General features: G+C 35.0%; 3 protein-coding genes and 1 long non-coding RNA gene across 5 annotated transcripts; 2 read left to right on the top strand and 2 right to left on the bottom strand.

The window, feature by feature from the left end:
* Positions 1-43,213: 43,213 nt before the first annotated feature.
* On the top strand, positions 43,214-49,295 carry LOC112286221 (tRNA wybutosine-synthesizing protein 2/3/4). 2 transcript variants are annotated; one of them, XM_024527907.3, is made up of 12 exons: positions 43,214-43,623; positions 43,926-44,079; positions 44,410-44,600; positions 44,821-45,295; positions 45,514-45,913; positions 46,026-47,108; positions 47,341-47,470; positions 47,724-47,959; positions 48,242-48,377; positions 48,523-48,599; positions 48,885-49,003; positions 49,151-49,295. In XM_024527907.3, the coding sequence occupies exons 1-12, from the start codon at positions 43,330-43,332 to the stop codon at positions 49,249-49,251; spliced, it is 3,396 nt and encodes a 1,131-aa protein (XP_024383675.1). In that variant the 5' UTR covers positions 43,214-43,329; the 3' UTR covers positions 49,252-49,295. The 2 variants fall into 2 exon arrangements, with proteins under 2 accessions (XP_024383675.1, XP_024383676.1); XM_024527908.3 differs by having other exon boundaries at positions 43,215-43,623; positions 48,897-49,003.
* Positions 49,296-52,425: 3,130 nt separating this feature from the next.
* Positions 52,426-56,232, bottom strand: LOC112286231 (putative clathrin assembly protein At4g32285). The gene is made up of 6 exons (XM_090253334.1): positions 56,204-56,232; positions 55,786-55,872; positions 55,137-55,260; positions 54,304-55,031; positions 53,513-54,135; positions 52,426-53,386 (listed from the first exon to the last, which is right to left on the bottom strand). The coding sequence occupies exons 1-6, from the start codon at positions 56,230-56,232 to the stop codon at positions 52,710-52,712; spliced, it is 2,268 nt and encodes a 755-aa protein (XP_090109460.1). The 3' UTR covers positions 52,426-52,709.
* A 2,799-nt stretch (positions 56,233-59,031) lies between these two features.
* Positions 59,032-59,864, top strand: LOC149988368 (uncharacterized). The gene is made up of 3 exons (XR_016504750.1): positions 59,032-59,166; positions 59,508-59,579; positions 59,784-59,864. It is a non-coding gene; the product is annotated as an uncharacterized LOC149988368 (long non-coding RNA).
* A 1,565-nt stretch (positions 59,865-61,429) lies between these two features.
* On the bottom strand, positions 61,430-66,551 carry LOC112286516 (putative starch synthase 4, chloroplastic/amyloplastic). Its single transcript, XM_024528458.3, has 14 exons — positions 65,862-66,551; positions 65,468-65,541; positions 65,100-65,266; positions 64,789-64,840; positions 64,488-64,610; positions 64,076-64,336; positions 63,758-63,949; positions 63,569-63,640; positions 63,224-63,439; positions 62,905-63,030; positions 62,601-62,750; positions 62,306-62,367; positions 62,079-62,154; positions 61,430-61,940 (listed from the first exon to the last, which is right to left on the bottom strand). Exons 1-14 carry the CDS (start codon positions 65,914-65,916, stop codon positions 61,758-61,760), a joined length of 1,809 nt encoding a protein of 602 aa, XP_024384226.1. The 5' UTR covers positions 65,917-66,551; the 3' UTR covers positions 61,430-61,757.
* Positions 66,552-72,089: the final 5,538 nt, after the last annotated feature.

Raw genomic sequence — 72,089 nt, 5'->3', positions numbered from 1 at the left:
GTCACACCTTCATTGTTGTATATAACTGAAATAAATGATTTATCAAATCTTTTGCCACAAGATTATAAACTTTTGATAAGTCAAAAGCATCAAGTTGTGGATGATAATCATAATTAGCAAAGAAAGTTGTATGTTGCATAAAAAAATGTATTGTGCTATTATAAATAAACTTTTCCAATAGCAAAAGAATTATCCAATCATCTTGTTGGTAGTTGATGGTATATCTCAAATATTACTCCAAAATTTGATTTATATACTCTATTTTTCCATCAATTTAAAGAGAAAAAGCTGAAGATAGTTTTATGTTTACTTTTAAAAACTGAAAAAGTATTTTTTCAAAATATTGATATAAATTGAGTTTTCTTATCTAATATAATATGCTTAGGCAATCCATCATAGCAATAGATATTGTCAAGAAAAAGCTTGGCTATTTTTTCAGCTGTGATAGTTTTTATAGATGGTACAAAATGTACCATCTTAGTGAAACAATCTACCATCATAAATATAGAGTCATAAGAATATGAAACTGAAAGATGTATGATAAAATCCATAGAAACAAAATACTATGATTATTTTGAAATAAGTGATGGTTGTAGAAGTCTATAGGATCAATGACGAGGAATTTTTCATCCTGAATAAATGTTACATAACTAGACAAAGTCTTTTACTACCTTTTATATTTGAAGCCACCAAAAATGTCTAGATATAAATTCTAAAGTCCTGTTGTATCCAAAATATCCAACTACTAGAAAATCATAACATACTTGAAGAACATATAAACATGCTTCTTCTTTTAGAATGTATAAGTGTTCTTCAAAAAATAATAAGTTATTTTTGAATTCAAACTTGGAAGTATCATGAGACTTAAAAGGAAGATTCTTAAAATTATGAATAAAAAGATCAGAGGACATAGTTGATTGAATTTGTTTGACAAGAGTTGAATCAACAATCAATGTTGATTTTATTGTTTAAAGATGAAAATGTTCCACATTTGAGAGAATTTTTCTTTATTAATAAAAAAATATGTTTCTATTTTTTGATATAAGATAAGAATGTCTAAAAAAAGAATTTGATAAATCTTATTGTTTTTTGGATCAAAAAATGATCGTCTAAATAATGGCACCATTCTTTAAACAAATCCACAATTATCAGAAGTTCTTTATCATGAATCTCATAGTTGCTCTCAGCTATTGAAAATTTTCTTGAATGAAAAGCTATTAGATGAAGTTTATCATCTATTTCTATTTATAATAATATGTCACTCAAGCAAAATTTGATATATCTTTTTTCATAAAAAATAGCTTAAAAAAGTAGATGCAATACAAGATTAATACAGAAATAAACGTTGTCTTAAAAGCTTCAAATATTGCTTGTGCTTCTTGATTCCATTGAAGTTTGTCTTTATAAGTCAAACGTATACGTAGGGCAGTAATTTGAAAGAAATTCTTGATGAAGATCTAGTAGTAGTTGAAAAATTCCAAAAAATATTAGACATCTCTTACTATTTTTGAGATCTTTCAATCCATAATAGTTTGAAATTTCTTAAGATCTATCATAAGTCCATCATTTGAAATGATATATCCTAAGAAATCAACCTGAGTAGTGTGGAATACATATATTTTTTTTTTTTTTATGTTGACATAGAGTTCTACATCTTTTACTTTTTGTAATACATGACAAATATGAAGTTCATGTTCTTCTATGTTTTTAGAATAAATTAAGATGATGTCTATATAATAGACAATAAAGTCATCTAAAAATTTTCAAAAAATATCATTCATTAAATGTTGAAAAGATATTAGTGCATTTATAAGTCTAAAAGACATGACATTATATTCAAAATATCCATACTTTGTTCAAAACACAATCTTCCATTCATCTCTTTCTTTAATGCATATGAGATTATATGTTCCTTATAGATTTATTTTTGTATAGATCTTAGCTTGATTCAATTGATCAAGAAGTTTAAATATGAAAGGTAGTAGGAATCTATTCTTGATGGCAATTTTATTGAGTCCTTAATAATTGATATATATATATATATATATATATATATATATATATATATATGATCTATCATTTTTCTTCACAAATAAATTTGAAATTTGTGTTAGAGATTTGGAATAGCATATGAAATTCTTAGCTAGATTTTCTTCAATATATTCTTTGAATTGAGCCAATTTATTTTATAATAATGTGTAAATTGGTCCAAATGGTAGTTAAGCTACTTCTTGAAGGTCAATTGAGTAATCATAGAGACAATGTTCTAATAAAGTATCCATATTCTTCTTCTCAAATATATCTTGAAAATTTTAATATTGGCTTGGAATGCCACTTAAAATCTTTCTACTATTAGAAACAGGTGCAGCATAAATGACTCAAGATAATCCTTCTTTTACAGCATGCAAAAAAGCTCTTACATTTATAAATACAAGTTTAATTGTACTGGACTTATAACTTTCTACTTGATCAATTATATTCTTAATTAGACTTTCAAAAAACTCAATATTATAAGAAATTTAATCTATTTTTGAATTATATTTTTTTATCCATGATAAACCTAAAATAATTAGATTAGAGATGAATCTAATAGTATTAAATATAACAAAGCTACTATGAATATTAGTTGTTATTTCTATAAGAAGGATTTTATGAGTAATATTTCTTGAAGCCAATGGATGACCATCTATGACTTTTATATGAACAAGTTTAAATTTCTTCAATAAAAATATGTTATATCTTTTAGAAAATTCATTATTTAAAAAATACACTAAGGCTATTGAATCTAACAAGGTAGAGGCTTTATGATGTTTAGGTCCTAAATTAATATTTATTGTAAAACAAGGAGAGGGTTCTGAAGAGGAATAAAATCTTTTGTGGGTGTAAATTTCACTCCTCAACTCCAATTACAAGATGGCCTCAATTAAGAGTTACTTGTAATTGGTGGTGTAAAGTGAAGTAAGCAATTGGTAAAAGACTAAGGAGGAAAAACCACAATGTAAGTAAAAGAGATGAAATCAAGTAATCACAACATCCAAAACGAAGTCACAGTCTGTTCACTGGATTTTTATCCAATAAAAAGTAAAAGTAAAAAGTAAAAAGTATATTTTTAGATAGATAATTTTTTATCTCTCCAATGACCTAAAAATCATGTAATTCCAAGTTATTATGAGTAAGTTATGATAGATTAAAAATATAATATAAATAATAAAAAAATTAAGTGAATAATTTTTACCTCAAGGGTACCTTGCTTAAGAAATCAAGAGTTCGAGCCTCACCAAGGCTCACAAGTAGTGTATATTCCCTTCTCAAGAGGCCTTGAGGCCTTAGTCTTATCTTCCTACCTATATCGAAGGTGCTACAACCTATATGGGAATTGTGCACCTCTCTTCCTACAAGGACTATACTAGCTACAGGCCCTATTTTCTACTAGTAAAACTACTTTTTTTGCATTTTTGACTTCACCATGGTATTCAAAACACCCAATTAGCCTAGAAACCTTGCATAGTCTTCAAATCTTGCTTCATTTCTTCATAATGGCTCTCAAGGTGATAAAACTCAATTTTACCAAAGTCTTGAAATTTTCTCTAAAAATTCTAAATAAATTCTAAAAAATCCTATAATATTTCTATAATACTAATATCCATATGAGATTGTATTTTCCTATCTTGGTGATTTTTTATAGTAATAAAATTAATTTAAATCCACTAAAAATTCTATTTTTTATATAATTAATTAAAAAGTCATGAAGCTCTTTTTCATGTTTCTTCTAACTACTAACTAATCATTGATAGGATTTTATAAGTAATAAATATAGATAGGATCTAATGAAGATATTGATTTCAATAACTAACTCTTAATACTTAACAATAAAAAAAAATACTAAACTAATTAAGATAATTGCCTCCAAGACTTATTAAGACTCTATTTTTATAACTTTTCTTCTAATAACACTTTTGTAACTTATAAATACTTCTAAATTATAATAAATATTCGAATAGTCAAAAGAAAAAAAAAAAAAAAAAAAAAAAAAAACTCACTACTCTTAATATTTGTATAATTGAATGATTTAAAACTATGTTTTTAACTAATCCACTAATTAAGATCAATTTTTTGGACTCACATATGGCGACCATTTGGGACTATTTGCAAGAATAGACAGAATCCAATTCTTGTGTTTGACACGGTTTATAAAAAATAAAATAACTAAGATAAAATAAAATATAAAAATTTATCAAAAAAGACATAGTTATCTATTAGAAGAAGTGGAATATAAGTAGAACTACTAAAACATTGACCAAGAAACAAATAAAAAAAAAGACAGTTGTTTGGTTTAGACTCAATATGTCTCGACATATAGCAAATTCTAGCTCAATCACTAGTTCAAGTTTTGATAGTACTATATTTTTAGATTTGAACTAAGACTACATCATTATAATTCATAACGATAAAATTGAGTTCTATAGACTACATTGAAGACGTCCATGACTCAAGAAAAAATACTTAACCATACTCGTCACCTGTACCTTGAGCCTAGCATTAAAGTATATTAAAGAGATAATAACTTATAGATTTGACTTAAAACTACTATAAAAGAAAAATGACAATGTATATTGGTATTAGAGTCAATGTTTACATTCTATATTCCTTACAATAACTTCTATTAGTTTATGTAGGAAAATCTTTTCCATCTAATATTTTAAGTTGAATTTTATTATTATCAAAGACTTCTTTGATAATATAAGGCATGGTTCAAAGTACATCAAATTTAGCTGGAAATTCTAGTTTCCTAGCATCTTGAACCATCACCCACATTCTTGGAGTAAGAAGACGTGTTTTATTTTTTTATCAAAGATTTCTTTCCTTCTCCTCTAAGTTGTTTCTATGTATTGAGCTGTAAACCTTTGAATCTCATTAAGTCTTTTTAGATGCTATAATTATTCTTTCAAAGATTGAGAAATATCCAATCTTTCATCAACGACAATGCGTAAGGATGGAACTTCAAATTCTATTGACAAAATGGCTTCTATTCCATATACCAAAAAAAAAAGTATAACTCTTGTAGAAACCTTATAAGTAGTTCGGTAAGCCCAAAGTGCTGAAGTAAGTTTAAGATCCCAATCATGCTTAGAAGCCATTATAATTTTTTTCAATATCCGAATTAATGTTTAGTTAATCCTTTCTGTAAGACCATTTGTTTGAAGATGATAGGAAGTAGTCTTATTATGATTGATGGTATACAATGTGGTCATTTCTTTAATAGCTTCATTTAAAAAATGAGTACCATTGTCACTCACAAGGATTTTTAGACAACCAAAATGAGCTTTGATATTTTAATATAGGAATATGGCAATTTGTTTAGCATCCGCTTTCTTCATAGCTTTTACTTATGCCCATTTGATCAAATATTCTGTAGCTATAATGATATATTGCATTTGATGTGAAGATGTAGGATAAACTGGTCCAATATAATCTATGTTCCATTTTTCAAATGAAACAAATAGAAGTAAAGGATTTAAAGGCATTACAAGATTTAAATCATTGCATGCATATCTTTGGCAAGCATCACAAGATCTTGCATAAGAGTTTGAATCGATAAATATTATAGGCCAAAAATAGCCCTCTCTAAGGATTTTTTGAGGATTTAATCAACTAGAGAAGTGTCGACCACAAGCACTTGCATGACAAGCTTCTATTACGAGTTGTACTTCTTCATAAGTAAGACAACATCTTAAAATTCCATCAATTCCTTGACGATATAATTTCTTGGCTATAAGAACAAAATAGGTACTATTTACTCTAATCTTTTGTCGTTCATTTTTGGATAGAATATTGGATAATTGTTGAGTACTCAAAAATTCAGCAAAATGTTCATACCATGTAGGAGCCACCATAACATAGAACAAATGAGCATCAGGAAGTTCATCATCTATATCTTGGATACCAATGATTGTAGATAATCGTGAAAGGTGATTGGCTTGTTTGTATTATTTTCTCAATTTGTATTACATAATATAATCAAATTCTACTAGAAGTAATACCCACCTTGCTAATCTGCCACTTAAATCTAATTTGTTCACAATATATCTAAAGGCCACGTGATCTACAAAGAAAATAACCTTGTTCATCAAAAGATAATGGCAGAATTTTTTGATACTAAAGACCATAGCCAAACATTCCCGTTCCATGGTTGTATAATTACGTTCAGTATTTATCAATTGTTTACTAGCAAAAGCAATAGGATGAATCACACCCTTATCATCTGGTTGGCATAAGGTACTACCTACTGCCAATTCAGAGGCATCACAATAGACATAGAAAGGTTGATCCCAATTTGGAGGTAGTAGACAAGGATATAAAAGCAATTTGACTTTAATTGCATCAAAACCGGTTTCGCATTCAGAAGTCCATTCAAATTTGGCGGTCTTCTTCAACAAATTAGTCAATAGAAAGACATGAGTAGAATATGATTCAATCAAATTACAATACCAACTCATATGTCCTAAAATCTTTTGAATGTCTTTTACTCCATTTGGAGGTAATAGGTTTTCAATAACTTCTACTTTTTCAGGATCACATTCTTTTTTCTTCTTAGAAATGACATAACCTAGTAAAACTCTTATTTTAATTGCTAAATAAATCTTGTCTGGATTGACAAAAATTCCTACTCTTTTATTATATTGAAAACATAATTGAAGGCTTACAATGTGATCATTTTCTAAAGATTGACAACTAAAGTCGTCAATAAAAATCAACATAGTTTTTTGAAGAAAGTCTGAGAATGCATAGGACATGACTCTTTAAAAAGCCAAAGGAGCATTGCATAAGCCAAAAGGTATTACTACATATACAAAGGTTCCCTAAGGTGATGTAAATGCACTCTTGTGCCAATCCTTAGGAGCTATTGATACTTGATTGTAACCAGAGTAGCCATCTATAAAACTATAGATGTCATAATCCCCTACATCATCTATTATAAAAGTCATAAAAGGTAATGGAAAATGGTCTTTTTGAGTGTACTTATTTAGATCTCGATAATCCACACACACCCTAAGTTTATTTCCTCCCTTTTTCTTCACCAAAATGATATGAGATAACCAATCTATAATTTCTATAGGCTTTATAAATCCCACTTGAAGTAGCCTTTCTAATTTTGTCTTCACAATGAGTTGCATCCTAGGATTGAGTCTTCTATATTTTTGTCTAAGAGGTGTTGTATTTGGAAGAAGTAGAATAATATGTTGACAAATGCTAGGAAAAATACCTTTTAAATCTTTATAAGACCATGCAAATATATCTCGATATTCCATTACTAAGGATTTATATTTCTCAAGTTCTCCTTCACCTAATTGGAATCCAAACTTGACATATTTGGATTCTTCTTCATCATGATTTACTAGAATTTTGATCCAATCTTGTTCTACTACATGTATGAAGTGAGTGGATCCATGGTACCAATCTTTAGGTCCTGGTGGATAAGTTGGTATATTATATCTAACTTCAATGTCTTGTAAAGTACGTTTGAATTGTAATAGAAAAGGCATAATGGTTCCTTCCTTCATAATAGTATTCAAATCATCTACTTGAGTTCTATCGATTTCCAAACTAAAAGCTTCATTTATACAAATATCATCAACTAAGGTTGTAAGATTTGAACAATCATCTTCAAGTTCTAACCAATTAATTACTTCTATAAATCGAATGTGGATGTCTTCTTCTTCCTACAGATTTTCTTCTAACCATTTAGTAAAATCACCTTCATCTTCACATTCATACAATCCAAGACCAATATATTTTATTGGTGCAATTGTTGAAATTGAATTCGATTGGATAAAACTACTTTATTTGGTATCTATAGATGTTGGTGTTTTTTCTAATGGAGCCAAAGTTTGGAGTCTAAAGTGACTAGATACTATAATTTTTGTGTGATTGTCTAATGGTTTAAAAGTAAAATAAGGCTTAAAAGCCCCCTAATTTGTTACTCCTTTAGATTGCCTCAACCATCTTCTTTTTAATAATAGAAGATAGCTATCTACTTCTTCACATAGGCGTATGACATAAAATGATATCATATAATCTACACCTCTTGCTTATATACAAAGGTCTTGAATTTGACCTAAAGATTGAGAAGGTCTTTGATCAACTAGTCTTATCTTCATAACTGCCTTATGAGAGATTTTTAATCCTAATTTGATCATGGTGGATTTGGGCATAATATTGATGCTACTTCCATCATCTACTATGACCTTAGGAATTACTTTATCTACTATTTCTACATCTATCTCAATAGGTCCATACTTTCTATTATCTTTTTTTTCTTTTGAGGTAATATCTCTTTCTAAATCTTCAACTTCAACTGTAGCTATTCCTTTTGTATTTTTGATTTGTCTTTGTATAATTAAGTAGGTTTTTTTATGGTTGGTGCTACTTGAACCAATTGACCAAAAGAAATGTTGGCTCTAGTCCTACAAAGGTCTTGCTATAAATCATATGGTTCTGCAGGATTGAAAGCTCTAATAATTGTTGGATATTTTAACAAGATATTAGAAGTCCAAGGCCCTTCTTTGTCCACAAATTGATATTCTTCCTCATTAGGTTCAATCAAAGAAGATGATTGGTTGTGTTTTAATTGTTTAGCTATCTCTTCAGTAGTTTTTGTCAATTCTACAAACTTAGGCAATTCTTTTGAAGTATCGAAAGATATTTCATCATCTTCAAGAGGTACTAAATCTATTGGTTTTTTAGCACTCATACTTCTATTTACAACTAGAGAAGGTAAATATACATTGTTCTTGAAGATCTCCTTATTGTCTAGTTGAATCAAGTTGGATCAAGGAGATGATAAGATTGATGTAGTAAGTACATTAAGTTGAGCCACTGTATATCTAACAACTTGAGAAGAATGTGGTTTTTGGTTTTGGTTTTGATTTTGGATATAGGCTACAGATCCTTGTAATTTTCCATGATTGATTTTAATTATTATTGGAAGATGTTAATTTTGACCATTGCTCAAAGGATCATAATACATGTTTGATGGATTTTTTATAACAATAGGATTTACAAACATAATTCCTTGTATAATTCCTCCGATTTGGTTATTATAATCCCTTGAAGAAGAAGTTGAAGAATTAACTTGGTTGAATCTTTTACAATGATCCGTAGGATGAGAACTTCCATAATTTGAGCATATAATTCCATTCTCAATCCAACATTGACTTACTTGATGTGGTTTTCCACAAGTAGGATAAGGTGCAATATTATTCCTTTAGTTGGAAAGAAGACTAGGACCTTCTTGTCTTGAATGGTGAGAAAATCTATAAGGTTGGAGTTGATTCTTTTTTATAAATGGTTGTTGTAAAAATCGTGGACAAAATTGAACAGTGTGATTTACTTGTCTACAGTTCGTACATTACAATCCAAAATTATGAATTCCCGATTTGTGGTATCTAGGCTCTATAGTTGGAATTTGATTTTTAATGAGGCAAGACATTTATTCACTAATAGCTTTCATAGTGTTCATCATCTCATTTTTGAACACCTCATTGGTTTGCCTTACTTCATTTTTAAATTCTTCCAATCTAGTATCATAAAAGGTCTTAGTTTGAACTTCATCATGTGGAAGTTGTATAGCTAAAGGTATTGGATTGCTAATTGGCAAAGAAAAAGTAAAAGATTGTGAGTAGCTTAAAGCTAGAGGATGATGGAATTTTGTAGGTCCATATTGCAAGGACATAAAAGAGGATATTGGTTCTTGTGCCCTTCAAAGCATATGATCATTTTCCTTATCAATAACCTCCACTTCCAAAGCAACTTGAATGGCTCCTTTTAAGTCTTTAGGACTCTTGTTTAAGATATTCTGAATTGTAGAAGACATGGAAAAACCTTGAATAAAGTAGTACCTTATGATATCCTCATTTAAAAGGTTATTAACATATCGAGTACATACTACTCGAAATTGCCTCACATAAGAAATAATATCTTCTAAAGGACCTTGTCTAATGGTTGTCAAGGTTGAAAGAGCTTATTGTTGACTAATTACGAGCCTATATTGATGGAGAAATGCTGCTAGAAGTTGTTTCCATTTAGTGAATGCCCCCTCTACATGGAATCTATATCAGCATACGCAGAATGTGTCAAGGTTGTTAGAAACCATATTAAGTAGTAGCCATGATTGGTTACTAAACTAGTGATAAGCACTTCTACAAACCTTTCTATGTGGGATGTCAGGTCTTCATTGATAGATCCACTAAATTTTAGGAGGTTAGGTAGAATCGATGCTCTTTGTAATCCTAAAGGTATTAAAATTGGTAATCCCCTAAGTAACATCATTGAATCAATTTGGGTATTGTCTTAGAAGTTGTAGTTATCTTCATTGGCTACATTAGCCTTTTGAATTGGAAATGATAAAGGCTCTACTTGAGGCTCTGAAGGATGTCCTCTACCATATTCCTGTCAAGGACAAGAACTCGATGAAAAAGCAGTTCAGACAAGTAAGCCTTCACTCAAAGAAAAGTAACAAAATATAAATAATAAGTATGTATATTGAAAGAGAAACTAGAATGGCTATTGCCAAAAGATAAGAAAACTAGAGACCCTTGAAACTAGACTAGAAGCAAGAAAGGAGTTGACAAGAGTGAAGAAGCCTTCACTCTTGTCTCTATATATATTATCTAACTAGGGGCTACGTGGCGACGTTCTATAGGACCTCCAATATGTGTTGACTTTGTAGGACACATGCCTTGACTTACAAGGCAAGTTTTTCTACGTGTGGGCCACATAGTTAGCTTGATCTTCAAGCTAACAACATGTGTGGCACATGGCCAACTTGTTAACCACGTTTCTAATCCAAAAAGTCAATTAAAGACACCTATGAAGTCAAAGCAGCGTCTAAGAAGTTTCTAGGAAGCTTCTATATTAAATATTATAGAATTAACTTACTTTTATCTACTTTTACTTACTTCTACCTATTTCTATATGTAATTATTAGCTTACATGATTATGGCCGTGACATTACTCCCCTTTCTAAAGACGAGTTCCACGAGGAGCGGTCATCATATGTTGAGGAAATCTATGATGCGACGAATTATATTTGCCACATACTCTAATCTCTGTTCTCTTCGAAGATGATTGATAGGGCCTCTCAACCATCGATAATGTCCCATACCAAGGCGGGAAGACCACCCAGTTATTTGATCATTGTTGAGGCCTTCGTAACTTCCTTCGAATAAAATATTTGGAACACCATCAGGAGTTGTTCCTACCTCTAGCAAAATCACCAAACATCGGGAGTCCCTTCCCAAATCGTGATACCAAACGCGTTGTATCTCACCATCTATTCGAGGAAGAACATGTCATTCTTGAAGATCTTCATCTCGATTGCGTCGTCTTGAAGGTTGTGACAATCATAATGTCTCGTCCGACAGGTCAGCAAACGAAGGTTCTTGAGTTGAATCCGCTAGTTGTTGGCTCTCCATCTAATTAGCGTCACAAATGCAAAGAAGTTACAAACAAGAATAGGAAATTGAATGTTATCTTGCCTCAATCTTCTCTCTTTTATAAGAGAGATTTTTATCTTAGTTTTGATAGATGTCGTTGATGAAAAACTTTGACTTTAGCTGATGAATTTGCTAGATTCCTGGATGGCTCCCATGTGCGTTCACTAATATCATATCCGCGCCAATGAACAAGATATTCCAGCTTATTTCGGCGCCGCCTTGAGTCTAATATCTCTTCCACCTCAAATTCTTCATTATTATCTACTTCTATAGGAGGCGGTGGCATTTGTCTTCTTCCTTGTATATCCACTGTCTTATATGGTTCAAGAAGAGACACGTGGAATACAGGATGGATCTTCATTGACTCCGGTAGATGTAACCGATATGCAACTAGGTTGATCTGTTCAGAAACAGAAAAGGGGCCAAGCCTACAATAGTCCAACTTGTCACAAGGTCGAGTAGTCTTGATATTGCGACGAAGTAGCCATACCTTATCACCCACGTTGAGTTGTGGTTGCTCCTTACGATATAGATCTGCGTTTATCTTTTGTCGTTCTTGAGCTTCCTTCAATTGCGTCTTCATTATTGCATGTAACTCTGACAACCGATTTGCCATACCTTCTGCTGCAGGATTATCAACTTTTGAAAAATCAAAAGTATCAAGTCGTGGATGATAGCCATAATTGGTAAAGAAAGGTATTTGTTGCGTGGAAGAATGTACCGTATTATTATAAGCAAACTCTGCCAATGGTAGTAGGGTTGTCCAATCATCTTGTTGGTAGTTGATAGTACACCTTAAATATTGCTCCAAGACTTGGTTTATGTGCTCTGTTTGTCCATCAGTTTGAGGATGGAAAGCCGAAGATAGCTTTATGTCCACTTTTAAAAACTTGAAAAGGGTCCTCCAAAATCTTGACACAAATTGAGTTCCCCTATCCGATATGATATCTTCAGGTAATCCATGATAGCGATAGATATTATCAATGAAAAGCTTAGCTGTTCTTCACCTGTGATAGATTTTGTACATGGCACAAAATGTGCCATCTTGGTGAAACGATCTACTATCACAAATATAGAATCATAAGATCTTAAGCTTAGAAGATCTGTGATGAAATCCATAGAAACAGAAGACCATGGTTGTTCTAGTATAGATAATGGCTGAAGAAGTCCGTAAGGTCGATGACGAGAAATTTTTGATCTTGAACAAATATCACATGATTGTACAAAGTCTTTGACTGACTTCCACATTTGTGGCTACCAAAAATCTCTTGATATGAGTTCCAAAGTCTTATTATATCCAAAGTGCCCTGCTGCTGGAAAGTCATGACGTGCTTGAAGAGCACATAAACGTGCTTCTCTTTCTGGAACATATAGGCGTCCTTCAAAATATAATAGATTATTCTTAAACTCGAACTTAGAAGGATCATGAGACTTGAAAGAATTATTCTCAATATCATGAACAAGAGGGTCTGAGGACATACTGGACTGGATTTGCTTGAGAAAAGTTGAATCAACAGTCAATGTTGATTTCATTGCTCGGAGATGAAATTGCTCCGGTTTCAAGAGGACCATTCTTTGTTCCTCAAAAGTTGCATCTCCTTCTTTTGATGCAAAATAAGAATGTCTAGATAGGGCATCGGACAAACCTTCTTATTTTCCTGTTCGATAAGTGATAATGAACTCGAATCTTGACAAAGACATACTCCAACGAGCTTGACGACGATTCAATATGCGTGCTGACATGAAATACTCGAGGTTCTTGTGATCTATATACATAGTGATTGGACTAGAAGCGCCTTCTAGATAATGACGCCATTCTTGAAAGGAATCCACGATCGCAAGAAGTTCTTTATCGTCGATCTCATAATTGATCTTGGCTGCTGAGAATTTTCTTGAATGAAAAGCTATTGGATGAAGTTTGTCATCTGATCCCATTTGTGATAAAACTCCACCCAAGGCAAAATCTGATGCATCTGTTTCCATAAAAAATGCCTTGGAAAAGTCAACACAATATAAGACTGGTGCAGAGACAAACGATGTCTTTAAGGCTTCAAATGCTGCTTCCGCTTCTTGATTCCATTGGAATTTATCTTTACTAGTCAAGCGTGTAAGTGGAGCTGCAACTTGTGAAAAATCTTTGATGAAGATCCGATAGTAATTGGCAAATCCCAAGAAACATTGGACATCTCTTACTGTCCTTGGAATCTTCCAATCCATGATTGTTTGGACTTTCTTAGAATCCATCATGAGACCATCATTTGAAATGATGTATCCTAAAAAGTCAACTTGAGTAGTGTGAAATACACACTTTTCCATCTTGGCGTACAATCCTACATCTCTAAGTTTTTGTAATACTTGACAAACATGTATTTCATATTCTTCGACGTTCTTGGAATAGATCAGGATATCGTCTAGATAGCAGATGATAAAATTGTCTAAGAATTCACGAAATACATCATTCATGAGATGTTGAAAAGCAGCTGGTGCATTCGTGAGTCCAAAGGGCATGACATTATATTCGAAATGTCCATACCTGGTTCGAAACGCGGTCTTCCATTCATCTCCTTCTTTGATCCGTACTAGATTATATGCTCCTCTTAGATCTATTTTTGTATAGATCTTAGCTTGATTCAACTGGTTAAGGAGTCCTGATATCAAAGGTTATGGATACCTGTTCTTGATTGTGATCTTGTTGAGTCCTCGATAATCAACACACATTCGTAAAGATCCATCTTTTTTCTTTACGAATAGAATTGGAGCTCCTGCTGGAGATTTTGAATGGCGTATGAAATTCTTTGCTAAATTCTCGTCAATATATGTCTTGATTTCAGCCAACTCATCTTGCGATAAACTGTAAATTGGTCCAAATGGTGGCTGAGTTCCTTCCTTGAGGTCGATTGAACAATCATATGGGCGATGCTCAGGAAGAATATCTGCATTCTTTTTCTCAAAAACGTCTTAATACTCCTGATATTGACTTGGAATGCCACTTGAAGTCTTTACGTTTTCAGAAATAGGTGCAGCATAAATAGCAAAAGTTGATCCTGCTTTTGCTGAGTGTATAAATGCTTTTGCACCTATCAGTACGGGTTTTACTATACTAGACTTATAATTTTTTACTTGGTTGGTAGAACTATTAATAACGCTCTGGGAAAAGTCAAGTTTACACGAATTCCAATCTATTCGAGGGTTATATTTTTCTAGCCAGGATAAACCTAAAATAATTGGATTGGACGGGGATTTAATTATGTTAAAAGTTATGTAGCTATCATGACCGTCTATTGTTACTTTTATAGGATGAGTTTCATGAGTAACATCTCAAGAAGACAAGGGACGACCATCTATGACTTCTACATGTACTGGTTTAGGTTTTTGTACAAAAGGTATTTTACGACTTTTAACAAATTGTTCATCTAAAAAACATGTTGAGGCTCCCGAATCTAATAAAGCAGAGGCTTTGTAATTCTTAGGTCCTAAATATAAGTCTATTATAAAACAAGGAGAGGGTTCTGAGGAGAGGATAGGACCTTCATTAGGAATTGTACAAGGTTCCAGTTGCATGGTCCCTATTATAGCTGAACGAATCCGTTTTTCGACATGTTGTCTTCTTTGGCCGTCATACCCCTCATTTTATAGTTGCTTCGTTTCTTTGGATAATGTTGAGCAGTGTGCTTAGGTTCTCCGCAATATAAACATAATCCTTCTTGACGACGATGAATCTTTTCTTGCTCAGTTAGGAGTTTAAAACGTACCGCGTCAATTTGCATGTCTTCTACTTCCGAATGTACGTTTGGCAAAGATGTTGATGTTGCCATTGAGTAATAACGTTGAGGTTCCCGTAAATGATTCTCGGATCAAAATTCGAAAAGTCGATTATCACATTTTACCGCAAAATCGATTGCTTGACTCAAAGTTTGAGGATCAGGTAAGTTGAGCATCAATTTCTTTACTTCGTATTGCAATCCATAAAGAAATTGACTGATGAGTGCAGCATCATCCCACTTGATGTCAATTGCAAGTTGTCAAAATTGTGAAGCATACACTATTACTGAGCGATTTCCTTGTCGCAGAATTCGGATCTTATTTGTTGCAACACGAGTTGCATCGTGTTCACTATACATAGATCGAAACTCTGCCAAAAAAGCTTCCAAATTGTCCAATATTGGATTTCGTTATTCAAGAAAAGATGAAAACCACGATAATGCAGAACCAGAAAGTAGAGTGCCAATAAACTTGACTTGTGATCCTGGAGTTGGATAGCTTTGCGGTTGAAGTTCAATTACCAATTGTACTTGATTGATGAACCCTCGAAACTTTGATCTGGTACCATCAAATTTCTCGGGTAAGGAAATTCTTGGTTCTCTAGTGCTTACAGGGTGTTATACAATTGGAGAAGGAACGTGATTTGTTGTAGATGTTGAAGCAGCTCCGATCATCTCTATATCCCCACTTTCTGCTATTCTTGTTCTTTCCTTTGTTGGTGAATTGAGTTGATGCATCGCAAGCATTAACTCCCTCATTTGCTCTTGCATTTGTACCATTGCACTCTTCATTTCAACAAGCTCTGTCATAATGACACTGAGAAGAAAAATTTGTTTGATACTGCTCAAGACAAAAGAAAAGAAAGACTTGATAACAAAGAAGATACTAAGAACAATATCAGTTTCGAAGTGGGTAATCCGCAAACTTCTAATACGCTTATGTCTTGTCAAGAAAAAGGGGTAATCCACTCTCACTCAAGAAAAACAAAGCTCTGATATTGTAAGTGTACTCTTGTCAATTTGTCAAGGACAAGAACTCTGTGAAAAAGCAGTTCAAACAAGTAAGCCTTCGCTCAAAGAAAAGTAACAAAATATAAATAATAAGTATGTATATTGAAAGAGAAACTAGAATGGCTATTGCCAAAAGACAAGAAAACTAGAGACCCTTGAAACTAGACTAGAAGCAAGAAAGGAGTTGACAAGAGTGAAGAAGCCTTCACTCTTGTCTCTATATATATTATCTAACTAGGGGCTACGTGGCGACGTTCTATAGGACCTTCAATATGTGTTGACTTTGTAGGACACATGCCTTGACTTACAAGACAAGTTTTTCTACGTGTGGGCCACATAGTTAGCTTGATCTTCAAGCTAACAACATGTGTGGCACATGGCCAACTTGTTGACCACGTTTCTAATCCAAAAAGTCAATTAAAGACACCTATGAAGTCAAAGCAGCGTCTAGGAAGTTTCTAGGAAGCTTTTATATTAAATATTATAGAATTAACTTACTTTTATCTACTTTTACTTACTTCTACCTATTTCTATATGTAATTATTAGCTTACATGATTATGGCCGTGACAATTCCATCTCGATAGAAGCTTGTGACATCTTGTCACAAGGTTCTTTTAATACATGGGTTTCTAAAACTATAGGTTCAATATATGATCTAGATTGTTAAACGCATGCAAATCGCAAAACAAGGCGAGTAGGGGGAAGATAAACTATCTTGGATTAAATTCTACATAGCATACAACTAAGTATATGGCTCTTTAATGACTCTCTTAAGATAAAAGACCTAATAGGTGATTAAAAATAAAATAAGTAGATTTTAAATTATTTTTATTTTATTTTGTGAAATAACATAAAATCCTTTCTGTTCTTACTTATTTGTAAGGCACGTGGTTTAATTATATACTAAGATGAAATCTTGTGCCGATCTCAAATTAGTTATTTCACCTAATAATTAAACCTTTCTTATGAGTGACACATGAGGTCCAACTAAATACCAAGTTAAGATCTCGTACCAATCTTAATATAATGGAGTCACCCGTTAATTGGATTTGATTCATAATTTAGAGATTGAAAAATGAGGCCAAGGAAAGTACAAGTAATTTAAAATTTTTATCACATGGATACCACAAAAATCAACTAGATAGGGAAAAAGGCAACTTGTAGGACAACTTGTTGCTTTCAACTTTGTTTCATGGGGATCATCACGTCCCACAAGTACAAGCTCAACAACAAAAGAAAGTCATACTGTCCATTAATTCGACTTCACTTTCTACAAAACAACTACAAATTGAAATAGCACTTATCAACAACACACTAGATTTCCTTCAGGTTAAGAGGTGGAGTGGAGAAATTCCTGGGTCGTGTAATGGATTTTGTCTACTTATAGTATAAGAGGATAGAAGGGATTTAGAAAATACTTGGGGACAACAAGTCTCGCCAAGCTCCTTCCTAAGTGTACTTAAACTTGAAATAAAAATTAAGAGTTAGGTTTGAAACCCACCTAATTTTGCCAAGCCGTGCTCCTTCTTAGCATGTCTAAAATTTTAAATAAAATTAAAGAGCTCAAGTTTAAAATCCACCTAATTTTGCCAAGTTGTGCTCCTTTTTCTCAGCCCACAATCTGTGTTGGTAAAATAAATTTGAAACTAAATGATTTTTGTTAAAAATATACTCACCTTGGATTATAATTTGAACTTGTTGGTCTTCTCTTTTCTTCTTTTTTTCTTTTTTCTTACTTGTTCTAAATTTCTTCTATCTAATTCTTCTACTTATTTCTTCTTCTTGAAACTCTTTTTTTTTTGTTGATGAAGAATTTCCTTGAATTCTTCTTAAGCTCCTTCTATATTACTCCTATGAATAGAAGGGATATGAGGGGTGGAGGGAGTGATTAAATCTCCCTACCACTAGAGAAAGGCCTTCCACTGGAAATTTACAAGGATGCAAAGAGATGGTACCAGGGGTGGAGGGAGTGATTAAATCTCCCTACTAGAAAATTTACAAGGAGAAGGAGTGATGAAACCTTGAAGACGACTAGAGAAAGGCCCTCAATTAGAAAATTTACAAGGAGAGGGAGTGATGAAACCTTGAAGACGAGCTCCATCCTTGATGCTTAATTGTATTCGCTCAAGGCAGCAACCTCTCTTCACTCCAAAAGTCACCACAAATTCAATTTTGATTCAAAAGCATTGAAATTTTCACCACTACAACCTCAACTTTGAAGTTCTTGTACCCAAAAAATTTCACTATGAAATAATTACCCGGCACTAAGAAAATCCTTGTCAAAGACAATGTATACAAAACTACCAAGGCAATAAACCCTCTTGTGTTTGAAAATTCACCACAAATTCGTTATAGCTCCAAATTGAGCATATAATATCTTTTTAAAAAGCTAACAGCAAGATACATGGACTGCCAAAGTTTCAACTTCAACTATCAAACTATAAAAAACTGATTGACAAAAATCCGAGAAAAAATCAACATTCTACTAAACAACAAAACTTTTGACTATCTTTTGATTTTTAAAAATTTGAAGGCCTTGTTTACACTAATAAGGAGAGAGGTAGAAACTTACAAATAATGAAGACTAATTTTCAATGCTCACACAACAAGTCCAAGCAAGATCATTCACAAAATGCTCACTTCACATTCTCACATACCATTAGAAGCACCATCTCCCAGCAAACGCAACATTCATATGAGTGTAAATTTCACTCCTCAGCCCCAATTACAAGATGGCCTCAATTAAGAGTTGCTTGTAATTGGTGGTGTAAAGTGAAGTAAGAAATTGGCAAAAGACCAAGGAGGAACAACCACAATACAAGTAAAAGAAATGAAATCAAGTAATCACAACATCCAAAACGAAGTCACAGTCCGTTCACTGGATTTTTATCTAATAAAAAGTAAAAGTAAAAAGTAAAAAGTATATTTTTAGATAGATAATTTTTTATCTCTCCAATGACCTAAAAATCATGTAATTCCAAGTTATTATGAGTAAGTTATGATAGATTAAAAATATAATATAAATAATAAAAAAATTAAGTGAATAATTTTTACCTCAAGGGTACCTTGCTTAAGAAATCAAGAGTTCGAGCCTCACCAAGGCTCACAAGTAGTGTATATTCCCTTCTCAAGAGGCCTTGAGGCCTTAGTCTTATCTTCCTACCTATACCGAAGGTGCTACAACCCATATGGGAATTGTGCACCTCTCTTCCTACAAGGACTATACTAGCTACAGGCCCTATTTTCTACTAGTAAAACTACTTTTTTTGCATTTTTGACTTCACCATGGTATTTAAAAACACCCAATTAGCCTAGAAACCTTGCATAGTCTTCAAATCTTGCTTCATTTCTTCATAATGGCTCTCAAGGTGATAAAACTCAATTTTACCAAAGTCTTGAAATTTTCTCTAAAAATTCTAAATAAATTCTAAAAAAATCCTATAATATTTCTATAATACTAATATCCATATGAGGTTGTATTTTCCTATCTTGGTGATTTTTTATAGTAATAAAATCAATTTAAATCCACTAAAAATTCTATTTTTTATATAATTAATTAAAAAGACATGAAGCTCTTTTTCATGTTTCTTCTAACTACTAACTAATCATTGATAGGATTTTATAAGTAATAAATGTAGATAGGATCTAATGAAGATATTGATTTCAATAACTAACTCTTAATACTTAACAATAAAAAAAAATACTAAACTAATTAAGATAATTGCCTCCAAGACTTATTAAGACTCTATTTTTATAACTTTTCTTCTAATAATACTTTTGCAACTTATAAATACTTCTAAATTATAATAAATACTCGAATAGTCAAAATAAATAAATAAATAAATAAATATATAAACTCACTACTCTTAATATTTGTATAATTGAATGACTTAAAACTATGTTTTTAACTAATCCACTAATTAAGATCAATTTTTTAGACTCACACCTTTATTAGGTGTTGTATAAGGTTTCAATTGCACAATCCCTATTGTAGTTGGACAAAATTATTTTTTGACATATTATCTTCTTTGACAACCATATTCTTTATTTTGTGGATATGTTGCTTCTTATAAAAATATTGAACGATCTGCTTAAATTCTCTATAATACAAGTACAATCTTTTTTAACAATGATGAGTCTTTTCTTGCTTAATAGGAAATTTGAAACATATCACATATCACATATCACATCAATTTGCATACCTTCTACTTTCGAATGTATGTATTGAAAAGACATTGATATTATCATTGAATTATAATAATATTAATGTACACATATGGAATTCTTAAATCAAAATTCAAAAAATCTATTATCATATGTCACAACAAAGTTAATTGCTTGATTCAATGTTTGAAAATTAAATAAATTGAGCATCAAATTTTTACTTCATATTGTAATCCCTAGAAAAATTAGCTAACAAGTGTAGCATCATCTCACTTAATATCAATTGTAAGTTATCAAAATTATAAAGTATATAATATTATTGATCAATTTTCTTATTGAAAAATATGGATCTTATTGGTTGCCACACAAATTGAATAATGTTTTCTATATATGGATTAAAACTCTACCTAAATGGCCTCTAGATTATTCAATATTAAATCTCGTCATTCAAGAAAAGATGACAACCATAATAATATTGAATTCAAAATAAATATACCAATGAATCTAACTTATGATTCTAAAGTTGGATAGCTTTCGAGGTTGAAGTTTAATCACAAATTATACTTGATTGATAAATCCTCAAAACTTAGAACTTAAGCCATCAAACTTCTAAGACACTACAATCTTTGGTTTTTCAATATTAGAAGGATGTTCTACTATAGGAGAAGAGATATGATTTGGTGCAGATGTTGAAGCAACTCCAATCATCTCTATATTTTTACTCTCTACCATTTTTATTGTTCCTTGTGGCAATAAATTGAGTTGATGCATTATAAGCATTAACTTCTTCAATTCCTTTTACATTTGTGCTATTGCAGTCTTCAATTTAAAAAGCTCTACTATGATAACACTTAAAGAAGAGAAGATGTCTAATATCACTTAAGACAAATAGAAGAAAAGACTTAAAAATAAAGAAAAAATATTAAGCATAATATCAATTTAAAAGAGGATCATCTGCAACTCTTAATATACTTAAGTCTTATCAAAAGAAAGGGATAATCTACTCTTAATAAAAAAAAGATAAAGTCTTAATATTATAAGTGCACTCTTGTTAATTTATTAATGACAAGAACTCAATGACAATAAATAAACAAATAAAATTCTTTCAAAGAAATATAATAAAATAGAAATAACAAAATATGTATATTAAAAAGAAAAGTAAAATGACTATTGCCAAAAGACAAGGAAATTAGAGACTCTTGAAACTAGATTAGAAGCAAGAAAGAAGTTGACAAGACTGAAGATTGCTTCATTTTTGTCTCTATTTATATTATCTACCTAGGATCTATATAGCAATATTTTATAGGACCTCCAAAAACGTATTGACTTTAGATGATAGTTATCTTAAGTTATAAGGCAAATATTCTATATGGATACTACATAATTAGCTTATTCTATAAGCTATCAATACATGAAGCACATGGTTAGCTTATTGATGAAGTTTCTAACCTATCAATCAACTATAAACACATGTAAAGTCAAAATAATATCTAGAAAGTTTCTAGAAAGCTTTTTTAGATGATATAATGAAATTAATCAATTTTTATCTACTTATTCATATTATCTAGGTAAAAATTATAATTATAATATATATATATATATATATATTTGTGATACATTAGTAGTGGATACACCAAATTTGACTAACAATGAGCACATATAAGATATCACCTGTTAAATCTATATTATGTAAGGTTAAGAAGTATATAGCATTCACCTTGAGGCTGAGAGGGACCTTAATAATAAACACTTTTTATAACACAAAGTTGAGTACTCTAATGCCAATTATATCAAGGTAACTCTATTTCAAAGGTTGCTTCTATATTCTAAAAAGTGAAGCATAATTACATATTCTTTAAGCTTACTACTACTTCTTGGCATCCAAATATTTTATATACAATAAAATTTTAGAACTAATATCGAGAAATTTTTAGTGGCATTAAGTATAGAAGGCAATCAAAGATTTAGTGTAATCATGTGATATTTGTTCAAGATTAAAAATTCTACGTCATTGATTTTATAGACTTTATATACTTCTTTAGCCATTACTTATTTTAAAATAACCATGGTCTTCTATTTCTATGGACTTTATCATGGATCTTTTAGTCTCAAGTTTTCATGACTTTATATTTGTAATGGTAGACTATGTCACCAAGATGGCTTATTTTGTATCTTGTAAAAAATCTATCACAAATAAATAGATAACTCAACTTCTTCTTGACAATATTTATTGCTATCATAAATTGTTAAGGGATATTATATCAAATAAGAAAATTCTATTTATATTAAGATTTTTTAAAAATCTTTTTAAAATTCTAAAAATAAATATAAAATTATCTTTATCTTTCTATCATAGACAAACAAAACAAATGAATCAAGTTTTGAAGTAATATTTGAAATATACCATCAATTAAAAACAAGATGATTGGATTATTTTTTTTTACTGTTGGTAGAATTTTCTTATAATAACATGATATATTTATCTATTCAATAAATATATTTTTTTTAAATTATAGTTATTATATATAATTTGATATTTTTGACTTTTTAAAAATTGATAATTATATTGCAAAAGATTTGGTAAATTGATTACTAGAACTATATGTAATAATAAAGGCACAATCAAAAGAAATTTAAGAATAACAAAAAATATAGATGATTAATACAAAAAACAACTTCAATTCTATATTTATAATAAAATTTAAGTAGCTTTATACTTAAGGCTTTCTAAAGTATCTAAAAATGCCATAATATCCTTTGCTATATTAAATCATAATTAATTATTTACCAATATGTTTGATTTTTCATAAGCTCAAAGAAAATCCATACTCCTCTTATAAATATCCATCTTTGAATCATAATTTTGTCATAGCTATATATCTCCATTTTTAATATATAGAAATTCTTGGCTCTTTAAAATCCCTTTAATTTGCATAAAATATCCAAATTATAACAAAACCCTTTTAAAATATTTTTTTCATGTTTAGAATTTTTTTCTTTCTATACCTTATAATTCATATCTCTTAATTCAATTGTTCAGTTTTTTTTTAAAAAATTTCTAGATATTATAGAATTTATCTTTAAGCTTTACTACAAAAAAATTGAACTATAAATCTACTACAAATTTTTTAGCATCTTAGAAACCCAACAAGTGTTGAAAACTCTAATTTACAAGTACGTTGTCATGTTGTAATATGACTATATAGTGAAAGATAATAATATGGATCTTATTATAGAAAAGTCAAATTAAAAGATAAAATAGAACAATATGGATAAAAGATAGGAAGGTAATAAAACTTTTAGTAGTAATGCTATCTTTTTAGAAAAGTAACTTCTACTTATTTTGTAGGGCCATAAATAAGGAAAAATAAGATAAATTAGCATAAAAAGGAAGGAGTTAGGAGTTGATTTTAGCAAAATTTACTTCAAAAAGAACAAACATTGACACTCGAAGAGTGCTAGCTATGAACATGGCTTGAAATCAAATCCCAAGGTGCAAAATCAAGCCTTGATGATAAATCAAAGGTTCTTTTGTTGATTGAAGAGTAAGGTTGGATAGAAGACTTGATAGGATTTCTATAGGCATTGATTTTGGGAGATTTGAGTACGTAATGACTTTGTAAGAGCTTTGCAAAGTCAATGTTGTTTTTGGTGACTTTGGTTTTTGGAAAATAAAATAGGATTGATGTTTTGGACAATTTGAAGAGTTTGATAACTGATCTACAGGTCAAATTTTTTGGATTTGTGGGTGTAGTTGTATGAAATGTGTGCTATGAATTTGAGTTTGATCGAACGGTTAGATTGAAAAGCATGAGGGTTTTTATAGATTATAGTCTTAAAATTCAAGGTTTTGAGGACTATTGAGGTTTTCTTAGATATCTATTAATTTACTAGTTAGATTGAAGCAAAAAAATTCATAGAAGTAGTCAACCTAATTTCTAACAAGTATGTAAAATTTGAAAGAAAAATAATAGTTCAATTAGGAGTAATTGGCTCTGGGAGATTGGCATCAAGATCAAAGAAGGAGACCAGCAAATATCCAAGCACTTTTTTGAGATTATCATCTATTTAGTGATTTCGATCTTTTTTAATTTTTTTGTACTTATTTTTAACTTAATTAGTAAAAAATATGTAAAATTTGAGTTGAAATCAATGATTCAAATATTAATTATTGAATTTCAAAATCTATTATAAGGTAGTTAGAATTTTATTTGAGATTTAAAATTTGATTAAGATTTGATTAGGATTTGGTTTAGAATTAGGATTTGATTATGAATATATTTTGGTTAGGGTTAGAATTTGGTTAGGATTTAGGATTTGGTCTAGGATTTGATTAAGGTTCTTGAATTTTTATTTTTAATATTTAAAGATATCTTTGCTATATTTTTAGAATTACTTTTTTATATATGTATTTTTTTAAGATTAATTTATAATTTCTTCATATTTTCTTTTCAATTTTTTTAAAATTTCTTTTGGATATGATTAAAGCTTAATTAATATTGTTAAGATTTAATTAAAGTTTGTTTAAAATTCTATTAGAATTGTTAGGAACTTATTTTTATAATTTTTTTTTTTTACCTTTCACGACCATGTGCCCAATTCATTCAGTTTATTAACATAATAATACACATTTTTAGAAATTTTTGGCCAAAATCTTACCAAATTCCTCAAGATATAGATCAAAACACAACTACTAGTAAATCAGATCACTTAACACCTTTAAATTACAAGCATTGACTTCAACTTCCTATAACTCTTTTATTTTAGCTTAAAATTCATCAAGCAATGTGTAAAAAGTATAGCCAAAAATGTGATCTCTCTAATCCTAGTTGCTTATCCTTCATTACATTCTATATGTGTGCATTATGTCCAAAAGAGTAACAATAGATATAAAACCCAAACCTTAACTTTGAACACCTATATCTTTCTCATAAAAACTTCAAATCATCCGAAATTTACACCAAAACCATAGCCAAAAATCCAAAGTTTTTAATATTTGATTCTTAAGTTCAAATTGCCTCCAAAGAATAATCTTTATTTCTATTAAGGCCTCAAGTAGCCTCCTTGAAGCCCATTAGACATGCCTTTTGGCCAATAGCAATGGAGATTTTCATCATCCACATGGATGTCCTAATTACTTTTTTTGCTACCAAAATCTCTCTCTAATATTTTTTTTCTTTCAAGATTTGCATAATATATGTCCTAAATACCAAATAAAAGAAATAAAATAAGATTTGAAGAATTGTCAATGTCTGATTTAGATGGCTCTAATTATATAAAAACTATTATCAATATAAAATAAACTTTAATAATAGTCTTTTTAAACAACCACTTCAAAATAGTAATCTAATTATATTTTGTGACTAACTAAAATCTAATAATGTACCTTTTATCACATTATGTAGTAAATTATATATATATATATATATATATATATATATATATATATATACATCATTTTTATATAATAGCCAAACTAAATATACAATAACAAAGTCTATATAGAATTATTCTATATTCCATGTATTTTTTTTTAAATCATACAAGACAATAATAAAGAGTTTAACTTCAAAAAAATCTTAGATTCATTGTGGTACCAAAATAAGTTGAAATATCTATTTTTTGGCTTGAATATGATATTAATGAATCTACATGAAAGTCAATTAAGAATCTTGTAAATGAAACAAAGAAGATTGATGCTTTTCATTGATAACATCCATCAAAACCAAGATAAAGAATAACAAATCTTTACTATAAAAGAAAGAAGATCAAGGGAAGATTGCATCCTCATGGAAGAATAGAAATAGATGATGAAAATTTCCATTCCTATTAGCCAAAAATCATGCCCAATGGATTTTAAGGAAACTACCTGAGGCCGTATTAGGAATTAAGATTACTTTTTTGATGCTATTTGAGCTTTGAAGGCTAAAATGAGCAAGTGTAGGTTTTTAGCTATGGTTTTGGTAAAAATTTTATGTAGTTTGGAATTTATATGAAAGAGATATGAGCGCTCACAATTAAAGTATTGATTTTGTATCTAATATCTTTCTTTTGGATATAATGCGTGCATACAAAAAGCAATAAAGGATCAGTAACTAATGTGAAGAGAATACTTTTTTGCCTACACTTTTGGCATATTTTTTGATAAATTTTAAGTTGAGATAAAAGAGATATTGGAGTTTGAAATCAATATTTGCAAATCAAAGGATAGTAAGTGACCTGATTCACTAGTGGTTGTGTTTTGAGCTATATCTTGAGTAATTTGATAAGATTTTGACTCAAATTTTTTTAAAATATGTATATTCATATTAATAAATTTAATAAAAAAAATTTGTGGTATTTGAGTTTTGGATTTTTAAGATGTGAAGAAAATAGCCCTTGGATGCTTATAAGTTAGGATTTAGAATACTTCATAGGATTTCTAAGATGCCAAAAGATCAGTAGTGATTTTGTAGTTAAATTTTTCTTATAATAAAGCTAAAGAATAACATCTACATTATATAAAAATTTGAGAGAAATTGAATAGTTGAATCAAAAGATATGAATTTCTAAAATTTGAGAAGAAAAAATTCTTTGCAAGAAAAATATGTTTTTAGCAATTTTGCTACATTTTGGACATTTTATATAAAGTGAAGAGGTTTTGAGAGCCAAGACTTTGTATATAAGTTAAAAGTGGAATAAATCTTTTATTGGAGCTTAGTCAATAAGTTAAAACTAAACTCTCTACAACTAAATACTCTACAACTAAACTCTCTACAACTAAATATTTTTTGATTGCAAACCATGCCACATGACAATGTACTAGATGAGACATTATAATTACCACATCATTCAAGACGACTTGATAGAAATAAAAATATTCAAGAATAATATGTTTTTTGTGAAAAGATAGCAAAATACAATGCATTTGATATCACAGTCTTAGTAGAAACTTCCAATGTTTGGTGATTTAATTGAAGGTAGGATTAACTCTTGATGGTGTTACAAATACATTATTTGAAATAATTTATGAAGGCCTTAATAATGATAAAAAAAAATTAAGGTGGTTTTTTTGTTCTAGAATGAATTATTATCATTGATTGAAAAATCCTCTCAACTACTTTTAAAAAAAATAAAGATTAAACTATGTGAGAAATATAATTTGTCACATCTTAAACTTCATCAATATATAATCACCACTTTTTGTCGAACTTTTTCTTAAAAGACAAGATAATATCACAATGTCATGATGTGAGTTGTTTAATAATTAAATAATAAATATTTTTGAGTATTTTTTCTATTTTAAGTATACAATTAAATTATTATTAATATTTGATATTTCAATTCATATATTTATTTTGATTCATATACTTATTTATTTATTAGTAAAGAATTAGCTATAGAATTGGTAATTAGGAAGGTTAAAAGATGAGGATAAAGAAAAGATAGACCACAAGTAGTAGTTGCACATCTTAGAATCATCTTAAAAAAATTTGGATAAAAAAAAAGATAAACCACATATCGTGGTTATTTATCTTAAAGTCTTTTTGGTGACTTCTAGATAAATAAAAAGATATACCACAAGTAATAGTTACTCATTTAAAAATCTTCTTGGTAACTTTTAGGAAAAAGAAAAGATAGACCACGAGTCATAGTTACTCATCTTAGAGTCTTTTTGGTGATTTTTTGGAGAAGAATAAGGATAGAAATAGACCACATGTAGAAGAAAGAGAAGAAGACTTAAAAAAAGAGAAAGAAGTATAAAATAATGTTTTTAGATGGTTATTATATCTTTGGTTTTGATCAATAAAGAAGGTAGATTTTGAGACTTAGAAGAAAGTCTATTGTGATTGATTAGAGTCTTTGATTTTAAAAAGCTTTTAGAAATGTTTTTAGAATAACTATATCTATATGTATGCAAAGTTTGAAAGAAAAAACTAACTAAGTCAAGAAAAATTAAAGTACTAAAGCAAAGGGGATTCAATAAGATTACAAGTCAAAAGCAACAACTATAAGAGATCATAACTTGTTGTTTATGTGAGCTATGGTTTTGAAACTTAGAGTGTATTTGTATTGTTAAGTTAAAAACTTATTTATTAAGTTTCAAAGTATTGTAAGAGTTGGTTTAAGAAATATACATAAAAAAGCAACTAGACATAAGATTGTGAAAAAATAGTAGTAATCAAAAATTTATCTTGAGTGATTTGCTTATTACAGGCTATTTAATTTATCAATCATTTAAAAATTTAGATTTTAAAGAAAAAATAAGATATAATTCTATTGCAAAAGCTTTCAAAATCATTCTACTGATTTATCATTAAATTATATAAGTCCAAAAAGAAGTCCAAAAGAGAGGATAAAATCTACCTAAGATATATATTAACAATAAAGACTTCTATAAGAAGAAGCTTCATGCTTTTTCAAATCAACCACAAACTTTTCTACAATGCAACATAAGATTGTTCAAAAAAATAAAAATTATCTTCAAAGCTTCAAATTTGACCTTTTCTTCTTTAATCCACTTAAATTTGTCTTTATAAGTCAAATGTATAAGTTGAATTATAACTTGAGAAAAATTTGTAATAAATATCAAATAGTAATTGGAAAATTTCAAAAAATATAAGTGTGGTTATTGTTTTACTTATTCCGGAAGAAACCTCCCAGAATAAATCCATATAGGAGAATTCGAATACAGGGAAAGACCATGTATATGAGCTCCAATTTTTAGGGTCACACAATTAACCGCTACTGCTGAATGCTTACAATACCGAAGAACACTTAATTTTTCCTCCTATTGTCTACTCTCTCATATAAATACGGTAACAATCGCGACATCAATTTCAGTATCCTATGTAATTCACGAATACACAAGTACAATCCAAACCCTGGAACAAACAACTTTCAATCCACAAAATCTGATCAAGACAATTTCTTCAATTACAATTCCTCTTCACTGAACTTACAACCTTGCGATAAACAATGACTGGAAACTTCCATACATCTTCAATCTTTCACAACAATTGATAAACAGTGATCCATAAACAACTTCGTAAATCAAACATTGATTCATTAAATCGATTCTCTTTACTAGAATCAACACTAACACAAAAGAAACAAGAAAACTAAGAAGAAGAGATAGCACCAAGCTTATCCTCAGCTCAGTACTATCGTAGTCTGGCATTTTCTTCCCCTCTCCTATCCTCCTTATACTATCTCGAGATACCAATTCCTATACTACAGATGATAACTACTTTTCTTGACTATTCATCCATTCTACCTACTGAACCACCTTTTCAATAGTTATCTATCTATGTTTACATTATACACTAGGTATCTACATTCTGAAAATAACTACTTATTCTACATAGCTCCACTCCTAACTGTGTAGCGTCCTCGCAAACAAAGTATTGATAAACAAAAACCAATTTTTTTTTCTTTTTTTTTTTTTTTTTTTTTTTTAACTAGATTGTTCAATCTCTTTCATTTTTGGCGCTAGCTCCATTTGATCTTGTTCCAATACTATATCTTCTTTCTGTGACTCATCCTGAATCTTTGCCCTTAATTGAACTGTTAAATCTTCATTATACGCTACCAATTCTCGAATCTGAGCTTCCAATTGGAAGATTTTGGCATCTTTAGCTTCCAATTGTTGCTGCTGCTGTTACAATTTTTCCTCCAATTTTCCAATTCTTACTCCCGTTGAGGCAAATATCTGTGACTGATCAATACTGACCAAGTCACTCTCCAATTTCGTTCAAAATAACAATTTCTGCTTATAGCTCATCCGTTTTGTTTCGATATTGGTCACTCAATTGTTTCTTTTCAAGCTCTAATACCTCCCTCTTCTCTCGTTCCATCTTCAACTGAGCGTTCATCTTCTTCTATTTCAATCTATATGATTTGCGAGTTTGTAGTAATTCTTACCTTTCATTTTCCAGGATATGTTGAATCTTCTGTTTTTCATTTGACTAGTTTTTCACTCTCTCATCCAATTCACGCTTCACTCGCATCTTGGATTTCGATTCTACCTTGATGACTTATTTATGTTCCCTGATTTTGTAATTTTGCTCCAATATTATTTTCTTGCTCACTTCTACTTGCCTTTTTAAGCTACCCTCATCTTCAAGCTTACTCACCATAAGTTGCAGCTAAGAAATTTGACCCAATATAACTTCCTTAAGATTCCACCCTTCCATTACACCCTATTGAAATCCTAATTGGTTGATTTCCCTTAGAATTGGTATTGGTGTCGTCATCTCTATTATCGGCCAAATTAAAACTTGCTTTGGTGTAGATTTTGGTCTTGCTTCCCATTCTGCCACTTTGCTCGATTCTCCCACTTTATACACCATTACTCTTGAACTAACTGTTCCCGTTTGTAAACTTGGAACTACTGGTTGAGATTCCTATTTCAATGTATACTCAATCACTGAGTTTACATAATTGGAACATAATAGTGAAGCAAACTTCCTCGTCTTCCACTTATCTCCCAATTCTGCATATATCTTTGTGGCCACATAAGCTGTCCAATTGAATACCATGCCTTCTAGTGTTCCTATCATGGAAAACAGTAATTGCTTCGCGATGTAGGTAGTATGCCGATTCAATGCTAATCGCTCTTGAACGAACCGCATCTATTCCATAAGTTCAGGCATAATTGCTTCTTATACCTTCCATCCTTGATTTCGCTCGAGAAACGACATCCCTCCTTTGAAGTAGCTTCCTCGCCTGAAATCATTTGACACGTCTCCTCTCACCTCAAGCTCTCTGGTTGGTAAATGCAAGACCTTGTATAAGATATTCTCATCTATTTCAATCAGGACTCTTCTTACTACACTCAAACCATCCTCTGGATTAAAAATTTTTATATATTCCACTACTCGTTCTACATCAATTGGTGGTAGTTTATCCAATCCTTGTAAAAACATAAATAACTATGCATTTCTAAAATCTTTTTGTCTTTTCAATGACCAACAGATATCTAACTTCATCAGTTCCATGTTAGTGATAACTACAAGAAACGATGATCCCAGATCGCACTTAGACCTCATATTGCAGCGACTTTTCGATCATTTTGGTGCTTTCTTCACTCTTTCCATCAACATTATAAAAATCAAACTATCAATACTTCCTCGCGCTAATACTATTACTGATTACTGTCATAAAGCTTACAGTTCAAAGCATAATGTCTGAAATTTGCAACAATGAAACCTTCTATGAGTGCTTCGCTCCTAACTGCTTACTCGGGGTTCGAATCAAGAAGATCTAATCCATTATACCTTATTCTCACATCTAATCAAGAATGTCTAATTTCCTGACTAGTCAGTTTCAGTATCCAAAACTAACCATCAATCGTTTCCTAACTATCACAACCTTTTCAATCTTGTCGGTAATCTCTATTACGGAGACTCCCTCCCTCCACTGAGTAAACCCGTCCCGGGTTTATATATAATACAGACATAACTGATTTCCATTAACGTGCATTATGAATTGGGTTCCTAGAAAATCTTCTAATTGAACGGAACCATTAGGGAAACCTTCCACCATTTGATATGGCCCATGCCATCGTACTTGAAATTTACCAGAAAAGTTGTTAAAGCGGCTATTATAAAGTAGCACTAGATCATTGGGCATAAAATATTTTGGTCGTAACTGACTGTCATAATAATTCTTTCTGTGGCATTGTGTAGCTTCCATGATCAAGAGAGCCATAGTCCTAGCTTCATCCAATTTTTCCAATTGAACTAACCTATATTGAAGAGATTCTCTGTCTCCCAGATGTTCATCTAACACAATTCGTAAACTTTGGACTTCCAATTCAATTGGTAGAATTGCCTCCGGACCGTATATCAATTGAAATGGGATAGAGTTGGTAGTTACTTTATACGTAGTACGGTACGCCCATAAAGCTACAAACAATTTAGTGTCCCAATCGGTTCCTGCTCTTGAAATAGTCTTTGTTAAGTTCTTACATAGGATATCGTTTGTCTTTTCGGTCTGCCCATTGGCTCGTAGATGATAAGGTGTAGTTTTGCAGTGCTTGATCTCATACTTCGCTATTAATGCTTCAATTGTGGTATTAATAAAATGTGTGCAGCGATCACTAATCAATTCTTTTGGACAGCCAAAACGAGTGATAATGTTTTCATATAAAAATATTACTACTGTATTGGCATTATCAGTTTTTGTTGCCATGGCCTTCGCCCATTTGGTGATATAATCAGTGGCTACTAGAATATAATGTTTATGTCCATTTCGAGAGGCAGGTGCAATTGGTCCGACAAAATGAATACCCCATTTTTCGAATGGTACCTGTGCCAAAATTGGTATCAATGGCATTGCAAAAATTCCAGTAGGGCAACCAATTCATTGATAAAGATCACAATGATGAACATATTGGTGTGTATCTGAAAACATTGTTAGCCACCAATATCGAGCCATTAAAGCCTTACGTGCGATGCTATCACCCTGAAAATGTTCTCTACAACTGTCCAAATGATATCCTTCCAAAATTGTACGAACTTCACTTTGAAAGATGCAACGGCATAAAATTCCATCTCACCCTTGTTTGTACAAGGCATCGCCAATCATGGTATATGGCGCACTTTTTAAAATCAGATGCTTCTTTAATTTTTTATTATAAAAAATGAGAAAAGTCTGAAACGTTAGATATTGGATCAATTCACCATATTCGGGTGTAATGACATCCACAGTGAATAGTTGTGCATCCAAAAGAGCATCGTTTATCGGCTCATTATCCAATATATTAGATAAACAAGATAAGTGATCCGCATTGGCATGTTTCTTGCCAGGTCGAACGTTAATCGTAAAGTTGAATTCCTGGAGAAGTAACACCCATTGAGCAATTTGTCCACTCAATTGAGGTTTATTTATCATATACTTAAGCTCATCATGATCAACGCGGAGCACAAATGGGTATCCAAGTAAATAGTGGCAGAATTTCTATACAAAGTAGATCATTCCAAGGGCTTCTCACTTGGTAGTATTATAATTTTGTTCTGCAGCAATGAAATGTAGGCTCGCATAATATATGGAAAGATTTAATCTTTTTTCATCCTTTTGATTGAGAATGGATCCAATAGTAATATTGGACGCGTCCACATAGACATGAAACGGTTTTGTCTAACAAGGTGTTACAAAAATTGGGATAGATACCAATTTTTGTTTCAATTCGTCAAATGCGAAAGTACAGTCTTCAATCCATATTGGACTAGATCCGCCTGATGGGGGTTTCTTTAACAAGTGGATTAACAGTTGATAGATAACCGCAAAAGATTCAATAAAATGCCTATAAGTAGCTGAGATGGCCGATGAAATCGCGTACGTCCGACACCATATCTGGCTTTGGTAAACCCAATATACGAGTAACTTTATTGAGATCCATAGCAATACCTTCAACAAAGACAATGTGTCCCAATAGCTTTTTTGATGGTATACCAAATTGATACTTCTTTAAATTTAGAGATATGCCATACTTGTTGCATTGATTCAAATAATTATCCAGGCATGCTAGATGTTCAGTTATTGTGCTAAAGGTGAAGAAATCATCCAAAAATATCTCCATTGATAAACGTAGGTAATCTTGAAATGCTTGTTTCATTACTCGTTGAAAAGTAGCTGGGGCATTACATAACCCAAATGGTATTACTTTATAGGCGAATGTGCCCCAATCTGTAATAAACATAATCTTCAACTGGTCTTCTTTGATAATTTTAATTTGATTATACCCCAAAAATCTATCCAAAAATGAGTAACATTCATGTTCGGCCACTGCGTCCAAAATACTATCTATAAATGGTAACAAAAAATAGTCCTTCTTGGTAGCCGCATTTAACTTTCAAAAATCTTGACATATCTTGATTTTTCCATTCTTCTTCGGTACCATCACGATTGGCGACACCCATACACTATACGGAACAGGATAAATAAAACCCACATCGAGAAGTTTATCCAATTCTTCTTTCACTAAAAGAAAATATTTTGGATTAAGCCAGTGTTGTCTTTAACGAACTGGCATAACATCCTCCTCTAAAATAATCTGGTGCTCACACACGTCGACTGGAATCCCTTTCAAATCCACATACGACCACGCAAAGGCAGATTTGTGATGGACGAAAAATTGTTTCCAAACATCCAATTCTATACCTATAATACCGGCATATATTTTAATTAGATGTGGTATTTTGTTGGTACCCTAGTTAATGGATTGACACACAGGGTCTTCAAAAACCTCTGATTTAATTGTCTTCTTCTGATTTGAATATCTTATATTATTCGACATATATGAACTACCCAATTTTGGTTCCAATATGCTGACTCTATTGACTGCGGGATTGTTCATCCATTCAGCAATAACATGATCCGAGTTAGTCGCATCCTCCTGATGCAGTAAATATTAGTCGGGACCTCCACATTAGTAGACTTCTTCTTTTGCTGTTGAAGTGTTTTATCCTATGCCAAATTGCAGTGAACTTACAGCATTGGCATCTTCTTCAATCGATTGACTTTCATTGTCCAATGTAAATTCTGATTCTGGCAATTGAGATTCTCCATAGTATTGCATTGGGTACATCTATAGAACAATCTGGTCTTGACCTTTTCTAATTGTCAATGTGCCTCGGTCCCAATCATTCTTAGCTTTAGCTTGATAAAGCCAAGGACTGTCCAATAAAATGGGATACGATAATGTAGAACTTTGTAATCAAAATACAATATAATCGATTTTGTATGTCAATCCTACAATTACAGTGGCAATATTGCGTACGATTCCCATTGGCTTTACTCGACTATGATCTGCCATTTACAAGACCAATGTTGTAGGTAGCAATTGCTTTAGATCCAAATCCTCCATTGTATCCGCGTTCATTAAATTCACACTGGAGCCACCATCGACTTATATCCCTGGAATTAAAATGCCATCAATTGATACATCGATTGTTGGTACTCCCGGATCTAGGTTTAAGCTAACTTCATGAATTTCTTTAGTCCAGGATCTTCGTCATATTAGCGCTGAATTCAATGTAGATTGACATTCTGGTGCTATAGCCAAAAGAAGCTTCATTGTAATTGAAGGCTAAATAACATCTAAATCCTTCAGAATGTCGTAGGATTCCATATTGAGAATAATTTCCAATGCTCTTTTGTATTTCATTGGTTTCGATTTTACTCCATTCGACAGCAATTCCTTCCTGGCGATTGAGATTACTGCTGGTAACTTTGCCAACTTTTCTACCACTAAAGGTTCCTTTAATGCATAAGATCTTTTATTGGGCTATACAAGTATTGGTAGTTGGTTAGTTGGGATCGTTCTTGATGGTCCCGATAAATTGGCACGTGGAACCGAATTGGGTTCCTCAGTCTGTTGACGTCTCAATATTGAGATACATCCCAATATTGATATTGGTTTGTTTAGCCCTATGGACGGCACTACTTGCTCTCCTGCGATTGATTCATCCAGGTCCTGAATTAGATTCTTGTCTTTTCGTTGGCCTCTAGTAAGCACTGCGTTCACTACCTCGATATGATGTACTAGTGAGTCTCGTTGAACAGAACCTTTGTCCTCCGTCGGTTGGCTTGTTTACATTTATTGGTCCCCATTATTATAATTAAAGGGTGTATTACACTACTGATAAGTCTGATTGAGGGTGTCTCTATTGAGTGTATTACAATGCTGATATTTGGTGTCTCTATTCCATATCGGATGAGTAAAGGATCCTAGTTGATCCATTGTTACTGTAGACTCTGACATTCGCTTCGTCATGGGTGGATATTGATGGTATCTTGGTTGGTTCATCACCAATCCGTAAGTATTGGATACACCTTCTTGGTGAAATTCAGAGTTTAGAAAATTAGAATAATTCCTATTTTGTTTATTCGCTCAATTTTTATTCCAGCCAAATCTATTATTTGTTTGTACTTGATTGACATCCCACGAAGTTGGTTGAGTCATTATCTAGTTATTGAGTTATTGTTCTTTCCGTAAATTCTAACAGTTGGTGGTAATATGCTTGCCCCTACAAAAAGTACATTATACAGTCATTTGGGGTGGTGAACGACATTTTGTTACTAAATGACCTTGCCCTTACAATTGCTGTAGTAGACATTGGGATGCATATTGGTTGGTTTATGCCTTTTTTCTTTATCCTTGGCCAGATTCACAGCTAATTCATCTATTTTTTTCGTCAATATTAAGAACAATGACTCATTGGGATCCCTTGATACCAATGTATTTGGCAATTCCTTCACAGGTATTGATTTTTGATACGCAAAATAAGGTGCATACGGATGTGATGATGATGGTGGTATAGCTTGCAATGGAACGGCATCCACTATTCCCTGTGGAATTGTACCATAATCATTCCTTCCCAAATAACATTCCAATGCATCATTCCAATTTGTCATTTGATAACCTCCTTGAGATGGAATCATCGTGGCTCCAACTGTTAAGTTCTGATCATAGTGATATTCCTCCTATACTTTTGCTCGCTCAAGAGATGATGCAATGGTGGCTGATTGGGTCTCCTTTATAAACATCTTCAATTCTGGTGGGTGTAGTCCATTAACCAATATAAACAACACAAACGATTTCGGCATTTGGTTATTTGGCCATATTCGAAGTATATCTGCTACACGATCATAATATGACTGTACCGCTTCCCTTGGTACTATTTTACTATTCATTAATTTTTCTCTAAGACTTTCTTTAAAACTAATTGGTCAAAAATGGGTTAAAAATGTATTTTTCAATGCCTCCCAATTGATAAATTGTCCCACAGGTTGGCGATTATACCACTCAAATGTTGTGTCTTTCAATGTTGCTGGTAGCCATCTTAACCAAATATCTTCAGTTCTGCCATTATTGGCTACACATGCCATGAAGAATTGAGATAAATGTTGATTTGGATCCGCACCTGGCAAATCCCGAAAAGTTGGTAATAGCGCGACGCGAGTCATTTGATCACCTATCTATGACTTCTACATGAACAAGTATAGTTTTCATCATTAAAAATATATTATATCTTTTAATAAATTCTTCATCTAAAAAACAAATTAAGACTCTTGAATCTAGTAGAGTAGAGGCTTTGTGATATTTAAGTCATAAATTAATATCTATTGTAAAAAAATGAGAGGGTTTTGAGGAAAAAATAAGATCTTTACTAGGTATTAGATAGGATTTTAGTTACATAATTCATATTGTAGTTGAATAAATTTATTTTCCAACATATTTTTTTTTTTGATAGCTATATTTTTTATTTTGTGGTTATTTATATATTTTAAATAATATTAAATAATATATTTATATTCTCTACAATATAAGAATAATCTTTCTTGATGACAATAAGTTTTTACTTACTTAATAAGGAGTTTGAAACATATCATATCAATTTATATGTCTTCTACTTCTAAATGTATGTGTTGAAAAATCAATAGTATTGCCATTGAATTATAAAGATGTTAAGATCCACTTGTGTGACTTTTAGATCAAAATATAAAAAATTGATTGTTGCACTTTACAACAAAGTTAACTATTTAACTCAATGTTTGAAGATCAAATAAATTAAGTATCAATTCTTTTATCTCATATTATAATTTGTAGAAAAATTGACTAATAATTGAAGTGTTATTGCACTTAATATTAATTGTAATTTGTCAAAATTATGAAGCATATAACATTATAGATTAATTTTTTTATTACAAAATATAGATCTTATTGCTTGCAATACAAATTGCATCATTTTTTTTTATATATGGTTTAAAATTCCATCAAAAAAGCCTCTAAATTATCTAATATTAGATCATATTATTCAAAAAATAAATAAATACCATAATAATATAAAATTTGAAAGTAAGATTCTAATAAACTTGACTTGTGATCTTAGAATTAGATAGTTTTAGAGTTGAAGTTCAATCACTTGTTGTACTTGATTGTTGAATCCTTAAAATTTTAATTTTTTACCATCAATCTTCTTGAACAAGACAATTCTTTGTTCTCTAATGTTTGAATGGCTTTCTACTATATAAGAAGTAACATGATTTAATATATATGTTGAAGCAGTTCAAATCATCTTTATATTTTTATTTCTTGCCAATCTTGTTACTCTTTGTAGTGGTAAATTAAATTAATATATTGCAAGCATCAAACTTTTCATTTATTCTTATATTTTTGTTGTTGCATTCTTTATTTCAACAAGATCTATGATGATAACACTAAAAGAATGTAAAAAATATCTAATATATTCTAAAAAAAAAAAATCACTTTGAATCAAAAAAAGACACAGTTTTAATATTGTACATATATTCTTGTCAATTTATCAAAGATAAGAACTCATGAAATGTAAATAAAGAAGTGAGACTTTTTTCAAAGAAAAATAAAAAAATAAAAAAATAAAAAAATATGTATGTTGAAGAAAAAAATCTAAAATAGCTATTGCCAAAAGACAAAAAAAAAAAAAAAAAAAAAAAAAAAAAAAAAAAAAAAAAAACTAAAGATTCTTGAAACTAGATTACGAGCAAGAAAGGAATTGACAAGAGTGAAGAAGGCTTCACTCTTACCTCTATATATACTAATTAACTAAGAGCTATACAGCAATATTCAATAGGACCTCCAATATATGTTCAACTTGTAAGACACATGTTTTAACTTGCAAGACAAGTTTTTTATATATACGCCACATGATTCTCCTATATTATAAGCTACTAATACGTTGTCATATGGCATGATTTGCTATCTGGGAATACACAGGGTATCTAGCTGTAGAGAGTATACCTTAAACCTTTATATGATCCTTTTCTTGGCTTCCAAAACTCCTTTATTTTTGTATAAAACTCCAAATATAACAAAATCCCTTCAAAACATATTTTTCCCGTGAAGGGTTTTCTCGCCCCAAACTTTAGAAAATCATAACTATTGATCTAACCGTTCAGTTTGTTTCAAATTTACAAGATAGGTAGAATTTACCCTTAACTTTTACCACAAAAAAAAACCAACTGCAAATTCACTCCTGATCTTCTGGCATCTAAGAAACCCTAGCAGACACTCCAAACCCTAACTAACAAGCACCCTAAAAACTATTTTCCTTATATCTCAAAAATCCGAACTCCAAATATCATAAAACTTATGCACAAAGTTTATTAACATGAAATTACACATACCTTGAAATTTTGAGCCAAAACCTTGTCAAATTGCTCAAGATATAGCTCAAGAGACAAACACTAGTAAATCAGTTTACTTACTACCTTTAGATTGCATGTGCTGACTTCAAAATCCAATAACTCCTTCACTCCAATGTAGAATCCAGTAAACAGTATATAAAAAGTATAGCCAAAAAAGTGCTCTCTTTATTCATGGTCACCGATCCTCAATTGCCATCTGTACGCGTGCATTATGCTCAAAAGACTGATAGTAGGTGCAAAACTAACATCTTAACTTTGAGCGCCTATAACTTCTTCATAAAAACTCCAAATGACACAAAACTTGCACCAAAACCTTAATCAAAAACCTAAACCTTCTGACCCTAGCCTTCAAAGTTCGAATGCCATAAGAAACTAACCCTAATCCTTAATATGGCCTCGGGCAGCCTCCTCAAAGCCCATTGGTCATGATTTTTGACCAATATGAATGGAGATTTTTATTTTTCATCTCTATTCATCTATATTGGTGCCCTAATTACTCCCTTTGCTACCAAAATCCTTCTTCAATCCTTTTTTTATAAGATTTACATAATGTATGCTCTAAACACCAAATAAAAGAACCAAAATAAGTTTTCAAATGTCACCAATGTCTAACAAAGGTGACTCTAAATATTTAGAAGTTACTATCAACCAAAACCAATCTTAAAAGCCACTATCAAAAGAAAATTAAAGTTATACAAATTCTATAGTAATCTTTTTAAACAACCTCTTTTCAAAGTAATAATCAAATTATATTCTACAACCAACTAAAATCTACTAATATGGCTCTTACCATGTTACTTAATAAATTATATATTAAGTACATAATTACATTATTTGCATATAGTAACCAAACCACAACACGACAACGTGCAATATATAGCTAATTTGTTGGCCAAGCATTCAACTTATCAATCACCTATAGACACTTATAAAGGTGAAACTACATCTATGAAGCTTCTAAAAAGCTTTTTTATGAGATATTATCAAATTAATATGATTTTATCTACTTCTACTTATTTATATTATTTAGGTAATTTATTGGAATAAATATATATGTCTATAATACAATAGATTTGCATTAATGACTTTGAATTTTATAGGGCACTTCAATTCTTTACTTAGTAGGATTTGAAATAGATTTGCTATTAAGGACAATATACCATGCATTTTGTCAATTCAGTATATTGGCTAGGTTGATGAAGGCAAGAAAGGATAATGAATGAATTATTTTTCCTAATATTAATTGAATAGACTTGACCAAAAGTCAAGCCAAGACTTCCAATTATCTTTGAATTATATTAATTCATGTACTTGTTTTAGTTTATATGCTTATTTCTTATTTTTGTTCATGTACTTGTTTATTTATTAGTAAAGAATTGGCCATTAGATTGTTAACTAAGAAGATTGGTAGTGAAGATTAAGATAAAGATATGATAGATTGGATGTAGTAGATTCTCACCTTGGAGACACCTTGGTACTAATTTTCAAGTATCAAGATGATTTAAAGGAGTGAAAAGAGAAACAAAAGAGGGATTATTTTTATCTTTTATTTTGGTTAATAAAAAAGGAAAAATTTGGATATCAATTTTTAAATGAGATAAATCACTTGTATGAAAAATTTAGAGATTTAAATTATATTAAAAAAACACTAATAGAGCATTGAAGTAAGTAGAATTTAAAAACTAAACCAAATAAGTGATCCAACTTTGAAGGCTTGATTCTTAATAGGTATTATAGCTATTACAATGAGATTTGGAGTATAGCTTTTAAGATGTTTTATCTTAGTTGCAATAAAAATTTTAGCTATATAGATCTTTTAGATGAAGAAATAATTGCTTTGATGTAATTAGATCTATGAAGGAGAGTTTAAGGATAGAATGTTAATTTGAGTTAAAATTGTACCATAGTTTGAATATTTCTTATCTAGTTATAAAATTTGATATATAAATAATTGATGAGCATACAACCATCTTACAAAGTCTTGTAAGAAGAATATGAAGGAGTTAAAAGTTATGTGAGGGCAAAGTTGACTGCATCATTATTAAGATTAATATGCAGTTTGAGTGAATTTGAACAAGGTTGTAGAATGTTTTAAGAATGGTTGAAGGACTATTGTATTTAAGAAACAAGTTTAAGGCATATAAAAATCTACCACAATAAGGAGTCTTGTACTTTTTTAAACATACATTTCATATTTCTTGACAATTATTAAAAATTCCATCATTTAAATTATTAAAATAATAAAATTATAATGGAATCAAAATCATGGTATCTAAAATCAATTGATTATGAGGTACGAAGTAAGAAAAATATTAGGAATTAAAATTTAGACATAATCTACAACCTTTGCCTTACTTATAAATTTGTAGCCAGTAAAAACGCTTTTGTCTTTAAATACTTTTCTCACAATATGCTTCTAACAAAAGAATATTAAGCATGTAGAGTTATCAAAGAATCTATATAGAGACTAATAGTGACATTGCAGCATCTACCTCTTGATATTTGAATTTGGTCATGAAATACACTTTAAACATCAATTCCATTAATTGGTGATGTAAATAACTTTCCACTCAAATCTAAACGTTGGAGGCACTTGAAACCTGGTCGTTTACTTTGAATTTGGAGGCTCAATCACTCATGAAGCTCTAAAAATAATTTACACTTTAGTTTGAGTACAGTAGTTGACTCAATGATAAAGAGCATATGTTGGATAACGACTGTATATATAAATATTGAAACTATGATGAAAAGCTTGTTTTTCATGTCGTTCTTGAATCATGAACTTGCAACCAGTGCTTGTGTAGAGACATTGTGACTTTGCAATCATACACGTGGTGTGGAGACATTGTGCAATAGTGAATCTCCAGTGTTTTGGTTTTTGTCTCTTTTTGTTTATCTTGTGAGCTATTTTATATAATAGATTTTTAAAATCCTGATTTTAAACTTAATCATATTCTTTTATTACCAAACTTTTTGGAATAGAAAGATTGAATTTATGGATGGTACTAATGTTATTAATAAACTGGCACACACAGTTGCATAGCATTTAATTACATGGCAGTACTTCAATTGTAGACATATTTTACTTTATGTTTAAAATAGCTGCAGAACTCAGGAGCAATATCAATAAATCACAAATTTAGGTGATTTTTGAAAGACTAGAAATCAACAATTAAAAGGCTCTTGAATCGGGTCATTAAATAAAAGTTAAATAATACACATTGGAAAGAGCAGTAAAAGTCTTTGTACAAGTTTAAAGGTTTCATGTTTTGAGTGAATTATTTTGTGCAAGATCTCAAGAAAAGGAAGAAGAAGCAGAAGATAATCAATTTCAGAAAGGGATAATATTGTTGACATACAAGACGTGGGTGGTGAATCAAAAACGTTTTATAAATTTCAGGACACTTCAATGGGACCAAACAGGAGGAGACAAGGAATGGAACTGCGCTCATCCAATCCAAGCAGCCCGATTCCAGACGAAAGATCCCCATTCCAAATGACGGAGCCCGATTCCAGATGAAAGAGCCTGGTTCCACATGAGGGGGCCTGATTACTCATGGAAGGAGCTCGATTCCACATAGAACATGCGACTAGGTTCACAAATTGAAATTAGGGCTTCCCAGGAATGGGAACCTCGGGGAGGAGGAGTTGGGCTCTGCGAGGTAGGTACTCCTCCGCCTGCGAGGTCTGTGTGTCTGTCTGAACGTGTCTGAGAGAATTTGCAATGGCTTCCTTCGACGATCGCAAGCGAGAGGTGCTGGAAGGCTTGGCCTCGGATGCGAAGGACAAGTCTCGAGCTGGCGGTGTGGACGCTCCTATTGCATCTCTCATCAACCGCATTAATTTGCATCCTCAGTATTTCACCACCAGCTCCTGCTCTGGCCGCATTTCCATCTTCTCCGAGTCTGCGCCGGATGATGGTGCTAAGAACGTTGAGTGCTATACAGGGAAGAAGACGTCGAAGAAGAAAGGCGGAGACTGGGTTTATGTCAGTCATGACCCTGGTCTGGAGAGCGAGGTGCGGAATTCGGATACATTATAAATTTTCTGGCTTGTGTTGGGGTATACAGTCTTGTTGATCACTCATGGGTGTGTTGGGTTTAGAATTCTGCACTCGAAAGATGTTTGGCTCTGAAATTCGTGCCTGGTTCATTTCTCGAGGGGTATCAGGATTTTTTAATAGAATTTTTGACTTCAATTTTTGACCGCAGCTAACTTGGGTGAGGTCGGACTTTACGGATGTGCAATTCTAATTCAGTTTAGTTTATTTTATTTTTTTATGATTTTTGGGAGTGTGGCTTGATTTTCTGGAATTTTCAGGTTTTGAAGTGTGTTCAAGAATACATTACCACTATGGAGGATGGGCTTCTGGTATTTCGATACGAGCCCTTTATTCTCGCGGTGGAGTGTCGTACTCCTGCTGCTGCTCAGACTCTTGTCCAATGTGCTGTGTCTGCCGGCTTTCGAGAATCAGGCAAGTCTTATTACACACACGTTTGTACTTTTCTGTTTACATTTATATTAAAAGCGTTTGATTGCACTGGTCTATAAATCAAGTATCCCATCCTAATGCCTCTTGTGCAAGATCCCTTGGTGAGGTTCAAAACTGCCATATTAATTATACTGGCAGGCTTAGTCATGGCCAATGTATTGTGGAGGTCGTTGAAATGTGCTCAACTTCTGACTAGGTTCGGAGGCTAAAATGTATTGGTGGACAAGTCCAGATTCATCTTACCTCTTTGAAGGTTTAAAGTATGCTCGAGGGAGAAATTTTGATTGGATAGTTTTTTTTTGTGGGGATCAGGAATATCGGGTATGGGAAAGCGCAACATTGTAGGTGTGCGATGCTCAATTCGTTTGGAAGTACCAATTGTTCTAGCTGGAAACATGCTCGTTACGGAAGATTATTTGCGATTTTTAACAGCATTGGCAAATAGAAAGATGGAGCTGAACCGTCAACGCACTGATACGTTCTCGGTTAAGTTCATGGATCAGGTTAGCTGCGCATTTTCTCAACCCTTCCTCAAATTGTAAGTTCAACTGTCATCATGAGTTAGCTTCATGATGCTTCTGTCTGATGTAGGCCTGAGAATCGTGTCTCATCCTGCATCTTGAAGTAGTGCCTTATTTTCGTTTTAGATAGTTGGACACTGAACGCTTGGATAACTTTCATGCTAAGTTTGATGATCCTCTTTCTTCACAAACTTGTTTCCAGATTGCAAGTCCTGAATTGCAGAAGCTATCAGAGTTCAAGTGCGCTATGTCAAGACAAGAACCTAGCAGTGAGCTTCCACCTTCTGAATTGTCATTATACAATGAATCTGAAGAAGTGAGTTATGCCAGTGGAAATCAGGATCAAGCTGAGAAGAATTTCGCTATAGATAAAGAGAGTAAGAAGAAGCTTTCTGCACTAAAGGGCAGACAATTGAGATTACTTGCTAGGTTGAATACTTTTGAAGATCAGCGGCTTCTTAGCACTGGGGCAATCAGTGCGGGGAAAACAGAACAAAACGCACGAAGTTCTCGAAAAGATGGAAGTGTCTGTAGCAGTGTGCATGCTGTCAAGGACCTCACCACGCAAGCAAAGACAACTAGCTCGGTTTATGGTGCTAATAGCAAGTCCGACTCTGCGTCACTACAGAGTGATAATGGTTCTCGGGATACGGAGGCGAGACTGTCGGCAAGCAACGGTACACTTGTCATTCTTGCTAATCGTTTGTCCCGTGGAGGAAAGTAAGCACCTCCATGTGTTTAGCACATCTCCTAACAGACTTTATTTAAGGTGGTGTTGTACTGTCAGAGCCACTATTAGGTCCCACTCATCAGTTCATACTGTAAATTTGGAGGCGCAGTTGTTGTTAGTGTTAAATGTGGCCTTTCTGAAGAAAAATGATGGGTATACTTACAGGACGGAGAAAATCTGATGGGTGCAGTTTATCAGCTGCTCATCTAGAGGTGCGTGGCGAGCCAATTGAACGGCTACATTGCTGGAGCCACTCAGCTGTACAAATAGAAATTAATGGACATCATTCTCTTCTCCTCTACGGCGGTTTTGGAGGCCCGGATCGCCATGCACGTCTAGGGAACTCGATGGTCCTGGATTGTGTGACAGGCGAATTAAAATGTTACGAGACTTCCCATGCACCACAACCAAGGATGTCTCATGTTGCAGTTGTAGTGAGTCAATCTATGGTGGTAATTGGCGGCAGACATGATCCTAGTACTTGTCTGGGCGACGTTTGCGTCTTAGACTTGAAGACAAGTTCGTGGCATTTTCCTGAAGTGACTGGATCTCATTTCCTTCCAAGGTAAGCTTATTTCTAATTTAATTCTTGTACTGGTTGTTTTTAATGTATAATCCGATTTACTGGAGTATATGTATGGTGTCTGTATGTGTTAACATGTGGATTGCTTTGGCAGGCATAGGCATGCGGCAGCAAGGGTGGGTGATAATATTTATGTATTTGGGGGCATGAATCAGGACAGCGTTTTGGGTGATTTTTATGTGCTTAATACGTCATCATGGAAATGGAATTGTGTGAACTCTAGAGGTGACACACCAGCTCCTCGATATTCACATTCATTAGCTGCTATTGGTCAGAAGCTATACCTCTTTGGGGGTAGGGATGCAAAAATATCATATGGAGATCTTCATGTCTTTTGCTTGGAAACAAATACCTGGACTGAACAAAAAGGCTTGGGGGAGCTCTCTATACCTCGATTCTCACATTCCATGACTGCGATTGACAAGTGGTTAGTCATATTAGGAGGGTGCCCTATCACACATCATGGAACTGATCTCCTATTTTTTAACGTTGATGAAATGATCAGCCAACGTGTTCCTTTGACGCAGGCGTCACTGGACGTGCTGTTAGTGAGACACACTGCTACTCTTTTAGGCACCAGGTTGGTGGTCGTTGGTGGAGGTGCAGCTTGTTTTGCTTTTGGGGCAAAGTTCAATGTTCCTTTTTTAGTAGACTTAGTACCTTACTTGAATAGAAATACTAGCGCGATCCTGACAGATGGTGTAGCTGGATTCTATTCTACACGGGAGGAATCATCTATCGATAGGGATTCGTCTATGAAAGGCGGGCCCAGTGATGAATTCGAGAAGCGGGCGTGGATTCTGAAGTTAGATAGAAATAATGCAAAGACTGGGAAGGATGCTTTAAAGCAACTGGAGTGGTTGGATCAGACAAGAAAACCAAAAGTGTTGGATGGAGGGTTGCATGTTGCATTTCCAATTACAGAGGACGCAGCTCTGTACCTTCAGGAACCGGGTTCCAAAGGTACATCACTGCCTACACGTAAGGGCTTGAATATGGAGTCTTCTCAGAAAGTAATATCAAACTTGATTGCAAGTGGAGGTGAAGTTGTCGAGATGCAACTGGCTCTTGACACACGCCGTCCTATCTCTCCATCTGTCACGCTGGAGGCTGGTGTTGTCAAACTATTACAAGAGGCAGGACTGCCTCAAGATCTTATTGAAGAATTACCGAAGAAGTATGTATCTTGCCCCCAAGATGACCTTGTTATTTCATGGCGATGTTTTAGCAACTCTGCAACACAATAAAGGGTCCATAACTGCGCCGGATTTATTTGTATACTTTGTGTCGTAGGATGGAACTATAGCTTGGGTATTTACAGAGCATATCATATAGTTTTGATAGATGTTGGTAGGTCATAATAGTTTCTGGCTTGTTCATGGATTATTTTAGGGCATGATGACATGTAGGTGGGAACGACTGGGGGACATGGCCATTCTACCTGCAGGGTCACTTACGAGTAGTCACTGGAGGTCAATTGGACCTGGACTCTGGAGTTTTATTGCATCTTCACTCGGATCGAGGCGCATCGCTCGCCAGGCAAGTACATCAAAGCTTGTTCGCAGACAACAGTTTCTAAAAGCTTGTCTCGGTTTCGTGTTGAAGGAGTCTAGGTCACTTGTTGTGAAGGCTGATGAAAGCCTTGTAACCAGTTACGTATATGGTTTAGAACCCTCTGCAATTTGTTACGACCAATGAAGAGCTTGTGCTTTGATTAAAATTTTAATATGTAATACGAAAGTTCACAGGCTTGTTACGTAGGCTGACAAGACGTATTGATTTTTTTAATCAGGCACCAGTGGCTGCAACTAAGACCCGAGACAGCAAGTTACAGGTTCTGTATGGAGAGGATGGTTGGGTTGAGCATCGTGAAAATGGCATACTTTACTGCTTTGATGCAACCAAATGCATGTTTTCATCTGGGAATGTCTCTGAAAAGCTTCGGATGGCGTCCATGAAATGTGCTGGCGAAACTGTTGTTGATCTTTTTGCTGGCATTGGATACTACACCTTGCCTTTTCTCCTCAAGTATGTCACTACCCCGCAAAGCTATGCTTACTCAATTGCACTTTGGTTTTACTCTGTGCCTATATGAATAGTTTGATTTTGGAGAGTAGGTTCTCATGTACTTCTAAATAGAAAATCTGCAAATGCATATCTACAAAGCTTGAACTATTTCATCTTGCTTAATTGTAATGCCAAGTTTTCATTCTTTGAGTTCATGCTGCGATTTAGAATTCTGCTGTAGTTTATTTTGGTTCAATTTGAATTGGCCTTTACTCATGCATTTGTTTCACTATTATTTTGCAGGGGTGGAGCTAAATTGGTTTACACATGTGAATGGAACCCCAATGCAATCTTAGCGCTTCGCCACAATTTACTGGTCAATGGAGTAGAAAGTCGTTGTGTTGTCCTTGAAGGAGACAATCGAGTAACAGCACCTAAGGTTCATTATTGTTTGTGCTTCGGTTAAACTATGTGCAGCTTTACACGAAGGATAATTCGAAATTCATATTTTCTAAGGATTTGAGAGATATTATATTCAAATGCTTTCAATTTGCCTGACGTGGAATCATGGGGGACGGGCACAGGGTGTGGCTCACAGAGTGTGCTTGGGTCTCCTGCCATCTAGTGAAGGCAGTTGGGGTGTGGCAATCGAGGCTCTTAGGTTGGTTTTTTTGGTTTCCTCTCAGCTGTTCAAAAAAAGAATGGAATGAGCATGTATTTTGAGGATTTACCACCTTACGTATTTTAGTAATATAACATGTATTATTCCTGATTCATTGTATTAGGGTGTAAAATGAAATTGCTAAACATTCAAATGAAGTATCTGAATCATACTAAAATTTCAGTAACTTTCGTTGGTAATAAGGTTTTCAGTTAGTAATGTCATGTAATGTGTTTGTATATATATATTCCTGGTAGTCTAAGATTCCAACTACTGATTTGTCAGTTCTTCTTTCAGGCCAGAGGGTGGCATACTTCATGTGCATGAAAACGTGAAAGACTCAAATGAGAAAGAGTGGCTTGATTATCTTGTCTCCGCCCTTGTTAAATTATCATCTGGTCTTGGTAATGGTCTCCTTCTCCTGTACATCGTCTCTTGAAGTGAAAGCTGAGCACACCATTACTAGGACTCGTAGACTGTGAAATGCAGTTGTTCGCAAAAAAATTATGATAGATCTTTGTTCTCACGTTGATTGTATGTGATTAATGCAGGTAGAGATTGGGATATAAAAGTGTTTCATCTTGAACGCGTCAAGTGGTATGCTCCTCACATAAGGCATATAGTCGCTGATGTTCACCTCTCTCAAAGGTGATGGATTATAGATGATGGCATAATTTTACAACCATTTCTTGATTATTGTTAACTTATGGCATGAATGATAGTTATGCTCCTGGACTATCTGAGGCATTTTACATGAATATGGAAGATGCGATTGGTGCTGGTATATTCATGCAATAATGATCTACATTAAGTCCTGTTTGATGTGCATATTTCTCTCCACAATAGCATTATAAAGTTGAATTTTTAAATTTTTAAATCAAAATTTACAATTTATCCACTAAAAAACTTATACTCATTCCATTGTAAAGGCTGTTGTACATGAAATGCCATGGATATAGATACATCAATCCTTTACCATATTATTGAGGGAACTGTCAAACCTCTGTTTAAACTGTTAAACATCTTCACAATACCCCACCTTTAGTTAGCTAAGCCCAAGAGAAAAGACCAATAACTTCAACCATAAGTATTCTACATCTTTCGTTGAAAAAGACTTGGCACTCAAAACAATTATGCAATTAAATTGTGATGATGTGCCAATGTTAGTCTACTTTTGCTGTTGCTACAACCAACTGTGTAAAGTTTGGTTAAAGTAGTTGAATTTTATAGCTTGTATGATATTGGCATATCACATTACAGTCAAGATAATTAATATTTTCAGTTGAAGTAAAACATTGGCATTATCATAATATTGTGCAATAAGAGTTGTTCAAGTGTAGGATGTAGGTCTAATCTGCTCAATTTTGTTGTGATTTATGTATCATGTGTTCAGATATCTTAATGTAAGGTTCATAATTATAGTGTGGAGGTTGTTGCAAGCCATTTTAACCATCTTTACAAACATCATATGATTGGATGCAGTGCCATTAGATCAACCAGCTAGGCAATATATAAAGATTGTATATATATATATATCTATATCTATATATATTTAATAGTAGTTTTGATAAATTAGATGTTTGCAGATTACTCAATTTTACTCGAATTTTTAGTGCAAAAATTAAAGATATATAAATAGATATATTACTATAATTTATGGTTAAGGCAACTTTTTGATATTCAAATGAAAAAACATATCAAATCTTTTATGATAAAAAAATTATATTTAGTAGTATAGAAGAATCATAAATATTGATATATTAAAATACATTTTATAGTATGTTTAGGTAGCACTGAGGACAAGGAAGTAAATACAATTAAGTAAAAGTAAGTAGAAGTAGGTAGAACATGTTAGGTAGATAATTTCTTGAAAAAACTTTACAAAAGCTTTTTAGTTGTAGATCAGATCTTTAGACTTCTATAGACTTGCCATGCAGCTAGTAAAAATATTTCCTACAATTTTTCTACTTTTAGGAAGCTATGTTGGAATTAATGCACATAACTTGATGTTTGGGCCTTAAGGCTTGTGGTTCTTAGGAAGCTTTGAGAAGGGCTTCTTGATAGTTGGTATACATAGAGAGAAGAATAAGACCATCTCTGATCATGTGAGTAATTTTCTTGTATTCTAGTCTTGGTTCAAGAACATCTAGTTACTTTCTATTCAACAATAGTTATTTCAATTTATTTATTTATTTATGTTTTATCTTATATCTATCTCTTTTTCAATCACTTCCTTTTTTCTATTATATTATATAAGTGTATTGCTTCTAAGATTTATGTTTCTAATATATATATTTATATATCTATATATATATATATATATATATATATGTGAGTGTGTGTGTGTACATATGTATATAAAAATATACATTTATCTATAATCCTTGTAACTTCAATAAAATTGAATAAAATGTTAATTTTAAAACTAAGTATTTTCAAAATAAAATAAAATATAAGCTTAAAAGATGAATTAATTTGCAACATTGGGATTCATATTTTTTACTCTTAGTTTATACATATATATATATAGTCAGTTTTAAAATTTTAAATATTAAATCAAACCTGGATACTAAATAAAAGCAATGTGTATAGAACCAAAGCTTAGATTCTTCAAATCATTAGTAAAAAATTAATGAGTAAAATATATTAAAATTGCAATTCATTTACAAAACAAATCAATTATATAAGTTCAAGAAATCAATTTATTAAATAAAACTCTTTAAAAATATTATTGCATGTTTTAAAAAGATAATAAATTTGATAAAAATAGAATTTTAAAATCACATATTCAAATCATCATAAATATCACAATAATATTCTTAATAAATTTGATTGAAAAGACTATATATTTTATGGACTAAACAAAGTGATTGTGATACATGAGTAATATGCTAAAAACAATTTTAGGTCAATACAAAGTATCATTGTTTATCTAAAAATATATAAGTTTGAATTACAATGAGTTTGCATTACAAAGTAACGTAAGATGTGAGAAAAATTAAAAATAGATATACAAAATCAACCTAAGATTTTTAAAAATAAATAAAGTGCAGCATATCCTCGACAATGAATATTCAAAACTTTATGCAATAGATGTGCAATGATATGAGTATTGTTATTATTAACATAACTTGATAAAAAGGAGTATTTTTTAAATTTTAAAAAGTTCTAAAATAAATTAGAGCAGTTCTTGGAATTTTAATTTAAAACTAAAATTGTAATATATATATATATATATATATATATATATATATGTGAAATTTATTCTTTAAATTTTTATTTTAGTTATTTAAGAAGAGATATGACAAGAGAATGTTAAAAAAAAAAAATTCAAAATTGTTTTGATTGAAGAGTGGTTCTGGATGCAATAAAAAAAGGATAAAATTTTGATTTTCAAGCATTATATATCTTTATATATATAAATATATATAGTAAGATTTCAATTCTTTAAAACACTTTATGTAAAAATTATTTAAAAAATTAAAATAAATCATACAATTTTGCGTCATAGAATTACATTTTTTATGCATTGCTTGAAATTATGGCAATAATACTTTAGGTAGAGTAGATTTCAAGTTCATGTGGATACTAAATCCCTAAAAAATTGCAAGTGAGAAAACTTGAGTGTGGAAGACAATTGAGATGATATGCCACTTTGACATTAATAATTATAAACTTCATTTAGAAGAATAAGTTTAACAATATATTCAAGTGGTCAAATTATGAAAGAAATAACTCATGCTACCAAATGTAGAAATGTTGCAGTACTGATATATCTTCGTTGGTCAAAAGAAGAAACACATGTTACCGTAACCACTCATAAATATTCCATTTCAAGGTACTTCGGGAAATTTCTCATTATACCAGTAAGATCGATTAAGAAATGGCAATGAAGGAAAGCATCAAAACACAGTTGTCTTGTGCATCACCGATGTGCATTGCCATTTGACAAAGAATGTTGTCTACAGACTAGGGGAGGCAAATGTGGGCTGAACAAATAGTATCTAAATCCCTCCACAATGTACAGGTATCAAAATAGTATCAAAATACTATCAAAATGGCAGCACTTGGCTCACTGGCAAAATATACAACTTGCCCAAGGTACTCAATTTAATACGGTGTTTGGTATCCCACGGGCATGCCAACAGTGTAAGGGTTTTGGTAGGGTGGCATCATTGGGCCAGGACCTGGCATGCAAACGTAGGGATTGTTCAACACTTTCTGGAAAGTCGCCTCGCCCCGCATACCCTCCATCTGGTATCGTTGCCACATGATTTGTTCTTGAGATAAGAGTTGTTGCTTCGTGTCCAGATCTGCCATCTGCACATACGCAGGAGGAGGAACAACAGCAGATGCTGCGAAGGGGTCATCCCCGTTCAGAGGCAATGACATTGCTCCGGGAGGAGCAGGCAAAGCGAGGAAGGCAGAAGAAGGGCGGTTAGGAATAGCCACACTGCTTGCGCTACCCGTTGGAGCTGCAGCGACAGCTTGTTTCTGCAGAACTTCACCCTGGTTGTACATGCTGTCCAAAAGTAGGTTGTCAAAACCACCAGCCAAGGGTCGGTCAGGGGCGGGCTTCGACAGATTGCTTGCAGATTCTACCAAGGCCAGCTCCCAACCAGCTTTTCCAGATTCTGAGGCATTAAATGCTTGAAGGGAACTTTGTTTATCGTCCGAATTGAAGGTTTCCCAGGTACTAGTGGTGGTTGAAGTAGAGAAAAGGGCCAAAGCGAGTTTCTCGCTGTGATCTTCGGTAGATATTGTTGCATTGTCCATGTCTAACAAATCTGTAAAAATAAGTCAAGCTATGACATCAGTAAATTTAAAGTTACCCAATGTGAAGAAGAAACTTCCAAATGTTTTCAACTTCAAAATAAAAGGACAATTTATTTATTAAAAAACTATCGATTTACCTCCGACAGCGGCTATTGGAGCTGGGACAGGGGCTGGTGCAGGGGCTGGCGCTGGCTCTGGTTCTACTACAACCTCGGGAGCGTCTTCTTTCGGAACAGGTTCAGATTCTGGTGAATGCTCAGGAGTTCGAGGCTTGTACTCGAGTTGCAAAGTCGGAGCCTCGGGGCTCTTGCTCCTGGTTCGGGTTGGTGCGTTTGATCGCAAATATTCCTCAAGATTATCCAGTTGCTCCTTCGGAACAGGTGCGACTTCGATGTACTCCGAAGACCGACCAATACCATGATGCTTGCACAAATTGAGAAACTCATGTAGCTCGTCCGCTTGTTTGGCAGAGGTGTAGAAGCTTTCGTAGGCTTTAACCCTGTCCTTCTGGTCCATGTCGAAAAAAGCCTCGAGAAGAACTGCACTGCCGTCACAAATATCCCTATGCAGCTGGAAGCTCTCCTTAATAATAAGGTACAGAGCATGCTGGACCAAGCGGTTTGTCTTTGCAGCACCTGCGGGCCGGCATCCAAGCACCCGGTCCATCAATCTCTGCATGGCAGGAAGATTGACTAGCAACTGCTTGACGTTCATCTCCTTGATTGGCACATTGTCAGAATCTTCTTCCTTGTCATCGGATCTGAAACAAATGTAGGAAGAAAGAAACTTCAGTGAGAAACCCACCCTCCTCCACCAAAACCCACGTGTCAAATTATAAAAGCTTGCATTCTAACGAGGATAGTAGGCAATTTAAAGAATGACACAAAAATAAAATGTCAACTCAATTCGAGAGGAAACCAATGCAGACCTGTCATCTTTCCACGAATCTTTGCGCCCTGACCTATTGCTATACCGTGGCGAAAGTTCCCCGTCGTAATTGCTGTGCCGCCGGTTATCGTTCGTGGTTGCTATGCTATATGCACGAGAATCAGGAGAGCCACCACACCGAGATCGAGCATACCGATCTGGAGAGTTTCGATAGCTCGATTCCACAGGAGATTTGCTATGTGAAGACCTGCCCCTGCTTCCTCTCTCGCCTCTACCTCTACGGTTCTTGTTCTTGCCGGAAACTTTCAATGAGCAATCCAAACGCTCATCGAGAAACAATCCATATGTCCGAACAAAAGAGCTATAATCCCAAGCGTTTGAATGCGTTTCATCCTTAAAGTTTGAGAGGTTTAGAATGCGGCGACCACGTCGGGTGGCATGCATCAGTTCGTTTTCAAAGCTGGGATCACCATCACGGAGGAGACGGTGACAGAGCATGAGACCCTTCAAAGCCACATTCCAGTCGTGTGTCTTAGTCAATCTCCTGCCCACGCTGGTGACGCATGCACTCACGTAGCCGCGGGAGTGAGAGGTGAGGTGCAAAATCTCCTGAACATATTTCTCGTCGAAGTAATCATCGTGGCTGGTTGCCTTCACAAGTGCGACGTCGAGGTCTGCAGCTCTCGCGCCACCTACCTTCGCAAAGCCAATGCTGGTCTGATCCTTCAGACCGCCTATTGCTTTACGAATCTTTTTGGGTGCAATCGCCTACACACACCTCAATTAGTCACCACTTCAGAAGCAGTAAGAAACGAAAGACGCAACTAGACATGAGAATATACCCCAATCTCGAATACAGATCAAGATTTTCACCTTTAACGATGAGTAGGAATTCCAAAAAGTGTGAATGTACTGGACTGGCACAATGCCATTATCACCTAAACGAGAAAACGCTCCATTCCCGCAACTTACTTTCACCAGAGTGCGCGAAAACAGACTGAGAATGTTAGACAAGCAGGACAGGGCTAGGATAGATCGATCATAAAGAACGTAAATCTTGAATGTGAATGGCAAGCACAGATGTGACTTTAGGCAGGGAATTTCAGTTAAGGAAGCAATATCTAACAAGTCAGAATGACGTTGTCCACAGATTTCTAAAAACACGTTAAAGTAAGTTCACACATCCCGTGTCTCTACAGATATATCCTCTCACTGGCAACAAATAATTAATAACCATGAAACGAATTGATCCAACCGAATTGAATCACAATGAATGGTTACGATTCTCAACCAGCATTTCAGATCTGCTCCAGAGGTTACGCAAGAAAATGACGCAAAACACTTCTACCAGATAACGTAGACAAACCCCTAAAGCAAGACCATACCACTACATTAGATATTTTCCACCTCGAAGAACCTACAACACACAAGCACTTCGTATTTCACAACCTGGAACTCCAAAACCACAGGTCCTAAAAACAACAACAAAAGACGTTTTCCAATGCACTGAGAAGAAACGCACCATTTGCGCGTTCTCTGAAAGTCACTCTCTGGCACCAATCCTCCAGCCCGCACTACTTTCGTCCCCTTGTCAATGCACAGACCACTTCTGCCAACCTCATAGATTGGCTACGTCTTTCAAACCAGCCATGCGCCTTTAGTCAAACCAGATCTACCCGAACCAAAGCACAACAACGAACTCTCACTCTCTGATTCAAATCCTCTTCCACCAGCGATAGCGCATTAGATCTACCACTCGCACACCGTGCCGTGTCCGCTCTTGTCGCGCGCTGCACCACAACGTTAACTACTCGTCGCCATCCTCCAGATCTCTCTCGCTCTCGCACTCTCTTTCTCTCGCTCTGTCGCTGTTCCTCTCCTAGAACTTGGGCAAGCCAGCCTTGTCACGAGAGGCACTCCGGGTTCTCGCCTCACCTCACCTCCACTCCTCTCCTCCCAGTCTCCTCATGCACGCCGAGCCGTCGTCCTGCCTGGCGAGGTCTGTCCGAAGCGCTCATCTGCAATCAAATTTACGCAGTGGCAGCAGCAGCAGCAGGGGAAGCGAGAGTGCGGGTGCGTCGAACTGTCGACGACGGAACCCCGACGGAGAAGACGGAAAACAACGTCGCTCGTTCACTGGAGAGCTGAAATGCACCGACGCGCACGGTCTAACGACGCACCATGCACGTCCCTATGACCGAGAGGGATCAATGTCCAATAATTGGTGGCTCGAAACTCTCACTTCCAAGGGCCTATTCACCGACCCCCAAATAATTGCCTCCTGATGGTGTCTCCTCCTTTGGAATTGTTCCTCATAAGTAGTGTATTGAAATGGCAACCTATGCGTTGTTTGTATGACAAAGGTGACTTCTTATTTTTTTTCTTAGTATATAAGTATTTGGTGTATAGTGGTTCTTGTTTATTTATATTATAAATGTTTCAATTTGCTAATTTAATTGATACTTTTGATTGGATTTTAAATAATCTTGAATTCTTTGGTGTATGTGTATGTGTAAATTTGTATATTTCTTTTTATGCCCTTGATCGTAAGGAGTTGTAATGAAATCACCAACTTCACATTGTCTATACTATGCACTGTTGCTAGCACTTTTAGACCAACAATTCATATAATTTTTCTTTCATAAATGATGTTAATAAATGAAGGAAGAATTAGCAAAAATTAAGGCATCAATAAAAAAATAGATGATAGATTCCAAGACCCTTCAAAGGTCTTTCTGTTTTAAGAAACAAGGTTTTAAAATATTAAGTTTTAATGGCAGTAAAATCACAGTAATGACACATTAAAATTTCAATCACTTTCTCTTTCTGTTATTGAGTTTGGTTTTTAGCTGAATACTACACAATTTTCGATATTTATCCAAACTCAAAATTAACCACTTATCAATTTATTCACATTTTGAGCTTTATATTGAAGAATACTAGTTGTTTTACATATCCACACAGCACTTGCTAACACTTGATACTAACCTTTTTTGTAAATAATTATTAATAGCAATTGATTGACAAAAATCCAAGCAGTGAACACAAAAAAAAAAAAAAAAGAAAAAAAAAAAGAAGATCCAAATTGAGAGGCTTTGTAACGTTTCTTGACATATTTCTATACAATCCATCTCTCACATAACAATCCATCCTCCCTTGCTACACACACTGGTTGCTACACACATTGATTTAGAACTTTTTTAATCTCACTGTGTCTCTTTTGATAAAGATTTTGGAATATTATAAATCACCATTTGTGTCAGAAGTGATTGTTAGCCAATCATTTTATGAGGCACTGTTCAATCCACTCCCATCAACATTCACACAACACATATACTTCATACCTCAAGTAGTTTTTTTCTTCACAACTTTCTGAATATACTAACAAGCTCAAGACAATCATGTCTCCTAGTTATCAATCTATAATGGGTACCACAGTCAGGATAAATGAAAAGAAACGAGAAGAATAAGGAAAACTTAATGCCCACAACATCTATCCACCCACAATGTTTGCAGTTACATTACACACAAGAAAAGACCCCTGTTTTGAAACAAACAAACATGGGTACTGAGTAGAAACCACAATGGAGGGCTCCTCGCTGTGCAAGCAGCCGTAGTGAAGCTAGCTGCACAGCTGAAGGAGATGGGGGCATGTGGTAGAACCAAGTCTGTTGCTGATGTTGAGCTACAGCCATGGCAGGAAGAGGCTGCTGGAACAAGATGGCACACACTCACACACACACTTCATGCTTGCACCCACATTTTGTTTCTGTTGCAGTTACTTTTGTAAGCACAGACACTCATGCTGTCTTTGGTTGTGTGCAGTCTTGGAGCTTTAAGCTATGGGTGAGCCTTGCAGGTCAGAAGCCCATCTCTTGTACTTCTTGAGCTTCTTTTCTGGGGTGGGTCTTCTCGGGTGCACCATAATTCTAGTCTCACTATGTAGTCATTGCAGTTAATGTGTCATTGTACTGATCTGTTTCGCGGTTTCGGGTTTGGTGGGATGAGGATTGGGAATGCGTGGTGCGATGCTGCCCTCTGCCATGTTGCACAGCAGAGCTTCACTTGGTGTGAAGCTCAAGCACTTGGTGTTTGAAACTGGTGTTGAGTCTTCGTGCACTTGTGAGTATTTTTTTCTTCTCTTTAATTGATGTACTGAAGAAGTGATTTCTATACTTCCATTCAGAGTTACTGCAGATTCTTGCAGTGTTAAGGAGCTTGTGAGGTTTGGGGATTTATTGCCGGAGTTTGCTTCTGAGCATTGTGGGATTGTGAGCAATGGCGGCTGCTGTTCAGTTGTTTGTCGTTTGTTTACCTGCTTTTCCTTGCTCTCGTTTCTTTTATTACAAACCGGCCGTTGCTCACCGTGCATCGTGAGGGGTTGCATTTCGCATACCTGTGCCACAGTTCGTAATTAGCACCTTGCTTTTTCTGACCATCGAATTCTCAATCGAGATGATGTTTCCAGGAATTATATTTTTCGAGCTGCCTTTTTCTGAAGCAAGAATCTGTTGCGAATCTTTGGTGGGAGTGGCAGAGGGTACTACTGTATTTGATTGGATAATGGCGGAGGGGCCCGCGATGAAGATTTTACTCACGTCATTTGTAAAAGAGGTTGAAACAGCACTGCCCCTCAGGAGTTCCTTCTTCGTTGGAACCACTAGGTGATGCCAGTTACTAATTGTATGAACATGGAGTGACAACTGATTCAGTGCCAGCGATGTGGAAAATCATGTGAACGATTTCCATAAAACTGGTTCTAACAGGCATTTACATATGAAAACTTAATGTGGTTGATGAAATTGAAATCATCAATTAAAGGCCATCTACATTTGAAGCTGGAGCGGCCGATTTGAATGCCATTGATGCGCTGAATACAACTCACGTTCAAGAACCGTTGAGAGTAAGCTTGCCGTTTCTCACGTGAAACTGTTGGTCATGTGGGGAAAATCAGGTCAATATGCACTACTTTGGTTCCTTGGTTGGGTAGATGTTCCCGTATATACTCTTTGAGATAGCCACCTTTGTTAAGCAATTGATCGTTTTGTGAGTCTATTGCAGGCAGATGTCTGTACGCTACTGGGAAAAATGCACAAAGCTGGTTCGTCAGTGAAGCGCTCAGGGTTTAATGGGGACAATACTATCAACATACATTGGTTTCATTCTCCAAAGCCATGTAAATTGGATGTCAAAAAGAATGTTTCAACATAAGAGATGGGCTGAATATTTCGCTGCCGTGTGTAGATGGAGATAGAAGGCTTTGCCTCAGCCCCCAAGGACGCTGTGGAGTGGATCGCCAAACGATGGAACGATGCTGTAAATTTCAGTTCGATTTCAAATTTGTTTTTATGTCTATGTTAATTGCTCAACAGTAGATTCGGCACTCCTCCACAGGCATACTTTTCATGTTTTGAAATTAAGGTCAAGTCTGAATCAAGATAGAATCTTCTTCAGTTTGTACGATGCTTGAAAGATGCAGATACTTCTTATCTTTTACTTATTTAATTATCTATTTTCTAGGTTTTGAAGTCCTAGTGATAAAGCAAGATCAAAGCTGCTAGTTCCAGATGTTGCTAGTGGAGCATGGAAGCAAATCACGTTCAAAAGATTTTAATAATTTCATGTCAGGTTGCTAAGTGGGCACTTAGAATGCAAACCGTGAAAGTTAAAAAATGGTGGTAACAAGACTACACCTCAGCATAAGGAAGAACCTATGCTAAAGCTGATCGGACGTTGGAGAAATGGGATAAAATCATGAAGGCGCAACAGTGAATGGACAGACATGACACCTAGATACTACCTTTTGCATTATATGGATTTGGAGACGAATTTTTGGAGGGCCTCACCTTTTTAAACTCTGAATATGGCTCAATGTCACGAAGAGTTTCAAGGTGCTACGGTTGGAGTGTTCTATTCACAACATCTACTTATGTACGAAATATTCTTCCGTTCAGGTAAGAACAGTAAACATTACATTGGGTTAAGATATGCTTTGGAAGCTCGTGGATTTTGAGAAGTTTTTGAGAAGTTTATTCTCGATTCAAGCGGGATTTTTCCTGACAAGCAGGGATTTATCCTGAAGTAGTGTGGAATGTACTCACAGATTCTGGGAACAAAGAAGCCTATGATAATCCTTTGGCAAATGGTTTCTATTTACACGGCATGAGTTGATTAACAGGTAACTGCTGGACGCGTTAAAATTATTAGCTACCATATGTTTGCGGGACAGTTTTAACTCCAGTAGATGATGCTTAATTATTCAGCTCTATAATATCATGGAGTGCCGACTTGCAAATTGCTATGGGATGATGGGCACAGGCAACTTGTGGAAGTAGATCTTGTAGCAATATTTTGTGCTTTTTCTGAAATAAGATATGTGCTTGTTTGGTTGACCAGGACCAAGTAATGCAATTGGTAAGGTTTGAAGCCCTGAGCCCTAAGATAATGCCGGTTTAATTGTGCCTATTGCTCTACTATTTACTCCTGAGTGCTTGAATATGGTATATTCTAGTTTACATGTGTGATCATGTGTACATAAAAAAATCAATAAATTTAAGGTGAGGGATTTTAGCAAAAATTAACCAAAAATTTGTATAAAACTGAATCTGTTATTCAATTTAAGATTTTATTTAATAACCGAAATTTTCAAATCGAAATATGGCACAATGTATCCATAAATGGAAGTAAAGCAAAGTTAGACACATATAAAGTTATCAAGTAATTTACTCAGTAACTTTTATTAGATATCTTTCTCCAGTTACTTAAATTTTAGTCTAACAGCATAAGTTGAGAAATAAAAATAAAAATAAAATTCAATGGTGATCATCACTGCACCAAATTTCAACACAAACATTCATTTTTTCAAATTTGTAAAGCAGAGTTTTTTCTTATCATATTCCAAGGATAGTATAAGATCATTCCAAAAAGATTTTGGCTGGCCATCACGTTGACCTATCCCATTCTGCCAAAAAGTACTAAACAATTTTTATAGACACCAAAATCTCGATCTCGAGACGGATTCTAAGAAGATTGGAACATTGGAGTTACTGCATTTGGTGCAACATCAAAAAGACAATTAAAAGGCATGACCAACTTCCACCTCCATACACTTTCCTATCACCATTCACTCATGTTGGTAATTAAAAACCCAGAAGAACATACTTCGGTGCAGGGAGACAAGAGGGTATTACAGATCAATATATAACATATCTCAGAATATATCACCGCTGGTCCATTTTGTACAAAATTTGAAAGGTTGAGAGTGCAAAAGATCTGGTGTGTGAGTTGCAGTGCGTGTTAAGCTTTTTTTTTTTTGTTGTTGTTTTCTAAGTACTGAATATGACCTACTTCTGTGATCAAATACCGGAAACCTTCTATACTGTTACTGCGTTTAGTCTACAAGCCGGAAGTGCAATACGTGGTCGGCCACGACGAGGAACACATGAATGTGGATGCAGGCCAGCGCACCGAAATTGCAATTTACCGAATGTAAGCTCAAGAGATGGAAGCAGGAGGATGTCCCTCTTGAACAGTGTGCTCATACAGCTTGATGTACTGATCAATTGGAGCCGCGTCCCAGCTCATATCTATGCGCATCACCTTGCTCACAAGAGCTTTCCACCAATCTGGGTGTTCCTTATAGTACAGCAAAGCACGGTCCAAAGCACTTGCCAATGCCTTCAAGGTGGATCCATTTCAAAATGTCAGTAAGGATCGGAGCATGAGTTTTTAAAACCAGCAGTTCGTTGAATAATGCCGCATGCAATGCAGTCAAGATCTATGCAACTTTCGTGAACGAGGGGAAGAATCACTAACCTCTTCAGTTGGTTCGGAGAACGTGAAACCGTTGCGCTTCTCCACAACGGCGTGTTTTTGGTCCACATCGAATACGCTGTTGTCAAGTCCCGGAGCACGTAAATCAATGAATACGACACAAGAAGCTGTAGCTGCCGCATGTTCCAGTTGGACTACGCGGCACATGAAAGAAGAAAAAACAAGTAGATGCTCGCACACACAAGAGAAATTGGGGTGTTACTACAAACCTGTCAGCTAACCCCCCGGTCTTGCGAACAACAGGAATGGTCCCGTACCTCATGGAGTACATCTGGATGCAATTTATTAAGAGGAAAAAATCAGTACATAATGTGAGGAATATCTTCATGATGATAGGAATTTATCAAGGGAACAGAAGAAACAGTGGAATCAACCTGAGTCCCAGCTATTTCATTGGAGAGGTAACGCAGAGAGGGGACACCCTTCTGCTTAGAAATAGAGTCGACAGCAACAAGCAGAGGACTGCCCTAAGGTTCTTCAAGCGGCTGAGATATTGAAACTGACCTGTGTAAGCCCACAAGGCTCGAAGATGGATGGTATCACAAAGATATCGGCCGCACCGTAAATGTTGTGTGTGAGAGTCTCCTCATATCTCAGAACAAGGCGGACGTGAGGGTGATTCTCAAATTGCTGTGCAAGTTCATCGAAATCTTTCTGCAAGTCATAACAATACACGACTTCAGCTAGTAGACAAAATCATCCTTCGACCACCCTCGCACACACATATCCGTAGCTATATAGAACAACAACCTTGATGCACAATCTTGGAAGATAAACACTCTGCCCATAAAAGTAATACTTGTCATACCTTGATCACGGGATCCTGGCTGGTGCCTTGCAGAATGAATTGACCACCACGGTTGAGGGTGTGGAAGATGGCCGAACGAAGAAGGTGGACACCCTTCTGGGGCACCAATCTTGATACACAGCATACCTGTGAGAAATCAGACCAAGATGTTAGCTTACAATAGCTCCTCTTGATATTCAAAGACTAGTAGATCTATACGAGTCGCTCGCCAGGAACACCTGAAACCCACATATCCAAATCTCCGTAATAAAACATATTAGAAAAAAACAGAATGACAAGAAATCGAAAAGGCAGGCCCTCAGAGGCGAGATGAGCATACAAGGGGCCTTTTCGCATCAATGCCTAGGTTTGCCAGCCCCAGACGAAGCCGGAGTTTATTCTTCAGTACTTCCTTGCCCTTCAAGTCGTCCATGCTGAAATGCTCCTCCAGATGGGGATCGGTCGCGGGATTCCAAACCGTATCATCGATACCGTTCACAACGCCATAGAACTTCTTTGTCATAGCCCTTAAGGTGGTATGCAAGCCTTCACCTCCCTAAATATTTCAAAAGAAAGACAAGATTCGCACCAGTTCATATCCGAGTCACAGAAAAAAAGGAAACAAACAAACCAACTATTTATACATTCTCTTCCGCTTGGGCATACATATGGCGATGCTGCTCACCTCTGGGGTAAGGACTTCTTTAGCATATGTCGGTGACACTGTAGTGACGAAGTCCGAATGCACAAGCCCGCCCTGCACCGTCAACATTTCCAATACTCAGATGCATGTTCTCACTCGTAGGCTGTCCTGGCACCGCTCTACAAAATCCTGTAAGAGCAAATCTGCACACCTTACTATGAGTAATCTCACCTTTAGGACGTTGATTCTGTCAGCCGAAATGTTGTCCTGGAAATGATCCGTGTGCAAAGGCGCTTGGAACTGAAGGCCACAGGACGTCAGCGCCTCCATGGACTCCTTACCTTGTGGCTCAAAGTTGTGGCAAGTGAAAGCAAGCTTGGAGGTAAGACCCGCACTGGAGTAAATGCTCTTGCACAATGGTGCCTGTATGAAAAGAAGAGTCTAAGACCCAGAAGTGTATGAAAGATCACAAGCTAAATTATCAACTTAGAGTGCACACCACACCTAGTCCATGGATTATAGAATCTTATGACTGTAGAGGTTACATACCACAACGGCCACCGGCCAGTCATGACAGTGGATGAGATGGGGGCGCTTCCCGAACTGCAACAAAAATTCGAGCGATGCTCGAGAGAAGTATGTGAAGCGCTTGAAGTCGTCCGGCTCACAGTAGATTCCACCGCGGTTGAAGAATTCCGCCGGGTGAAGTGGGTCGATGAAGAACACCCTCAGGCCTTCCACAACACCCGTCCACACCATGTTCTCGTGCTCCGCTCCCTCAAAGTATGAGTAAAAATGCTTGTTCAATTTCTGTGCAAGGTTCAATTCAGAGTTCTACTCAAACATCATTCGTGGAGAGGTTTGAGGAAATCTTCAACTCTGACGCGTAGACGTCGCACTCGATTAGATTATAGAAAGAAAATTTTCATATCTCCCAGGAGAACATGAAGGAACTGCGAACCTTGAAATTTTTGATGCCAGACATGTCCAGGGTCTTGTACTTAGGAATAATAATCTCCACCCGGTGGTGCTTCTTCTGAAGAGCACGACCAAGTCCAGTCACCACGTCTCCCAAACCTCCCACCTGACACATTTAAACATCCTCTCATGAGATGGTTTCCATTGTGTTGTATTACATAGATACTCTACTTGATGACTCGTGGTGCTATTATCTAACAACTTCGCAGATCTTGGTCTGCATGGTGCAACATCTGTCAGTAAAATATGAGGAGCGTAGTAGACAATGCAGAGCTTTTCTATACCTTCGCTACAGGGGCCATTTCGGATGCGAGATGCACAATATGGTATCGAGGCCTGCAATTGTCAGAAAAGAGTATTTGAGCAAAACCAGCTGAGAGTGGTATGACACAGCGGCTGGCCACATGTGTGATCTCCACTGAGGTGGATGCATTCACTAGGGAAATTAAGCACTCCATCCATGAACTTACGTGCATTCCAGCCACTGAAGGAGGTTCTCACTACAACGAGAGTAACAATTCAGTGTAACAGAAGAATAAGGACCAGTAACCAAAATTAGTTCTGGAATCACAGAGAGGAAGAAAAAGTGGACCACCTTTTCACGGTTGGCGGACACTCAAGAGAGCCAACAAGGGCAGCCACCAGATTCTTCACCTGTGTCTGGGGAATTGCAGCTCCGCAGCTGGCAGGAGTAATGCGTCTGGAAGGGACATTCACGCCATTACCGAAGGATGAGAGCAACTCGTTGTTACCCATGAGTAGCTGCAACAGAACACACTTCGTATTAAATTCCAGAATACAGTGTGCGAACTAAAAACATGTGAATATTCCAGTTCGACAACAACACAAAGATAAACCTAGTAGATAAAAGACAGAAGAAGAAATAGTAGTAGTAGTAGTAGTAGAAGAAGTAGAAGAAGAAGCTCTCCTTCCTGTGATTACAAAGTTGTGTCAGTATTTTACCTGATGACCGCTTGCGAGGGTCTCCTGAGACCGCTGGGGCAAGGCCATTTCGAGTTGTTTTGCAGAAGCAACCTCTGTCACACAAAGTTATCACACATGCACCCGACATGAGACCCAATTTTCTTTGACACAAGTCCAAATTTCTTATGAATCCCTCGTTTGTCACCGCTGGAGTAGGAAGTCTACGAAACTGATAGCGCATGGCACACAGGTTCTAACTGGAAATCACTCACGAAACATGGAGCTCCCAAACCAGTCATGCAACGAGATGGCGAGTGCAGCAAGCCAATTCTGATAAAATACTAAAAGCGGGATACCAGACAAAAAGTCGGCACATGCATTGATATGAAAAATGGTGACTTTCAAGCTGCAGGGCAGGGACATGGGTACTCACGGACAGGTGACTCCTCAGCGCCAGAGTTGCGGAAGCGCTTCGTCTCTATTGACATGGTAGGAGTCCCTTTTCTGTCGACTGACGGCGTGCACCACCACACGCAACCACTCGACTTGATGAAGACACCAGCTATCCAAGTTCAAGAGTTGTCTTGGAGTTGGAAACTCAGAGCCGGGTTCACCGACTGGTGAGCCGCGGTTACTCTTGCTCTACGGAACCTTAGATGTGATCGACCGAAAAAATCCTTGGATCAAACAAACTCCTCAGTACTATGGAACTGTATGACCAACTCGATATTTTTGTGATTTGTTTTTTCTTTTCTTTTTTCTATTTCTATTTCTTTCTTTTCTTTTCTTTTTTCCAACGCAAAGCGGACCTACAAAAGAGTACAGTTCGGGACTGTTGGAGACTTTACCTCACAACTGAGCTGCTAAAACTGTCACACAAATATCAGACGAGGTCAATGCACACAACTCTCAAACAGATATGGGTAATTTTATGATACTACGATAGCCGAAGCAGTATCGATTCTAGAACACAAACACTAAACTGGAAGTGAATCTAAACAGAACCAAGTGTCGTCGACTGTGTGCACTTTGTAAGTGACAGGCCATTCGGAACCAAGTGCACTACTGTAAGACAAAGAGACTCCGACGACACTTGTGTAATAACTTACTCACTGCGAAGAGTTGAGCTCAAGTGACGATCCCAGCCTCAGAGGTTCAATTTATAGTCTGGGTTCACGGTGATGCACGCCCCAACTTAAATAATATGTTAGATGTTATAAAATAAGAACGCAACTGCAGGGCCTGAAGGAAGAGTAGACCCGAGCCCAGGGGGTGTCACGGAAGGGGCATTCATGAGACTACCAGAAATACAGTTGCAAGGTTGAAAATGGGTGCTTCCACTTGGCACTGAACATGCGGCAGTCCATTTGGGCGTCCCAAAAAGTAGAAGCAGAAACTAGGCCTCCCAGGGCCTGGTCATGGTTCATGAAAAGAGGAAAGTGGTATGTGAAGTGTAAAATAAAAATCCGGTGCCGGCCCGAATTTGAGCCACAAATTGCTCCTCGCGAGCCTTTACTTCGCAGCTGCGCTAAATCCGTCCTTGATGTTATATGTGGGAACTTGGAAATGGCTTCGTTGCAGCACAGTTTCGGCGGTAGTAACTTTCTGCAGCTCCACGATCCCTGCACTGCAACTTTAAACGTTCACCTTGCATCTTACGCACCAGGCACAAATCTCGACTTCAGACACATCGTCAAGATGATCACGACCTGCCTCCGGAGTCTTCGCGAATGCAACGAATTGTTTGTTCCCTGCATGAAATGGCAGCGTTTTTTGCTGGATGAAAAAAAGGCGGCTCCTGTTTTTCTTCCTTCCATTTTGGGTGCAGGTGGGAGGTGACTCGTTTTTCGATGTGCCCTCTTTCTGGAGCACTTCCTAGCCTGTTTAGCACTTTAGGTAATTGGATTCTGAATGCTTGATGGAGTCTAAACCATGCAAATCTCACAACTGACACCTCTTACTGCTCTTCTTTTTCTTCACAGGTTTTAATTTAAGTGTACCTACATATGACTGTTAATTCTCTTGTACCGGTTTTGCTCAAGCGCTCTTTTGGCAGTGGAGATTTTTAACATTATAAAATCTGGACACATCTTAAGTAATTATACAGTCTCTCTGTGGGAAACTGGGCGAAGTGTCAGCCAAGATTTCTCTCTCTTATCATGAGAATGTTACGAGTTGCATCAGAGTGTGTAGATTTATGTGGTGTTGGAACTGCATTCACCTTCACAATCCGTGTAATTCACCTTCACAATCCGTGTATGTGGTTTCTCCAATGCTGTTTCGTTAAGCGTTTGAAGAAACTACTGCTTTGTAACTCACGGAGTAAGAGTTGATTAACATAAACAAATCAACTCTTAGATTTATTCTCAGCCTGTAGAGAAGTTTGTTCTCCGTAATTCCAACACCGAACTAGCGCAGTTTTCAAGACCCCAGGTAACCCACAACAGCAGAGTATAGAACATATTTGATTCTGGCGATGGAACGTATTAATTAATTGAAGCATATGCGATGGACCGTTGCATGGATTGTGAAGAACTAGGATTATATAATAGATACAGCAACTAGGTCTTTGTCTTTGAAATTACGCGGCAAGATCTAGAATTTGGGGATTGAACGACAACTTGGACTTGTTCCTGAAAGATGATGAGCAAGACACTTGGTGAGAAATATCTTTCATTCCTGACTTCGCGTTGCCTCTTCCCTTCTCATCCGAAAGATATAACCATCTTCTTATCAACTCAAGGATATCAACACATTTCTCGGGAATTTGTTAGCTCCAAAACGTTGCTCCATACTTCACCTCGGGAAGACTTTCAATTTGCAACCTGTTAGGGAATCCATGGGAGCTCGAGTTCAGGCATGTGCTTAGAACTACTTGAATATATCAAACGTGGCTGGTCTGGAAAGTTCGAGTGATGGGTGCAACTGGAAAACCAGGAGCACATACCCATTAGAGACCCAGTTTTGCCGCATAGGAGATTATGAGGGGGAAGAAAATGACAAAACCAGTTGTTAACCATCACATGCAGACCAGGAACGAGAGTGATTAAGGAATGTGGTGCAAAGTGAGCAAGCCGGTCCCATACGAATCATTCCATGCATTGAGAATGTGTATGAGTAGAAATCTGTGAGGTGAGGGTGTTGAGAAACAGACCCCTCCTTGATTAGATGATGAGTGGAATCCCGGCTTCGGTTTGAGGGGCAGTGGAATATATGAAGGGAGACAATTCTTCCTTCAAATGGTTCTGGCCGGCTGCCGAAATTCAAAAAGAAATTTGCTGTGGCCTGTGTGAGTTGATACCATCCATTGATTTGTAAAAGGCCCTGGACTGGGCTTCATCACTCCAGCCTCTGAATAAGATGCCCAAAGGATTCTTTCTGAAGATTCCCATCACGGGACTGCATGTTGATGCAAACCGCTGCTTTAGGGTTGCACTATTTTCCACAGACTGGGAGAGCTGCTCAAATCGAAGCCCACGGCTACACTGTGGTCCTGTTGGAAAGCAGCAGATCCAATGCCAGTACAAGTAGTCGCTGTTGTTGACGACCCATACAAGCATAATGATAAAATAACTTGAAGTGTAATTACCTTGGATTCAACTAATTTTGGATAACTACAAAATGGAAAATTACCATTTATTAGTTCAATAGCCGATACCAGACGTAACTTTTACAGACTTCCGATTTAAGAGCCTAAAATCGACTTAATCCACGAGCAGCAAAAGCTGAATAGAGATCAATACTAATCCATGAGATGTGAGAGACAATAACATCTATTCACTAAATATCTTCATGAGGGATGAGCTTGTTCTCCAATACATCGACATTCCACCTTCTACCTATAGTTAGAACAGGAAGTAATAGAAATATATCACATGGGACTTCCGATTGACGTAGTCTTCTCGATTCTCATATTTCCTGAAGATACCTTACAAATTCTGCGCACATGCAAGCTGTAAAGAAATGTTACGGAGTAAGTCAATCTCAGGATAACAGCTGTAAGATAACAGCGTTTGTTACCAACGTATCAACCAGAGAATCGGATCCAATTAGAATTAGACGTAAGCTATCGTGCTTCACTGGGATTAAAATAAGGGCTACATTCGGTGACAATTTTCCAAAAAATAGTTCTTGAACAACTCCAAATTGCGAAAGTTCCTAGGGGAACTTTGAATATGGTGGCATCTGTCATGCAATAATGTTACAATTGGCTAGCATACTGTTGGTTTAGGCTAAGTGTGTTATAGATGAACAACCCACTTCAAGAGATTCTAAAGAATGAGCGTTCTAAATTGATCACACTCAGCGATGCATGCAGATTTTATGGCTTAGACAAGGTTCTTCCTTAAATCGTTGTTAACATAGAGTGATTCTGCCTTTGGTTGACATGGAGTTTCTTCCCGCCGCCTGTGAACAAAGTTGGCTTTAGTTGACGAGGACAACAGTATTACTGAATGCATTCATGCTGAAAAGTAAACCAATCCCTCATTAAAGTCAGTGGATACGAACTGCCATCCTAAGGCACGGTACGCTTTTGATGCACACTCGTGCATGGTAATTCTTATAAAGAGATATTTTACAAGTTTTTTCTGAAGTTCATATGAACCACAGTATTATACAAATCAACCTAGAAACCGTATAAGAGCTTTTCTCATGCAAATCACTACACCTTACCAATATGAGAAAGCGTTTCTACATTTTAGAGAATTCCACCCATGAAATAATGTGCTGGATCTTCTGTATAAATACAGGAAGTATCCATTGAGAATTGTCAAGAGTAGGAAAAGATAGTCTCGACTGCAATGTCTGAAAAAGTCTAGCTGCACCCTTCAATTACAACAATGCTGTTGGTGAAGATGACAGCAACTTCACACAGCTATCACAACGGACGAGAAAAACTAAGAAATAGTGACGGAACATAACCATGGACAACGCTATCTTCTGCATGAACTTGGCCCCAACTACTCAGCAGCATTTGCGGGCATCTCCTCTAACAAAGACATCACTGAGAGCCAGATTCTGGATGCAGAAAAGACTTGGAGAAATAAACCAACTTCTGCACACTGCTGTAAAATCAACGTTCCTCATTTCTCAGAAGTACGCTCACAGCATGTTATGTGAAACGCAATGCATCCCATCTACATGCAACTTCATTTTCTTCAAACCAAAACCCTGAGACTATGAATCTATCTTTACGGTACAAAGCTGCACATGACATTGCACGCCAACGCGTATCATTGTCAGGTTGACATTAGCAGCTAGGATGCCATTGTGGTCTGACCTGCTCTACACGGGCGGGTTAAGATCAACATGTAGTATATTGCATGAAACAAGAGGTGTGTCAGTTATCTGAATCTACAAACTCAGCGTTTTTCCTCCCCTCCCAGAACTATTGTTACAAGAAGTAGCATTAGAAATCACCTCAAACGATGTCATATTCAAAATACCGTCGCATAAGGAATAGAGTAAGAGCATATGAATAGGTAAATTTCATGGTATGGCTGCCGATGCTGTCAGACTGATCACATGGAGCCGCAGGTTTCAAACTTCAGTTAATGACGTTTCTTCAACGTGTTGAGGAAGTGACGTCATCTGCGTAATACCGGGACAATGATAACATCTTATATCACCATGACTGACGCAATTGCAGCTCAGCATCAAACAACTGTGAGGCTTCTCTTACCCTGGACTCTCAACGACAAATAGCGGTCTTCCTGTTTGAGGTCACCAATACTGGCGCTGATTAGTAGTCAGGACCCAACAGCCGATGGTAAGATTTGAAATGGCATGTGTGAGCAAACCATCCAGAAACAACCCCCGGCGCCCAATCATCCACTGGAAGAGGAGCCCGTTGATGAAGTAGCTTTGCCATTCCTTGCCATTGTAGATTCCCTTGATAGCATTTGATATGAGCCACGCCACCCAGCTCCACTCGAAAAATGAAACGTGAACAAAGCTAGCATACTCGTCCTTGTGCAATAATTTCAATATGTACCTGTACATCCAAGAATGGTAAAACAGCTCCTCCTCTACCGGGACGGCAAGAGATGCTCCAACAAGGCGAATGACGTCCCAAATATCACCCAAAAATCCAGAGCCGAAGTCAACAGCTGGTCGCCAGAGCGTCCGCATGGCTTCATCCTGGTTCTCATTCAAGTAGACGGTGATGAGACCACTGAGAATTCCTACGATAAGGCACTCTAAAGAGAAGAAATTGACAGGGTACGCTTCATTGAGCTCAGGGATGAAGCGATAGAAGAAGAGGATGTACACCGAGGTTGCCGCATACCGTAGAAGCTTAATCTTATATCTAGCCTTGCGCATTATGGGTGACCGCATCAGATCAAACGTGAGAAGCTCATGTTTACTAGTCGTGGCTTGCTTGCGCATGAACTCGAAAGCATCTTTGGAACTTGCTTCTCGCTTGGCTTGCTGCTTGCTGGTTACACGCTGCGCTAATACTCTCTCACGATTCTCGTTCCTCGCGTCCAACAGCGATCGATAGTGCAATAAATTGGCGCAAATTATAGTGAGGATCCATGGGGTGATGCGGAGCACCACTTCCACGCCAGTCCCCATGGTTTGGAACTAAAGCCTACAGCCTACAACAGAAGAATTCTCCTTGGTCCCCAAATCCTCGAGACCCAAAACAAATACCCTA

This window comes from Physcomitrium patens, chromosome 9 (genome assembly GCF_059467195.1).
Source record: "Physcomitrium patens ecotype Gransden chromosome 9, ASM5946719v1, whole genome shotgun sequence".
Taxonomy (NCBI): domain Eukaryota; kingdom Viridiplantae; phylum Streptophyta; class Bryopsida; order Funariales; family Funariaceae; genus Physcomitrium; species Physcomitrium patens.
Note: the sequence above shows the minus strand (reverse complement) of the source record. Positions and strands in the feature narration are given on the sequence as shown.

Excerpts from the sequence above, each read along its gene's own strand:
- LOC112286231 (XM_090253334.1), bottom strand. The coding sequence starts at position 56,232 with ATGAGGAGACTGGGAGGAGAGGAGTGGAG. Across the intron at positions 55,032-55,136 it reads ATTCCTACTCATCGTTAAAG|GCGATTGCACCCAAAAAGAT; the intron begins GTGAAAATCTTG and ends AGGTGTGTGTAG. Across the intron at positions 54,136-54,303 it reads GATTCGTGGAAAGATGACAG|ATCCGATGACAAGGAAGAAG; the intron begins GTCTGCATTGGT and ends CATTTGTTTCAG.
- LOC112286516 (XM_024528458.3), bottom strand. The coding sequence starts at position 65,916 with ATGTCAATAGAGACGAAGCGCTTCCGCAACTCTGGCGCTGAGGAGTCA. Across the intron at positions 63,031-63,223 it reads TTGATGCGAAAAGGCCCCTT|GTATGCTGTGTATCAAGATT; the intron begins GTATGCTCATCT and ends GATTTCTCACAG. Across the intron at positions 62,751-62,904 it reads GCCAGGATCCCGTGATCAAG|AAAGATTTCGATGAACTTGC; the intron begins GTATGACAAGTA and ends TATGACTTGCAG.
- LOC112286221 (XM_024527907.3), top strand. The coding sequence starts at position 43,330 with ATGGCTTCCTTCGACGATCGCAAGCGAGAGGTGCTGGAAGGCTTGGCC. Across the intron at positions 47,109-47,340 it reads ATTGAAGAATTACCGAAGAA|GTGGGAACGACTGGGGGACA; the intron begins GTATGTATCTTG and ends GATGACATGTAG. Across the intron at positions 47,960-48,241 it reads ACCTTGCCTTTTCTCCTCAA|GGGTGGAGCTAAATTGGTTT; the intron begins GTATGTCACTAC and ends ATTATTTTGCAG.